The sequence below is a fragment of the Lepeophtheirus salmonis genome, chromosome 7, assembly GCF_016086655.4.
Source record: "Lepeophtheirus salmonis chromosome 7, UVic_Lsal_1.4, whole genome shotgun sequence".
Taxonomy (NCBI): Eukaryota; Metazoa; Arthropoda; class Copepoda; order Siphonostomatoida; family Caligidae; genus Lepeophtheirus; species Lepeophtheirus salmonis.
Genome location: NC_052137.2, coordinates 34,829,637 through 34,901,725, shown reverse-complemented (window position 1 = coordinate 34,901,725; position 72,089 = coordinate 34,829,637). Strand labels below are relative to the sequence as shown.

Here is a 72,089-nt window from a genome sequence, read left to right as displayed (position 1 = left end):
ATTTTATTCAGTTCTCTATCGACTATCATCATCTAATATTATATTAATATTGAATAATAAAGACGGGAATGATAACATTCTTGATAGAAGATGATGTATTTTATTGAATCAATGATGCCATAAGTATTTTTTCTCTTCTCCTTACACTCTCTTACATTCTTACCAAAATTATCAACCTTAGTGATGAGTAAAGAACGGATCTGTGTAAAGAAAAAACTAAGTGAAACGATAAAGAAAAGAAGAAAATCGTTGGAGTGCGTACTCTTTCTTCTCTTTTGTTCATTATTTAATAAGTGGTGCGTCTGTTAACATCTCTCTCTAAATAAAGAACTCTTGTCAATCTTTGGTGAAAATTAATTTAAAATCAATTTATTTGAATTTAAATATTAGTTGAATATTTTCCTTTCACTAATGCTATTTACTAATGTAATGTGTTTCTCCTCTTTATGGCAGAAATGCAATTTCTCTCCCCCAAAAAAAAAAAAAAAAATCATTCGATTGACAGCTGATATTAAAAATGATCTTAATTCAGTATTACCATATGTCCATTTACAGCAATCCCGTATAAAGTGATGAGAAAAAGACGTCATCAAAGGATAGGAGGGGCGTCTGTAGTGAGTGGGCTGGAGGGGCTGTAGCCCAATCAAATAAAATTGTTTATCCTCAACGTTATATAAAATTATAGTTTTTTTAGAACAAAATTTAATTGTAAAAAACAAAAACACCACAAAATAAAATAATGCAAACCCCTCAGGATACGACATAGACTTAATATAGGAAGAGTGCTTGAGTTAGGAATCGGATTCAAGGTTTGGTGTAGAATGATGGCTTGAGGTAGAAAATGGTAGAAACAGAATCATCCTTGAAAAATGATCAATAATTTCTCTTATTCTCACAATTGAGCAAATAAATTATATTTTTTCAATGTATTTCTTATGTTAGAAGAGCCTCTTTACATATATAATTATATGCAATTGCTGTTAAAAATTCTTCAAAGGAAATTTCAATGAGTATGTAATAAGCAAAAGTACTTTTAGACATTCCCCTCAAGAAAGAAAAAGTGATTTGACACACATGTGATATTTTCCCCTTAAATAATGACCTTCACTCTGTGCTCTCTTTCATCCACTTTAGAAAAATGAACAAGATATCATACATACATTTCAAGATAATTTTTGAAAAAAAATTGCCATATCCAAGAACTGATCTCTACGAAAAGTAACTTATTGGAGACTAAACCACATCTGGCAAAAATTAAGAACCAACTCTTGCTCTTCCTTGTCCATAGAATAAAGTGTTTCTACATGATAGAAATGCCAAATTGTATAACAGGGCCCAGAAATTTTGTAAGACATAATTAATAACAATTACAAACTTAAAAATAAAAAAAATAGTCGAAAAGTACATGATTTACTTATAAATAAAATTGTATCTCTGTAAGAAAAACCTTTTAACTCCGTTTTAATAAATATGTGAGGCTATTGATATGATAAAATACATATTTAAAAGGGGATTGCGGGCCCAATTATTGTAACATTAATCCATGGAAGACACTAAATTATAGCTATTATTTTGAAGTATTTCTTTTTATCCCACAAATTTGAACATAAATCCTATAATTTACCAATTATGTCCATAAACAACTGTGCCGTTAATATTTATAAAGTAAATAAATGAAAATAATAATTTATCAATAACATGATTTTTAAAATAGCGTACTTTTTAATTGACGCACCACATACAGAGTGTGACTGGAAAAATTAATGCAATCAAGAAGCAAAACGAAAACCTTAATTACTTTTTATTAGTAAAGTATAATGAAAAATGTCAATGTAAAAACTTTTAGCAATAAAAGTTATATGTATTCAAGGCCGTATAGCAGGGGCATCGTCTTGGGTCCACACATAGTTTTTCTCAGGATACTTATCCTTGTTATCCTTCATCCAGGCCAAGATTTTCCACCTCAGGACCTTATAGTAGATCACATTCCCGATTTTCTCATAAGGGTTGAAGAAGAAGGGAACAATTTTCTTCCCATCAGAGGCTACGACTCCCAAGGACATTGTTTGTCCGGATGTTTTCTCCTGAAGGTGTCCTGGACTTCCTCAGGTAATGCTGCTATAAATCTGTAGTTTCTGCAGCAGTTCAAAACCAGGTCGACTGTGAAGATTTTCTTGTCTAAGAAGATCTATGCAGTCGACGGATGACTATTCAAGTAATTAATAACTTTTTTTGCATCTCTCAAGCCTTCATCCTGTCGGTGAGAAGATGTGTTGGAGCCCTAACAAAGTTGTTAAGGCCGAGGTCATAATGAAATGTCCTCTTCATGGTGATCTCGTCAATGTTAAGCTCGTCAGCCAAGCAGCATATTGATGTTATTGGATCTTCCTTGATCTTGCCCTCTACGGACTTGAGAAATGTTTCATCTCGCTTCAAACCATTTCCTTCACTTCTTTCTTTCCGTTTGACTACGTTCCCATTCTCCTTGACCACCCTGATATTCCAGACTGTCCTCAAGGTCACACTAACAATGTCTGAAATTATTTTTGGATCAACATCTGCGTTGAGAAGATACAAAACTCTAACCCTTTTTTATTCCTGTTCACTCATTTTTCATAATCAAAACAATGCCCAGAAAACAATACATGTATTGGAACATTGCTTGAGATTTCTCCTGAAATTTTTATTTGTGGAAAAAAAAAAAATTTAATGAATCAGAATATTTGCATGTCACAATCTGCATCTCTATAAGAATTAAAGTGGTCCTTGCTCGGTAATATGTTTGAATTTCAAAATAAGAAGAAATAAAATCAGTAATAAGTTGCAATTTATCAGCATATATTGTTTGTATTGTGATCATTTAAAAAAATAACGAAAATAAACATGGTATTCCTGACAATTTGAAGAATCTTTTGAACAAATGTTCAATCAGGTTTTGAATAATTTGAATCAAATAGAAAAGGAAGTTTACTCCTGAGTGAGTAAATAATATTGAAAACAGCTCAGGATGGTAAAAATTCACTCTACAGTTTTCCATCTCCAAAAACCGGCAAGTTAACAAATACACTATATTTTACAACTAAGCAAATACAATCTTTAAATGTATGCTCACGAGGACTTTGACAATTTTTCCATCTCAAAATATTAGTGTTGTATAAAAAATTACCTTAACGCGTCTGCAATTATTTCTAAATTGAAACCTGTATACTGTATTTTAATTTACCAAAGCTGCTTTCGTTAATCTTTAATTCTTGAAGAGAACATATCTAAATATAAAGTAATCACGAGTATGTGTACTAATGAATGAAGGAGAATAAGGCTGAGGATTTGATGGAGCGTTTTAACTGTATGTCCTTGTTTAACTCAGAGCATAACAACAGATTAATTACTGTCTCCTTACTAGATACGGAGTAGGATTTGGGTGCATTTAGTTAGTCTCATAGGCCTTATAGTTAAACTAATTAAAAATCATTAAAGCTAAGCTGCTTTGTCCCAAATATTCTTCAAACTGTATAGTAGCAACATTAATTTTGGTTTCTTTAATTTTTTTAAACTTACATAATTTATTTAAAATTATAACTATACAATATATAATTTACTCACTCCATGCAGTCCTTTTTACATAAACAAACTATACTCATAATTTAGCTATTTCATCATCATAAGCAAACAACAAGGAAATAGGGAACGTATCTTAGATCTATCTCCTGAAGGCTGAAGTTGATGTGATAAGGATTACGGACATTGTTAAGTGTTCTAGGAGATAACTTCTCATTTCAAGAAGTGGAGGGCATAGTTTAAAGAGGGATATGATGTACTTGGTAAGTTTAAAGAAGAATATAAAGGAGGATCCTATTAACTCAAAGAATCGCCTCACCAACGACTTTTCTGTAGCTCATGGGGCCATCAGGAGGGCTATAAAGCCAGAAAGCTCTAGAGTTGCATGTTCACATGGATCCAAGAAAATGGGTCAATTTTTAATATTTTATCGCTCACATGGATCCAAGAAAATAGGTCAATTTTTAATATTTTATCCCTCACATGGATCCAAGAAAATGGGTCAATTTTTAATATTTTATCGCTCAAAAAGATCTCCACAGTTGATCAATTTCAAAGCCACTGGAACGACCGCTAGATTTCGGAAAAAAAGAGGTACAAGGGGTTTACAACACCCAATATCAGCACAAATAATGATGTGTGGCCTCTGATGTAAAGCAGATACATCCGTTCTTTTTCAAGGCTAGACAGAAAATCGGCCAGGAGGCCTACTATAAGGTGCTTAGGTAAACTATCTCACCATGGATGAAGACCAACTCCATGTAGGGTAACTACGTTTGGACTCAAGACGACGCCCCCTCTCAGACTTTAGAAAAGTTTCAAAAGTTCTGCGAAGATAACATGGCTCGATTCTGGTCTAAAGAGATATGGCTGCCTTCCTCACCAGATTTGAACCCACTTCACTTTTCAATATCGGGTACTTTGGAAAAGAAAACCAACTGTATCTCACACCCAAATGTGGACTCACTGAAGCCCTCCATAGTTGCTAAATGGGATAACTTGTCAGTTGAGTTTGTCATTAACGCCTGCATGGACTTTAGGTGTCCTGTTAAGTCTGGGATTGATAATGAAAGTGGTTGTATTGAGGGAAAAAAATTTGGCAACAAACTTATTTACATTTTTTTAACAATATGGTTTTTTTACCTATGATTGAAAATATAAAATTATTGATGTATTTTTTAATCTATCTCTCGAGTCTATCTTTTGCTGCACTAACCTGTACATATTTAGAGGGTAAGGAAGGTACACAAAACAGAATTTATATGTTCATAATTGTAATAACAAATTAATATTCTGCATATTTATGAATAAATATTAATTACGTTTAGATATACGCACTTACGAAAAAAAAAAAATGTTATAAATCATTAAACGTGAAGAATTCAGATAAAACATAACTAATTTGCATCCAAATGTTAACAGATTCTTATCAGAGCATCAAACTCACCCTTCCCATTAATTCTTAAATCATTATTTTCTTGTAATTATTTGCAACTCAAAATTTTCCGATTTTGTACTTGTTTTGCTCCAATCTTTTTCAAGAATATTTTTTTTACATTTTCTTTATTGCATTAAAATTGTCCAATTAAAACAACTATCAATAGTGTTAAAAATCTGTCAAAATAAACATGGTAGCCTTTATAATTTGAAAAATTACACTCCTTACACATGCATATTGAATCAGGGTTTGAGTATCTTTGAATGTAGTAGAAAGGGAAGTTAACTACTTGGGAGTTAAATAATAATGAAAAGGGCTGAGTAATAGAAAATTCATTCTTCATATTATCAATTCCAAAAAATCAGGAGAGCCTAAAAATACACCAGATTTTCATAACTACCGATCAAAGTGAGGATCACTATGTAAGCTGAGATAAACATTGAATTTAAATACGGTTAAGAAAATTCAATAAGGAATCTAAGGAAAGAAAAAACCAAGTAGTAGTTTTTGGGCTAAAAAAAAGTTTGGGGACATTTTATATATGAGAGTTTCTTCAGATAATATCAATGTAACTTAAAAATTTTATTTCTAGAAATAAAATCTTTTTTTCTGTTTTAATCCCAGTCTGCTTTTATATTGTCATATCGCATATATGAACATAATAAAAATAACTTTTTATATCCAATGTGTGTTTTTGACGTTATTTCCTCATAAAGATGTAACCCAAAAATAATAATATTTTTGAACAATAAGATATAAAATATTTATTCAAATGAGGATTTGTCAATAGCATAGAAAATATAAAAATAAACAATTGGAAAAATTACGATACATGTACCATTGTATCATAAATCAACCGTATACTTCAAGATTACACATGAGTATACAAGAATATACTATATGCGAAACACTTTCTCCCACCCAACAATTTCCCTTAAAGAGCTAACTTTACTATTTTATGAGAAAGGAAATATTTTTGTATACCGTGCCTTAGAGATCAATTCTTGAAGTCCAATATCCTTACTTTAGAGAACCCATGAAGTGTTTCGTATGTTCCCTCAAAAACTACATAGGAGTTCGGATGAAGATCCAATCTTATCTTATTCTTAAGGGCTTCCATTATTTCATTCAACACCTTGCCGTCTCGGAATAAGTGAGGAATTATTCTGCACAAAGAAAACGGAAGTCTTTAAAAAAAAATTTTAAATCTATATTTTAGAAACAACTGGCCTGGACAAAGAATAGGTTTCCCGACAAACTTTAGGTAGAGCGGTGTATTTCTTCTTTACTGCTTTCACAAACTTATCCTCAAAATTTTCATAAGCAAGGTAGCTCCTTATTCTGGATTTAGAAATGTTATATGGATTTTTTTCGGTTGACTCTTAGTTTGAAAGAGTATTATTGATTCGAATTTTCAAGAATTTTTCAAAAAGTTACGTCAATGTATTCAATCCTAGTCTATACCACACCCTTTCAAGGATTTTTATCTTGAAGAACTCACTTGAAAAAGGGAGGCTTCCGTTTCTACTGCAAACCGTTATGTTTGTCTGGTTTCTTCGGGTATGTTTTGCATTTTTCTACATAGGGAATGTATAACATATTTTTCTCCTCTATTTTCATTGCATGTTTGAGTCTGATTGGACTAATATTGTTACAATACGAGTATTAACTGGCTACAAAACATCAAAAGAATAAATTCTGATATGTCTAATTACAAGTTTCAATAAGTAAAAATCTGTAGGTACAAAAATGATTACAATAACCACTGAGGTAGCATAAATTGTTTTATGATTATTACAATGATTATTTATCCATAACTAAGTCTAGAAGTAGTTTTCACATACTGGATAAAATTCCTTTTTTAATGGATAGGGTTTGTTCATTATATATTATTGTACGACAAAGTCAAAACGGTATAAAAAATGCTTTAGTTATCGTTGCTCTAATGTTAAACAATGTATAAGCAAAAAAGAGGCAACACGTTGAAATATAAAATTACTCAGAAACTTTTAAATATCTTCTTTTTGAGCATAAAGATCTAATAACTCCACATACTTCTGGCAAGCAATGACTACGCTCTTCTCAAAAGACTGACACAGACCTATCTTCAAGTGCAAGGGTCAGGGTTCTTTATAACTTTTTGATGTTAGAAGAACAGGAATATAAAAGTATCCACTTGATAGAAAAGAGTCAGAGTTGAAAAGCAGATCTTGTAATGTTAAATATTATGTTTGATGGCTTCCTCTTCTAAATCTTCAGGATCTTCATATTATTTCATTTATATTAGTAAAAACTGAAGGAACAACAAAAGTATTGTAAAGATCCAACTGATTGTACAGAATAAAGTGTATATTCTATTTTCTTTTTTAAGATTAGTCCGATTTAGAAAGCACTGACTCTCTTGACGAGTTGTAACTAAAATTTTCTTCTGCGAACAGTAAAAATCAACTGTCTACCATCTTCAAAACCATTGTATTTAGTCACCATTACAAACAAAAATGGAGGTGATGGGTATCCCTATCACTATTTCCGTTCTAATAATATAGGATTGCTCTCGTTTCCATCAATAGAGATAGTTAGGTTTGTAAATCATAAGTGATTTTTGCTTATATCCTTGCTTGATACGAATTAGGACTTCTGTTTTATTTTTATTTTCCATTACCTCACTGCAGCTTGCAGCTAATTTAATGAAACTTCATGAAAGCTAAGCTGCTTTCAGACACACTTGGTTTGTTCCTTTACTCTTATTGCAACTTGAAGTTAATTTAATGAAGCACCCTAACAGCTATGCTACTCTCAAACATTCTTATAATTGTCAGTTTTATCATGTTAATTGTAGGTTTCTTTTTTACATTTCGAAAATGCTAATGAATCACAACTTCAGAGATAATCAATACAGAATCATTGCTGCAATATAATTTTAAAATATCGTGATAGTTTATTTTGATCGCTGATTTTCCCAGCATACATTTTGTACATCAGATAATTAAATTTCCTTCCCGATTTTGACAATTATTTTCAATTCAATTAATGAACAAAGATCTTTCCAATCTTTTTTCATCATCATGATTTCCCCAAAAATTAAATTTTATTGACAATGACTCCGCTGCAATAACGCAAATATAATATTAGAAAAAAGAAAACACAACTCATAATTATTAATGCAATAAACAATAGTCTAATTATTATCTGTTATATACTTTTTAAGTAGAATCATGACATGACAAATTATTATGCCATTCGAAAAAAGAAAAGAAAAGTAATAAAACGATTGAAAAATGACGTTGCAGTAAATGAGTTGACATCACATTTGCTTATGATCATGATGGATGTCTTAAGATTTATATGTTTGGAGTGTCAACATAAAAAAAAATCATGAAAAAAATGGGACAATCCATGATTTTTTTCTTTTTAACTTCATTTATACATACAAGCCAATATTTATAGACACATTTGACTCAATTATTGACTAATTAATTCAAATTTGTGGGATACACTAGGATACAAAAGCGTATTATTTAGGATTTATAACCTTTATTTGATGTTAGGAACTGATTTTAGGCTCCGACATGGTAATATACAATAAAATGTATTTAACTACGACGATGGGTTGCTTTTTTCTAATTTAAGTGCAATTTGCAACAAATACAAAGAGATGATAAAAATAACTTACAGACAAAAATTGACGATAATTCATTTAAATATACAAATATAATCCGTAGTCCATTTTGAGAAAAATCCTTTTAGTTTGCGTTGTGTTGCCGGGACACAAATTTACATTGTAGAATTATCTTAATTAGACTAAGAAATACATTTCCAATGTAAAATTCAACGGAAAAGCAAAATTAGTTTTCTTGTGTCCATTGAATACATTTCCTTATTATATAAAAATATGTTCAAAATCTAAATTAGTAAAGCAACATTTGTCTGTGGAATATTCATTTATTAGAGTGCGCATCATATTTTAGAATTGTGTAACTACTTGTTCTAGAAAAGTAGCAATGTATGAACGAACGTGTGTAACACTCAGCGCGTCGTATTAAAAAAGAAAATTAATCATGGCTAATTATACGTAGGATGTTTATTGATAGTTAAAAGGGTTTATTTATATTAACAAAAGACGAAAATACTCTTTCAAAAAGAGTACTTTTGTATCTGTGTTTGCAATTTTGAATAATTTATTTGAACTGATACTTTAATTTTATCAAAACTAATTTTAACTTTTAAATAAATGTTTTAATTACATCTTGGGCAAACGTATGTTGTGCAAAAGTTGTATCTTGTACAAGTTGCAGCCAAAGAATGAGATGAAGGATTTAAACTACTTGTGATGAGGGTAATACAATAATTGAACATTACATGGATGATCTATATACAACTATGAATGTGTAATTTTTGAGTATTTGAATAAAAATTAGTTTAATATAAGTATTACGTGGGACATTATAAAGTTCAAATGACCAAAAGTTATATTACTCATAAATACATAACAACCATATACATTTAATAGATCAAAATGAAATGATAGTATCAGTACATAGTTAGTAATATGAATGCCCAATCTTGAAAATTAATTAATGTACTTTAAGAAGAATAAATTGCAACTTGTACAACGTGATTATATAAGTTGCAAATTGACTATATGAGCTATTATAAAATAGAATTCAATGCATGCACAAAAACTCACAGCTTGAATTATGCAGTCAATTATTTACGTTATTATTATTCCTTTCATAAAAAAAATATTTTTCAAAGCTTAAATAAAATATTAAAGTAAAATAAACTCAAAATAAAATTACATTTACACATGAGCACATACTTGTTGCAAAGAGAAAAAATATAGGAAAGCCAAAAAAAAAAAAAAGGAAGAAATAGTTAACTATTGCAATAATTCAACAAGATTAGCTATATATCTTATGGTTATTAACTATAATTGAACCAAATGGCCTAGAAAAGATTTGATCAGTAGCTAAAGCAAATATTTTTATATTAAGAGACGTTCATCTTCAAAGACATTTGCTAGAAATTTAATATTATTATCTTAAAAAACATTGAATGAAATAAAGTCAAAAATATTATGTAGAGAGTTGATATTCTGCCAAACAAGAAATACATACCTACATACATATTTTTAATTAACTAGTACACAAATTTTTGTTCTTGGATTGAGAGAGTGAGTTTCTTTTATGGCATGTTAGCTCAAGTTTTGACTTTATTACGATTATTTTTTTCGTTTTGTAGTCTACAGAGAGCAACATATTTTATAATAGAAACAATGATGAAAATTATGTGTATTTTGGGCATGTTGAAAACGTGAAACCCAAAATCAATATGGTAAGCCTGACAGCATGAAAAATATTTTGGAGGAGATCCGGTTAGATGACATGGCGTTTTATTAGATCAGCTATAATTAGCTGTGACAAGAGAGGAGGGGAGAATGAAATGAACTAGGACAGGAGCAATACTTACTGTGATGTCAATCCTCAATTTTACTCGGAGTCCAACAAGGACTTACAATTTTAACTTCCCAACAAATCTTCAAGGTTACTATGTGTCTTTTATGAGTACACATTGAATGTAGTATAAAAGAAATTCACTACTCTGGAGGTAAAATGATAATGAAAATAGTAGAGGATTAGAAAATTAATTATCCAGATTACCAACTCCAAAAACTGGATTTTCATCACTACCTATCAAAGAGAATATCATTGTGTAATTATATCTTGTTATACTGTGAAGAATTTCCAACTATTATCGAATAACAGTTCAATAGTTGAGAAGAAATGGAAACTACCAATTGATTTTGGAGCTTTTTTCTGTTTTTTTCGGAGAAAAGTTTTTGAAATACAATATTAGTAATAACGATTATACGACAAATTATAATTTGTGTCATCGTAATCAAAAATGAGGAATTTATTCGACTTTCAAAGAAATGATCCATTATTTGTCCTTTTTTTGTACATACAAGACATTTTCTTCGATTCAGAAAGGGATACAGAAGTAATCAAAATATTTTTTGAACTTGAAAACATGTACCTACAAATTAATCTTATGTATTTTATTTATGTAGATCCTTCAAGGCGAAAAATATCACTTATCATGAATGATTAAGGAAGTAGGCAAGAATGTTTGCAAGAAATTATTGTATTGAACATCATGTACATAGGTTCGATTCACGGCCGAATCTGCAGAAGGAAATATACATTTTGTATATGGACTTCAAACACAAATCTGTTGGCAAATGGAGATACTTATTTATTAAATATAAATAATAAACTACATATGTATCTTTATAAAAAACAGGCCTGTAAAATCAATAAATCCCATTTTTTAGGGAATTATTTAATTTCTATATCAAGCCTCTATCAGGGCTCTTTTTTAGGTACTTTGTTGTCACATTTGACTGTTTGAATCTAATAAATTAGTGTTTATTTCATAAAAATATGACAATTGTTCATATAAATTTATTTTTTGTGTTCGTATTAATTTCTCAGTTCTTCTTGTGCTCTCGCTTACAGATTTTCAGTATCCTATGGTTTAACTATGCTCTCGGAAGTAATTACAGTACTTAGAAAACATATAACATCCTCTTTACTGTTCTGTACATATTTTGGCATTTTTGTGAAACATATTCACGACATATTTTGATAAGAAGAACAACTTAACATATCCTACTGACCTCATGTCATTAAATAGTAAAGACAGTAAACGATATTAAGTTCCATGACTAACCATCAAAATGAGTTCCTTTTTTGTATAAAATATAATTAAATAAGTGAGTTGACAAATGTTTGTATGTTAAATGGGTAGTAATATTTAAAATGGTCATGGTATAATGAGTCTCAAGTTTACTCTAACAATATGTTTTGTTTTTTTATATTACCCATATTTAATTAATAGTACAGAACCATTAATATAAGCTCCAAAATACGTTAACTTTTCAAAATAAGGCAAAATAAAGAACCAATATATCTAGCTAGGTAATTTCTGACATGTTTTGATTTCAAACAAACGAAAAGTATGATGCATAATTCCATTACATAAAGGTGTCATATTTTGATGCTTGATTTATGTTGTTTTGGATGAATGCTATAGTATGAAAATTGAGCTGAGGCCCTTTACTAGGGTATTACTTGAAGGGGTTGGGGGGGGAGTAGTTCAGTTTAACAAAGGAATGTTGTTGTTTTTTTAAATGTGTGAACATTTGCGCCCCGGTGATTCCTAGAGAAAGAAATATACTATATGTATACGGATTTCACCAAAAGATTTCTAGGTTAGATGGAGTAATTGTAGTACTATATTGTTTACTTATACTTAATCAGTACAACTCCATCTCACCAATTTAAGGACCATTAAAAAAATGGAACAAACAATATTTCTTTTCAGAAAAGGCAAATGAAAAGAAATGCCTTTTTCAGCAATTTGACCAAAATATTTTTTTTACTTGATCGTAAGTGATTATTACTATATCGATTTGGACCAATATTTGGGTCCAGTTCCCGATCTCAGACTACTGAAATAAGTTAAATCGTCTTCCAATTTTTTGTTGTTTCAATCTATGGCCCGATTTTCTCCTTATTCTGATTTATGGGTCGTACAAATATGATTTATATGATTTAAGAGAATTATATTTGCCCAAAAGCCCCTTTTCAAGGGTAATTTTTTTTTAATGTAACGGTCATCTTTAACTACTTTAAGCGCAATTGGCAGTGTTTCCAAAGGTATTTTATGAATAATTTGTTTATAAAACTTTTCGTTAATTTGCCGAAAAGTACAAATGCGTCAACATAAAAACAATTTTTTTGTTCACTTCAATTGTATACAGTTCAAAATTTTATTTCAATATTTGAGACAATTATAGCCCTATTATTCAAATCACTGGATGGCATTAAGAAAGTTTTAAAATTTTATCTATCGTTTAGAATCTATATTTGATATGATAAACTTATATTGACCCTGATTTGGACTCTTTTATCCATAAAATCTATAAATGTAGAGAGTTTTATGGGAAATTTTATGGTAAATATTAAGCAAGCGAGGAGGAGTGAATCTTTGATAACCACTACTTTGACTGTCTTCGGAGTTTTCAAGTTCAAGGAGGCCTTCATCTCTTGGTTCTATTTCCATAACATTATTCTTCTATTGTCACTATCAATTTTGGCGTTAACAAAGCCTCCATGATTCATTTCTCATACAGATTTTTTATCCAGATCTACGAAAATACTTTGTTTTTTTTTGCTAAATCTATGGAAAGCTTAAAAAAGTTCAAGTCAAACCAATTTTATAATTAAAACAAATAACATGTCTGATAAAATATATATTTTTTATACAACATTTACAAACATATAATTTGTGAAAGGGAATTTGGTGACTTAATAGTCTAGCTTTGTATGCAAAGTCCATTCTACCTTCCTTCATTTTTTACCTAAGCTATAAAACTATATGGCTAAACAAAGCCCACGTTATTCATTTTGTCCAAACTTTACGAGAATACTTTTTTTTGTCCACTAAAAGGTGCTGAGTGTACCATGAATTATTCTATAAATAACTTTGCAATCTCATTTTTAATTAAATTGACTAGATGAATTCCGCTAAGGAAAGGGAAAATCACTTGTTATCAAAGTATTATACAATCAAAATGTAATTTTCAGATAGAAACCCAACCCTAATTAACTCAATTGAACACCACTCAAAATTCTTGGGCGAGAGCCGGCTCATTGATTTGAATATCGAGCAAGTGCAGGAGCGTACTCGTCGTTTTAAAAGAGGCATAATATCGCTTGGTTTTTCGCTCATTTATGCAAATTTGTATTACTTTTTCCGTTTTTACCTCATATGGGACAACATCAAAAAATTTGATAATTAAAGAATAATTTTAAAGATTCCAAGAAAAGATCGTTGAAGATATGTCTCAATCAATATAAATCAAATATTTAATAGATAAATAAGATCCACCATTTTATGGATTTTTTTTTTAATTTGATAATATAATTTAAGATCTTTCAGTTTTATTTATTCTTGTACCTTATTTCTCTTCATTTTTCAGGAAATTAATTTCAATATTAAAAGTTGTCAAAATCAAATACTCCTATTAAAGTGAAAAAATGAGCGGGAGCGCGCTCACAAAATTAGTAACTGAATGGGAGAACGCTCGGGTTTTCTTGAGGGGAATACTAATATCATATTTGTAATTTCAATATAGTTGTGTTCATTAAGTCCTTTGACAATACCGAAAAAATATTAAGCACTATTAGTCAAAATTTAAAAAAAAAATGTTAGAAATTAGCTTCACCCTAATTCAAATACATACATTGTATTTTGTAGGTAGTATTTTGTTTTTTCACATAATATATTCTCTAATTGGTTATTTTTGCATATTCATATTTTTAAAGGTACTTAGAATTTATTTTTCTTGTAGTTTTTTTATTATTTTAGTACTTTTATGACACATAAAGCGTTTATGAGAACATTTCTTTATACATTGTCATAATCAAAATTAGCTTTACCAATACTATACGCTCAACCACAAAATGAACTCCCCTCAGAAAGTGAAAATAGTTTAATATCTCCTTCTGACACATGTGGATAATATAAGAAGATATTATCATAATATGGTGTTCAAATGTCAAAAAGCTAAATGAAAGGAGTATTAATGTAATAATACCTTATTTTTAGGGGAAATATAATTATAACTTCAGGGTTGTAAGCGTTCTGCTATTTTGTCGTTCTGTTCATCGTTCCGTTCAATATTTTTTTTCATTCGATCAGTGTTCAGTTTTCAGTCATTATTTCCTTTCCGTTCCACGTTCATGTCATAAGATAGTAGACTATCCACACTACGACGTCAAATTGCGGCTTCCACTTTGATAGTGTCAGTGAGGCTTCATCTGAGTACTAGATTTTAAGATTGTTTAACATAATAATTTGATGAATATTAGCCATCAAATGAACTACAATTGTCTAAAATCGGTTAAGTCATTGTCGAGAGGGAGCCCGAAAAGTATAGACAATGTGATTCGCTCCCAGTATAGCAACAAGACAAGAAAACCCGAAGACTTGTCGAAAAACTCAAGGAACGACTGCTACATCACCTACGTGGTCGATGAAGTTCCACCAGTAAAATAGACTAACTTCCCAGCTGCCACGATGATGACAGGAAGAAGATACCCCCTTATTGGTTCCCGAAAGGCCAAAAATCGGGACCAAGGACATCTCTCTTGGCCTGAGTAAATTCCAGCTACCCAGAGGGAAACTATGTGTTCCAACAGGACTATACTGCGGCCCTCACAACACATGAGAATAGAATTTATTATTTATAGAGTCTAATTTGCTTACATTACCGGCCTAATGATGAGCCTCACGATTCAGAATTATTGAATTGGTAAAGTTCGAGTTAAGGACTGTAGCGTAATATAAACTTTCATTTTCAATAAGAGCCTTAAAAAGTGCCCTTCAGGCTCCCCTCCCCTGTACCACTGCCACAAAATAGGTTCCCAAGCGTTTGTCTTTGCTTTATCAGCCCTTTAAATCATATTTAAACAAGTAAAAAGATTTTAAAAAGTAAAAAAATATATAAACTTTGATTTATTGAATTTTTTGTGAGTATTATTGGAACGGAACGCTAGTATATGATTTATAGCGTTCAATTTTATAAAAACAAATCATTCCATTCATTGAACGTGTATTCCATAAAACGTCGTTCAATTTTGCGTTCCGTTTATAAGTCTCATAATAAGTCCTCATTTATTTGGTCTAGTTCAGTCTAGTCTTAGGATTGGTACTATTGGTGTTAGGAACCGATCATTATGACTGTCGGTCCATGGGACCGTCAGTACCAGAACTGATTAAAAAAAGAAGAAATCAAGTTTGGTAACATCATCCAGGACTAAACTGTATAACTTTTTATAACAGATATGCAGGGATGAACTGGACCGGACCGAGACTGAACTGGTAGGGTGTTTTTGCACTAATTTTGCAAAAAAAAATGATATTAACAAACATTTATTTGCATTGTAAAGAGAAAAAAAAACCTACCATTATTTTTTTCGTACTTGCGAAAATAAAAGAGTTAAGGAAAAAAATATCGTCGGAAAAATATCCCTGGCTAACGGCTTCATGTTTGCAAATATTTCAAAATCTTAGAAATAAAATAGTACAGAAATTGAATATATTGTACCATCACAATGTTAAAGCTTAAAATTTTATGTACAAAATGTAACATAAAAAAATGAAAAAGGATTTAAAAAAATGACTGATATTTTGGTTAAACATCAATATTGATTTGTCAAACTTATACACAAACGAATCTCCACATAAATGTCTACAAAGTTTATTTTATTTACGAATAGCATATTTCATTGGAAGTTCCTTTCCTTTTTTTTTGTACCTGAAAAATTACAATTTTTACCGATTTCTATTTTTTTTTTTTTTTTCGCACACAAGTTTTGATTGTGAATAAATTTAGAAAACTTATTTATTCGTATAGTTTTATATATATATATATAAGCCAGTCCCTCTTGGATTCATAACTCAAAGCCCTATTTAGTCTCCTCGAGTTCCAAAAAACGGTTTTTATGTTTTGAGTATAAAATAAGACCCCCTTATATGACCCCCAAGAAACTATCAACCCAGTCTTAGCCTAACCAGGTTCAAAAGAGTCACCCACACAAAATTTCAGTCTCCTAGCTTCAATGGTGAAGACACGCATAAAACACAAACATGTACTAACTCTATTCTATATATACCTATACATAAATGATTTTGATTGGGGCAGCAGTAGCGACACTAGCCACAAAAAATGGGCTAGCTACGCCATTACTGACAAGGATTCTCACTCTTCATTTTTATATTTATTCTACAGACAATAATGACCTGCAATATTGATGACGATCTATTTGCACACGACATGTCTCCTTTCTTTCTAGGGATGTTGTTGTCATTAATATACATTATCAAGGGGCGATCACTATTCCTAAAAATGGAGAGACTAGTAATTAAAAATAACTAAGGTCAGTGTGGATATGATATAACATAAGGAAAAGGATTTGAATCATATGCTACTGCCTTGTGTTTATATAATGATCATTAAAGAATATAATTAATAATAAATATTTTTCTGAAAAAGAATGCTCATTAATTTACCTATATGACATGAACAAATTAATTGTTCTATAATAAATTAGTAAAGCTAAGAGAGTAAAAACAATACCTATTAATTATAATATCATAATAAAAATTGAATTAAAATATGACATTGCATTTATTGATATATGAAATATATTTTTTGGACACATTTCCTGAATTTTCCTTTAACAAATTAAAAAGTCTAATATCATCGTTGTCATATCATAATTAAAAATGGATGGCATTCAAAGTTTGTATGCTTAAAACGGGAAAGAGATTTTGATTACAATTTCTAATGAAATACGTTTAAATTAACAAAGTAAATTTTGTCTGTCTGTTTGGCTATTTTTCAAAAGAGGACTTTTTGGAAAAAAAGAGTGTGTCTAGCTAAAAATCAGTGTTTCATATTAAAGAAAGAAAGAAACATCCATGTAAGAAGTAATTTATGTGACTTTAGATGAGGTTTATTAACGAGCGTGTGTAGTTAAAGCTCAGGGCCTTATCCTAAAAAAAAAAAAAAGGGGGGAATACATTTATTTAGGGATGTAAATCGTATTATTTGCTGTTTGCGATTTATTTTTTTTTGTCAATTTTTTCAAGATGTCATCATTATTCTTTCATCCTTGGTAAGGTAACTGAATAAATATTGAGTAACAACGTTTGAGTTTCCTCTTGAAAAACAGAAAATAACACATGGAACGGTGCAGCACAATAAACAACGTGCACGCTAAAAATTGTTCTTTTGAATTCACTGTGTGTAGGTTCGGGCCCCGGCCTTCCCTAGTGTATATGGACTTCAAAAAAGATTCCTAGGTCAGATGAAGTAATTTTGAAAATATAATTTTTACTTGAAATAAATCAACTCAACTCGGTCTGACGCATTGAAGGAACATTAAAAAAAAATAAGACTGATAATTTGTTTGGGAATTATCTGTTATATGTATGCATAAAGCAAAGTGTACTATTGATTCAGAAGTATTATTTTCTGTTCGTAGAATTCTAATAAGTGCGATTAATAGTGGATAATACCACTAGTAAATGATAGTTTATTTTCAATAACTTTAAAATGTCCATATAATTATATATGTTGTCACGGCAACCGTCAATGAAATATAATTTTATTAACTAGGAAAAATAAAAATATTAGATGAAATCATTAAAGACAAAATTTCTCAAATCTTGGCAATTTTTTTTGGCTGTGTTTTTTTTTTTTTTTTAATTATTATCATAATTGAATACATAATACATCTTTAATTGCTTTACTTAAAGAGGAGAACCTTTTACATTGTTTGTTCTCAACAACAAGGTCTTGGTTCATAAATATTAAATGTTCAAAAATAAACAAATAAAAGAAAATTTGCGTTTTGTATAAAAACATCATTCATCATCATATTTAAAAATTAATTTTCTTTTAAAGACCAGAAAAAACAATCAAACTATCTCAAACCAATAAATAGAAAGCTTCACATATTCATACATATATAACATAATATTTTGAAGACTTAGTGTACTTGAGAAAAAAAACACCAAAACATCATTTATAAAAAGAGAAAGACAATTCAATCCGTATTGTCTTTCTTACATCGTCGAATTATCATTCTAAAAGCACTTTCAAGGGTACATAAGTGATATCGATGGAAAATATTTAATTAATTCGGATGCATAGATCTACAATGAGTCTTGCGGTAAGGGGATTCCTCAGAGTTAAAGCGGCATATCTAGCTAATCATCAATCACACTATCTTTTTGAGCTATAGAGCAATATATGCTTTACAGTTAATTATAGCTGCACCAATTTATTTCCCCTCAATTGAATTCTGCTTCCTGTTATATGGAATGCCAAATAACACAAACGCTTCCCAAAATTGTCAAAGACCTCCAATGACTAAATGATATATCATAACCTTTTTTGGGGATGAGGGAAATCCTATCTCGAGTTAGAGCTGAGGGGAGCATACCCGGGGGGGGGTATGCTCTTGGATTAACTGGACCAAAAAAGTGACATCTTGTACTTTCTTCACATGCCACAATATATTGGACTATTATAAAAAAATATATATTTTACCAGGATGACAAAGCTTCTGGTCCTGACAATATAAAAGGGGACCATACCCCCCCCCGGGTATGCTCCCCTCACCTCACCTCAGCTCTTTTCTATCTCAAATTTAAGTAAATAGGCAGTAATATCCTCAGTACATAGGGTATTTTTTCCCTTTTATATTGTCAGGACCAGAAGCTTTGTCATCCTGGTAAAATATATATTATTTTTTATATATAGTCCAATATATTGTGGCATGTGAAGAAAGTACAAGATGTCACTTTTTTGGTCTAGTAAATCCAGTCCTAAGGCATCCCAAAATATCTTGATTAATATCAAAAACACTCGGAGAATTGATTTTGGACTTTATTATTGAAATATTTTTTAAAATATTGTTGCAGATATTTTTGTTTTCATCGATGCATGTTTTAATCTTTTATGAGGATTTATTAAAGGATCAATTTTCCTTTTCATCTCTTTTTCAGGAATTTCAGCAAATCCAAAATGTATTTATAGTTTCTGAAAGTACTATACGGGAATATAAGGATCCCTTATTCATGATTTAATCCATGTTTTCCTCTAATTGCTTAACTCTTTTCTCTTTCTTACTGATAAAAAAAGAGTTGGGTCCCGAATAATGTTATTCCAGACACTTAATAATCTTTAACAGGATAGAATATGATCCTAGGAAATTATCTAATTAATATTGAATTTTAATTCTTTTAAATAAATGAGCCAATTAGGTATCCTAGAAATTTTGTTCGCAGGAGTTGAGAAAAATTCTAAACCCACCATTTTCTGGACAGAAGAAAGTTCGAATCTGTAGGATGCTTTTTTAGTATAAGATCATAAGCATGGAGATATCAAAGAAAGATATATACTTAATGACTGTATTCTTTCTTCCTAGAGAAAATATCATTATGATTATTTATTTAGACCGCCATTTAAATGAGGGGAAATAATCCCTTCCTATGTTTTTGGTTATTGATTGAAAAAAGGGGATTACTTTACATTAGGGCTATATGGGTGTACGTTATTAAATTCAAATACACTAGATACAATTTAAAATATAATTAGTGAAGGGAAAATATTATAATTATATTCAAATTCATATATATTTATTTTATTACGAATTTTTAAAACAAAGTTTACTCGAAAGATAGGTGATAATGCTTACTTTAAAGGAAAAAGTTAATGCCAGGACAACTTTTAAAATAATGAGCAAAACAGAAGAAAAAGCATATGCAACAACCGTTTTACTTTTTTATTTCCAAAATTATTTTTTACAACAATGACATCCTTAGCTATGGAAGAATATCCTTCGACATTTAAAATAGCATTTGTAACATTACATTGTTGGGTGATGTGATATCCTTTTTTGTAATTAAGAGGGAAATAGTTCATTCATTAATATGAGTTTTAAATCCAACATTAATTAGGTTTTTTTTCTAAATAAGTATAAAACTTAAAGAGCTATTTACTTTAATTTTTTTTATAACAACATAGAAAGCATTAACATACAGTCAGAATTTATGTTGTTAATTAAAGATATCTCAAATTTAATGTAGGTGTATATATATGCGAAACAGATGGTATCATGCAACTTTAAAATATAATTTAATTTTGCATCGACATTCATATAAATAAGTAAATGATATATATATACAATAGATTGGAAACTCCTAAGGTAGGTGTACACTATTTTGGGTCATGTTACTTATCAGCACAAAAACAGGCTAGAATAATTTTTATCAAATATGAATGTGGATTTCATCTTTATTCTTCCACAAATTATTGTCAAATTATATCAATAAATTATTTTAATTAAGGCTTTGGGTGTGTCGCAAATTGTTTTTAAAGTAGCCAAAATTGACCTTCATAATTAAAGTATGAGAAATTGAAAGATTTTATTTGAAAAAAGCCACATTAGGACCAATATAAGTAAGTATCCTCAATCAAATATAGATTTTAAAGTTGGATAATATGCCTATAATTTACTCAGATATGTAAGATTGGACTGTATGTAGATTAGAGGGTTTGTTATTTTATAAAGTTGACCTTATTCAAAATTATCATGGATCATGAGATGTGTTTAGGGGTTTCTAATGACCTCATAAAATATTATTTATGTCACATCAAAAACTGTCACCCTCCATTTGGTCTAAGTTACGGGGTATAGGAAGAACTTAAACATTAGATCAAAAAAACTTAAAGAATAAAATTTATTTTAATCAAAAAAAAAAAAAGTAGTTTTCTTCTTTACTGAATTACTGAATAAATAAAACTATTTTTTATATTGTTATCAAGTCAATAATTATTTCTTGAGTTTTAACTTTCTAAACCGACAAAAAAATTAAGTCAAAAAAATTACAATAAAATTCAAAAAAATTAAATCAAACATTTTCTTGTCAGAGGCCATCATTGTAATAAGTTTTTTTTTCTTTTTAAATTCACCTCATTTTGAAGTACTTATGGTACACTGCAGCTTTGATCCGATACAGAGTCACGGTTTTTCATGACGCAGAAAAAATATTTTAGAAGGTTTTTCTATTACCAACACCTAAACACATCTCGTGATCCATGATTATTTTGAATTTGGTGAACTTTACAAAATAATGAATACTCTAATTTATATGAAAATAAATTAGACATTTTTCTTTTTTCCCGGTTGTTTTTATGTTGATGCACCAAAAAATAAAAATTCTAATTTTTACCTAACATAGAAATTTTTTCATTAATTACTATTTTTTTATATACATACTTAATAGTGCTGAGAGTCTCAGTTATATCTTGTTACAGTTTGGTCTAGAGTGTTTTTTTCTAGATGACCCATTTAAAGATTTTTTCAGGAGCGGGGAGAGAGGATATGAATATTTCGGAGTACTCTATATGGAGAACTGATCACTAATTTTTTGGGATTAAAACCAAAATTCATTTAGGGAGGTATACAGCAACTCCAGCCAATGCCGTTCGGATGCCGCTGTAATTTAATGCACCTTTGGTAATGGGATCCCTTGTACCATAAAGTTCACGTTTGGAGTAATTGTGAGACTTGTCCACATACTCACTTTAAGTTTATTTATCGATTTGAAAAACATGTTTTTCAATATATTTACTTATTAAGAATCAAACAGAATGGCACGTCGTTAGCCTTATTGTATCATGCGACATTTCTTCCAAAAAGAAACAAAAAAAAAGACTAAAAATTAGCCAAACAAGTCAAGCGTACCAACTGCTATGTATTTCTTAAGTACTCACAACCTATCATTGTCATATTATTTCTCTACAATTTTTAAAATGAACTATATACTGTATATATTTCATATTTTTAAAATCTTGTATGGTATTTAGTTAGATTCCGTATTATAATATTGCTCCATAATATTTTATCAAATGTGCATAAATTATTAAATAGCCATGAGGTATCAAGTCAGTCATAGGAATCGACAGCTGACAAAAAAATACATTGAACCTTTTTGTGTCAGTGAAGTAACGTTCTCATGGACTTTTGGGATCAATATTGATTATTTTGAGATACAAAAAAACTGATAGCCGATTTCTTGTTCCATTTTTTTTTTTTTTTTAATTTAGTCTTAAAGATACTTGTAAAATGAATTAAACAAAATCCCTACTCTGCTGTAATGGTAAATCCAGAAACCGAAATGTAACATGCTAATCCTGACAGGTTGAATAATGTTGGGTAGGAGAAAAGATCAGCTGTCAGGACTATCAGATTAGATCAACTATAAGGAATGATGAGAGGAAGGAAATAGACGGAAATTCAACTCTGTATCTATAAAGGACTTGGGGAGGAATTACTCCAATTTCGATATACACATTTGGCACTCAGAGTAAATTTTGACCAATTTTAATCTTTTTTATTTTTTATGACTTAGTACGAGGATAACTAATAGTATATTCTATGGATATATGTTATATTAATTGTTTAATTTTAGACTATTTTAATACAAATTTCTAAAATAGAAGTATTATGTGGCCTATTATAAAATCCAAATGTCAAGAGTTATATTACTCATAAATAAATAATCAATGCGTTATTTGCGTTATTTTAATAGATCAATATGAAATGATGGTGTCAATGAATAGTTGTTAATTCAAATCCCCAATGTTGTTATTAAATAATAACATTTTAAGATAAAGAAATTCAAGCCTGTAACATTTTTATACAAGTTGTAACTTGTACAGAATTCACAGCTTGTACAAACATGTATATGTTTCCCGAGAAAGAAGAACACCCGGGAAAATTCAAATAAAATTTACATGCACCAATTGGGGCACCCTGTATACATGTATGAACATTGAATATACATAGCTTTAAAATAATCTATTTTTCGTCATAAATTGTTTTTATATCATTCATAAACAGGAGACTGTAAACACATTTTCGATATAAATAAGAAAAATATATATATTGAAGAAGTGTCAAAAACTTTATCTAACAAAAAGTAAGTCACCCGGACTTACTTTTATAGCTTGGACTAGGTTTGTATGTTCGTATAATGAAGGATCAAAAGGGCTTTAATTGGTTGAATCGATATTTTAGTGATATTTGCTTTCTTCTTTCCTTCTACAAGGTCTGATCAAAAAGAAGCAGTTATTTTCTCATTTCGAATTCAATTTGATACTCAAATGTAATTTTGTATTATTTTGTTGCACATTCGTTCGTTCAATTTGGCGAGTGCTTCCTTAGCCATTCATTTGTCGCAAATTGGCTTGTAAATGACAAAAAACCTTTTTATTTGTTAAACTAACCATACAAAATGGGTAATATTGTTAACACATATTGTGAAGATATGTGGCAACATATTAAAATCCTCTGTGATAATTGAATTCGAAATTAGAAAAAAAACAGTTTCTATTTCATCAAACAAGAATATATAAACTATTATTGTGTTTCGGTATGAAAATCCTAGACCCGTGAGAGACCAATACAGCTTTAGGGCATCGAAATATTTCAGTTTTTTTCAAGAAGTTCCGTTTGGATAGGTCTGAGATAAAAAATTGGTCTGGATCGATTTCATTAAAAAATGAGTCTAGACAAATGCTATTGATAAATTCTTGATGACATCAGTTGTGTTTTAAAATTGTAAACGTAGACCAACAATTACGTCATACGAATTTAAAATGGTTGCATAAATAATATTTGTACAACAACTCATATATTGGAATAGGGGAGAAAATCGTTCAATAGATTGAGACCTTAAAAAAATCGGTTTACAATTTGAAAAAGATCAAATTTCGGTCCAAAGTCTGAGATTGTGGGCTGGGCAAAATAATTGATTAGAATATCAGTTAAAACAGAACCGAAAAAAAAATTGATCTTTGACCAAATCTCATCACTAACAAATATCTTTAAAATCAAGTTCAAACTTATAAATAAAGTTGGGTTTAATAGATAAGGAACAGTGAAAAATTGGTAAATGGATTGAGAACGAAAAAAATCGGTCTACGGTCTGAGCTGAAATATCTGTTCAAAAAAGTATAGAGTAATATCACTTAAAACCACCAAATTCGAAAAAAGTTTTAATCTTGGACCGAGTCTCAACACTAATTACTTACATAAATAATGGTAAAAAACTGCATTTAGCAACAACAAAAAAAGAAGAAGAGGATATTAGCAAATAAGTGAGTCATAAATAAGCGGTACGTACATAAATGAACAACTACAAATATAAATAAAAAGATAATTGATATTTATTTGATGCCACTCCTTGCTCTAAATACATTAAAAGATTGTATTTTGTACTTAAGTACTTGTAGCTTTAGATAAATAGATAAAAAGCAAATACATAATCTTTATTTATCAAGAAATATAATAAGAAAATACATTATCATATCCAATTTATTTGGCCATGGCTCACTTTAGTATATAGTATATTTTGTGAAATAAATTTTATCTTGGCTAATTTAAGTATGAGGTTGAGAAAATATATTGACTTTAGATGTGCCATGGACATGGATTACACAAGAGATGGACAGAAACAACATTCAAATCAATCGTCATAACATTCCTTTTTTTTTTTTAAATTAAATTGCAGTACTGCCTGCATTTCTTGGGGATACTATGCGTCAACAAACAGAGAAACATGGAATATAACTGCCCAAAAAATAATCATTCTTTATTCCCGCTTTTTAGAAGCACACTCACACGTAGTTAATCAATACTTATATGCTCTTTTCTCAAGAATGAAAGAATCATAATAACAGCTTGAGAAGAAAATGTCTAATATGGAGTACTTTAGTCTTTAGAGCGTTTCCTGGTTGAGCTCTAACTATACACACTTTTTGCTAAATCTCAGCTAAAATCCCATTTATTAGTTCATACAATGCACTTCACTTTTTTTTTCTTTTTTAATATAAACATTAGCTACACAAGCTTGTTTTTAAAGATGAGGCATCACATCATATTTTCTACAGTATAGAGTCGTATAAAATATGAATAACCCTAAGTCTATTTTGCTTACCATTGTTATATAACTCTTGACATGTTGTGTGGAAACATATACACTTGGAAAGAAAAAAGCCTACCATTCTATAATTATACATTTAACAAAAATCTTTATTAATCTTTTTCTGATACTTAGCTAATGTCAAATTGGTGTATTCTATTTGGCCACTATTGGCCACACAGATGGCAACAAGCCCCATGGAAAAAGAGTTATAAGTATTGTGCATGAAGTTGGGATCAATGGAGTGTGATCTACACGAAAAAAGAGTTGATGCCGTAAGCCTTTAATCTCGCTGTGATGACAATTCTCTTCTCATTTAAAGAAATTCAAAAAGCAGCAGGTTTATTTTTAGACAATTATAAAAATATGATGTTCATATTCATATGACGTTATTGTAAGTCAACTTTCATCATTTTGAAACACAACTGACGTCATTTTTAATTCATGTTTGGAATTATTTGACAAAATATATATATATATATATATTGAACTAGAAGAGCAATTCGGACAGTTCAGATAACTTGGCAGCCTTCTCTTGTATGCATTAAAAGGCTGAAATTCACAACTGTCAACAGCTGATTATAAAGTAGGAATAAATATTTTTTTTAAATAACTACCACAATATACATATACATTGATGTATCAAATTTCTTTTTCTTTTCGGTAGTTTTCATTCAACTAACGTTTGGTGTTAGTTCTTATTTTCTTTCAATTTGACAAAACTGATTTTTTTATAAAACTGATAAAGTCGAACATTTTCTTTAAACCTGGTTCAGGTCGAATTTTCTTTCAGATCAGTCCAAACCGAACTTGTTTATAGGACCAAATTAGTTAGATCCACTCAAAATCATACTGGTCTCAGAGTGGTCTAGGATTTTTAGACCGAATACCAACACTAATAATTACCCATCAAACAGATTTGGATATCAAATATGAAAATAGCGAAAGAAAAAAAAAACAGAAAAGAATTAGAGACGACTCAGTGGATATTTCCATTTTTGATTTATATTTTTGCAAATATGAAAAGACAGAGAGAGAGAAAGAAGTCAATAACATCAATAACTGTAAGTAAACAATTCACAAGTTGGATATCTTTTTATATCTTCTTAAAAGTACATAATATTAGGAAATCAATATGAAGCAGGTACATTGTTCATATATAAGACTTTGGATCATTACACATCAATAATGGATAATGTTTGTAGCAAATGGACTTAATTTAGAATATGTATTATGTATTGCATGAACATAACAACAAAAGTCCCTACATAATATTTAGTAGAAAGAACCTTGAAACACTGATTTAACACTAGAACAGCAGTGATATAAAACACCCCTTTGCGGATTGATTGTATAAAAAAAGATCCCACCTATTTATTAGCAATGCAAATGTCAACAAAATTATTCCAAAATTTAAAAACAGAATTAATAAACATTCTAATTATATTTTTCCACAATCAATAGTAAATACACACTCGAAGGACACACACTGGTATAGCACCTCTTTTTGTGAACTCATGATTTCAAAAAAGTTGGCAACAAAGTTTCAAAACTATATTCACAATTATAATAACGATGAGAGGTGTTGCAGAAAATATGGCCCATAAAGCAGAGGGGCCTTTTCTAGTTGTCAATCTGTTCTGGGTTTTTTATTTTCCAAAGTTGTTATGATTATGATTAAATTATTAAAGACACAACATCTAAGTATTAAGTAATAATTAATGTGTGTACCAACAATGGTTTGCTTGGGAGTTAAAAGTGTAAGTCTTAGTTAAACTTTGGCTTGAATAGAGGATCAAAGTCAAATAATTCCTGCTATGCATATATCTTTGTTACATACGGAGTGGGATTTCATTCAGTTCATAAAACGTCGTGACGGCTAAACTGCTCTTTTCCAAACAGTCTTCAAATTATCAGAATTACCACGTTTATACACAAGCCCGGCAACCACATTATTAGAACCTTTAAAATAATTAATAAATAATGATTCTATGAAATAATAATTGTAGATGAAAAAAATTAATTCTTGTTAAAAAGTGATTAATCATGAATTTAGAGATAGGGACTTATCCAATCTTCCATTAAAAACCCTCATTTTTGATGCAAGTAATCAATCATGGAATTGCAGATAGTCTGGTTAAGATTTTGTCAGAAAATTTCATTTTTCGGAGGTAAAACTTGAAAGAGTTCGCCAAAAGCAACTATAAAGTATGATTCAAATCGGTCAAAGAAAGAGCTCATCTTTTATACAAGATTTCCATTTATTCCATTCAGATCTACTTTTTAATTGTAGATCGCCTTTACTACTGAGTATGGAGGAAAATACCTCTTATTAAATCACATCGAAGGAAGACATCTTTTAGGAAATATACATAAAATAGTCATGAGATTGTCAGTTTCTTCAAAGTTCATTATATTTATCTTGAATTGGAGAAGAATGTCCCTTGATTAGCCTGTTTTCAACTATAGTTGTTCACATTAAATAATTATTGCCTTACCTCTTGTGGTTGGATTTGATTTCCCTTGTCTAATTGGTTAAGTGTTAAAAAGAATGTTTCTTACTTGATTTCCATGATGTGTATATGTTTGTGGTTCATTATTGAAGAATTTATTGTCATGGATGCCTCATTCTCCACTGTACCTATATATATACAGCGATATAGGAGATATGCTTGATGATTTACCTTTAACCTCAGGAATTATAAACTGATATTATGGATTTACATCCTAAGTGTGAATTATTCAACATTTAAGCCTGAACTATTTTAATGCAACAAATCGTTATTACTGCCACTACACAAAGTGAAGACACGACACATAATGAAGTTGGGTTGATTTTTATTTAATTTCAAATTGATTCTGATTATTTATGGTGACAGGAAGTTCAACTTTTACTTCCAGATATTTATTTATTTTATTATATTTAGATATGAATGCTATGAATCTTTAATAGAAATATTTCATGATAACATTTATCACTCGATGTAGAGTAATTCAACTATAAAGTAACAAATAAAGATCTTTCTTGTTCAGTTCAAAAATTTTCATTTTCATTTGAAAATTCTATCACGGATTGCTCGGAAACAATATTATTGAGATAGTATTAAACATTTGAAATTTTAAGTCTCTTTGAATTATACACTAAATCCAATAACTGGGTAACCTAAAATGAATTAACATTAGTTATCTATCATTGATTAATTTTCAATATACTTATTAAATCAAAATAATAATTAATTCTCAAAAAGAGAGTTATTAATTCACTATTTTTGTGTGTTTGCAAAATAACTAAATCTGGTTTCGTTAGTACAGAAACTGAACTTAATCTTCCATCCCATCTACTTTTTCAGTTTAGCTACACAATTGATATCGAATTTTTGTTTCAGCTCGGACAAATTTGCAATATCATCTTCTCTCACAAAAAGTTTGCACGCTTAATTATATTTCATTACTTTCCCGTTTAGCTCAGCCATTGAAATTAAATTAGTCCTTTGTTTAATTGTCACTTCTTTTTTATTCCTAAAGATAGAATAGGATTATTCGTTAAGATACGTCTTTTTAGTTTTCCATTTGACCATTTAGTTTCTGTTTCAAAATCTTTATGATTAAAATGAAATGAGAGCAAACAACTTTTTAAGAGCTATCTACGGATTTACAGTCATTTTAAATATTAATAGTTGTAAAGAAACACGCATCAGATATCACTAAAATAAATATATAGTATTTTTCTAAGTATATTTAGAATGGCCATGTTTGATGTTAGAGATTTATGCTAGAGGGTCTTATCTTATTATCATTGAGATTTTGAAAGATGTCTTACCAGTTTGCCAACAAGGAACCAGACAATTTAAAGACACATTTAACGGCTACAAAGAATAATCACATTCTATGCAAAATAATATTCATTTATAACCAATTAACGATAAAATAATATATTTATGTAACTTATTGAATCAAAACAGTAATAGTTATAATAGAGATGTTGCAAGATTTAAAAGTGAAAAGTTTATACAGATGTTCAGTAACCCATGGACTGAGTTTGTTTATAGATACAAAAAGAAAAGAAAATCACAGTCCGGTGAAGTAGCATAAAATGCTACTAAAAAGTATTTAGTTCCAAAAATTTGTCTGGGCGTTGTGCTCACATGGTTAATTGAAAACATTTTTTATTTTCAGCATTAGATATTATTTTATGACAAAGTCCAAATTACATACAAAATTATACCACCGTCGTTCTCGTGATAGTTCCTAGAATTATAAATTGTTGTCATTTTTGATATGTAAAAAAAGGTAACATGATAACCCTGACAATTGGAAGAGTGTTTTGATAGGAGAGCAGCTTTGCTATCACGACATTTAATTAGATTAACAGCAAACAGCCCTGATTGGAAGGAAATAAACACAAAAAAGATGGAAATGGGCAAGAATTACTGGGTTTTCGATTCTCAATTTTACTTTGAGTCTAACAGGGAATTAACACTTATAACTAATGTTGTGTCGGCCCTTATTGAAGACAAAATACCCTGGTCTAGTAGAGTCCACTTGTAGGCCCTTAAAAAAAAGGTAAAAACGATCCCTTGTGACGGAATTGAAGAGGTTTTTATTATATTTAATAACTACCACGAACACACTATCTTAAAGATACAAATAAAAAATTTATTTTATTGTATTGATATTTAGTTTGTTTATGTTAAAATTACAAATTAAAACGATCTACTATAAATATATAGTAAGTAAAGTTCTACAATAAACCCGTCTTGTATACAGTATTTTTGTTTGTTTTCTGTCCATTTGATGTATATAGAATCAAATCTGCAACCCTTTAGACACTCGTGAAAATTAAACATTTTTGGTAAATATAAAGCATTTTTTTCAAATGTTTGACCCTGTGACTTATTTATTAACATTGCAAATTCAAACTTAATTGAGGACTGTTTTCTTATATGTGAAAGTGGAAATTCATCACCACCAGAAGTAAAGGTGATTCTTGGAATAGCTACAATTAAGATATTAGATAATATCCAACCATACATACTATGTCCATCTCAATAATCATATTCTTCTTTTCTTCCATTTTTAGTTCGTATTTAATATACGTTCTCCCTTTTTCCTCTTGTGCAGAAATTCGTTTTTAGGATTTTAAATTTTTTTAGTGCATTTTCGAATCGACAACCCATACCTTAAAAAACTTTTAGGAACGGGGATTCGATTTTATTTTACAGAAAAATCAATTTATTTACAAAGAAAAAAACTTGCCCTCCACAGCCCCGTGAACTGGTCTGATCAGAATGAAACATAGCCTTACGTACATAACTCAGAATTATGTACAACTTTTTATTTTATGTCTAAAGTCTTTATCGGTATCCGTTTTTGAAATAAATGTGTTTTTTTATTGTCTTTTAAGTATGACAAACATCAGACACACACAAATTATTTTAATACTATACAAAATTGATTATATTATAGAACTAAGTAAGAATATTATATATGTTCGTTATATATTGCATCACGATGCATACTTTATGCAAGCTATATGCAATTATTTTAATACATATCTCATTTGGCGGACTAAACTATGAGCATTAGTAAAAAAAATTCCAAGGACCCATAGAACCGACCCTTGGACTGGACTGAATAAATAAGTACCAGTACAACACTAGTTACAAGTTATTGATGAAAATGGTGTGTATTTTGGGCATTTTAAAAAATAGAAACCGAGAATCAGCATGGCAACCCTGACAATTAGAAGAATATTTTCTGGAATATAGAAGTCAATATGTTTCAATAAATCAGATGCTAGCATCTGAGCCGGGAAGGGGGAGACGGAAATAAATAAGGGCATCCATGCCAAGAAATACTCCGATGTTGATGCTCCATTCTACTCTGAGGAATTACAAAACCGTAAGTTATCTTTATGTTTTTTTATGAGCACACGAATGTTCAATCAGGTTTGAATATAAATGAATGTAATAGTTAAAGGATTTAAATAACCACAACACCTTAAGAAACAAAAATTCGTTCTTCAAATTACTTTTCCAAAAAATGGGGCAACAAAAAAATACACACAATTGACATTACTACTTTTAACTCTCTAACAAATCCTCAGCGTTACTCTCCGTCATTCATGAGCACACTCACTCCTGGTTATACTTTATACTTAGATTTTCTGTCCTTAAGAATAAAAGAATGTTGGAGCATGAGCGTTGTTGACTTATATTCGGTTGTAAACAAAGCGACAGAGAGGGGCGTCCTCTTGTGGCAAAATAATACAACTTTTTAACTGGTGATGATATTTAATAATTAATAATGTTTGTCAAATAAAGGGTGCTCTCAAAATTCTTCTGAGCATGCACCATTTTTTAAACAACAAGCTACAGACTATCACACTGCCTTGTGGATATCAAATATATTTATAGTTTGCTCATGATTGCTTGATAAAATAAAAAAATATGGTTAAAGATACTAATAACAAAAAACACACTAACGCTAAAAATGCTCAGGATTTACAATCCAATTAATTTCCCACATAGCGTTATGTGTGTTAATGATATTTTTTTGATTATTTTTTTGAAAAAAGAATAATGATTTTATGTCTGTATCTCAATTTATCTGACAGACGAACATTAAAACCAATCTTACAACGTCAGTTGTTGAAGTGAATGACGTTGCATTAGAACCACTCTACATACATTTAATTGTAATTAAAAGCTATCTTAATTCATCTTTTTCTTAAGAGATGGGATATACATTAAAAAAATAGCAAATGTAAGATCTAAAAAAATTAATTATAGACGATGTAAATTGATAGGATGTCAAGAATAAAAATTGATGATTCATTTGGAGTATAATGGATTGGACACATAATTGAGTATTCATTCGTCAAATGTATGAACCACCATGGACACATGAATGCATAAATAGTCATCGACCACATCAATATTTTACTAGTAGTAAGTAAAATATAAACTAGTGTGGGATTCAAAAATTACTCGAGCTGGAATAAAAATTGAATTCATTTCTATTTTTTTAATTTCAACTACATTTGATTTAAAATCATCAAAACAAATGAAAATATTCTATGCAAATAAAGGAAAACCGGGGAATGTTGCAAAAATATTTAGTTTTGGATCAATTACTCCGAGCTGTTTTGATTTGATGCCCAAATTGTAACACAGCATAACATCAGTCTGTTATTGTCTGAGTTCATGTAAAGGTTATACAACAGGGGCATCCTCAGGGGGGAAGGGGGAGGTTGTAACCCCCTCCCCTTCCCAATCAATTTGAGGATTTATTTTCTCAAAAAGGTCATTGAAGTATAAAAAAATTTAAGGACTTTTTTTTAAGAAAAAAAATATTCACAGAAAAAAAGGTCATTCGTTGTTGAAAAAAACCCATCCCCCTCGCCCCACCCCTCAAAAAAAAACCTGCGGACACCCCTGTACCCTTTAGTAGTTTTTTCATTTAAGTGCAACTTGTAAAATGTTGCAATTGTCCCGTAGCCAGGGACGATTGCAACCAGAGATCCCAGACTTTGGGATTTCTCCCAAAGTCTTAGGATAATGACGTTACGTTAGAAATTAGTTGTATCAAAATGTCTATATGGCATCCTCTTCCAAGTTGATACTGTAAGACATTTGATACAGTTAATAATGATCATATTCTCCATAGTACGACAAAATTTCTTTAAGCGCGTTTTTACCTCCCTGTTAGATCTTTACCTCTTAACGGGACATCTACAATTAATGTAGACGGATAAAAAAATAATCCTATAATGTTAAATATAAGCTATCGTCAAGGATGTCCGATTGTTCCTTTACTGTTGTTATGGTCATAGAAGAATTAACCATAAAAATTAGGGGCATGTATGGTAGCCTTGATATTTTATTTGATGACAAATCCCATATAATTGGTCTATACGCCGATGAAGTGACGTTTTTTATTGAAGTCAATTCATCAACTCAACATATGAGTTTGTGTTCCTTTCACAAAACTTATAGTCCGGCTCTTAAAAGACTCAGAAAACATCTTGATGATGGATTGGTACTCTTGAGTAGAGTTTTATACAAAAAGAAAATATCAATTTTAAATGATATGTTAATAAAGCAGATCTTGAATGGAGATCAAGTGTGAGTAATTCTAGTATAAATTCTTGGATTATACTCAGCTCTAACCTATCATACCAAAAAGTTTTTTTGAGCAAATTTCTCAAACTAATTCTATTTTGTACAAAGAACTATATGGAGTATCGGGAGACAAAATGAAGGCAAAATATATTTTTCTAGGGTATATAAAAAAATCCTGGGGACCTAAAAATGGAAGCAAAAAATTGTAATGACATGAACCACACCACAAACTCCCTGTTAAATAATGGAAAATATCGGGTTCACCTTTAAAAATCTTCAAGACATCATTTATATCCAGGCCCCTGGCACTTAAACATTAGGATTTCGCCTTCATGTGCTGATGTATTGAACAAAATATGTAAAAAATTCGTAAGAAACTTGAAACTGCTGGAGTCTTGACTAACACAATAGGGAATTCTTTATGTGGAGATGTCAAAACCAAAAAATTTACACCTCAATTTCAGATTTCGACAGACTGTATTGTTTACCCCGATCCTCGAAAAGATTGTGGAAAGTTTTTTTTTTAAAGTACTTTACATACTTTTGACGAGTTCCCTTTGATTTCCTTTTTAATAAAATTTATTTCCCTAAATGTGGAGGGGAAAACATTAATACCTTAAGGGCAAAAATTTTGTTCCGCTTGCCTAAAATGCAAAGACGAAAAAGCGCTGAAAATTGGCAATGTATTTCACTTTTTTGAGCACCTAATCTTCTACAATAAATTGGTATGTGGAGAACCAATTCTTAGAGAAAAGTTAAGAACAATATTTTTTTCATCTACAGGAAGATACAGTTTTTTCTTTCAAAATACAAAGGATGGATGGTGACTCCTGGGACCATGCTAATGATATTATCAGATATAAATTGTCAGATTCAACTGGATATATGACTACTTGAAAAAAAATTATTCTGAGGTATTTTTTTATGTTTTGGAATATTTCTTGTGTAATTGTTTTCATATGAATACTTGATTGTTGGAATGTTTAATTGTTTTTAAGAAGGGATTAGGTACGAGGAAGTAGACATGCCTATTTATTTTAATACAACGGAATTACTTCAAGAAATTTCAAATTATATTATTTTATGTTTTGTAAATATATCTGCAATACACGAATGATAGGAATAAATATCAAAAAACTAAGAAAAAAATGTCCAAATCTTAGAATTTTATACATTAAACAATCATTGATCGATTAATTTCGTTCCATTATATTAGTTATAACTTAACACTTTGTTACTTTTTAGTTTACTTCTCGTTTAGTAGTTTTCAACTCGTTCAAACTAATTTTAGTTTCACCTGATTTTAACTGAAACTAAACAATATATTAGAAAAAACGATGGAACATGTTCGAACTGGCAGCCTCATACAGCCTTGATAACGAAAATTGACCATCAATAATATAAAAATAGGCCTAAAACGCATGAAAAAAATAATTATATACACTTATCAGCAGATATTTTTAGAAATATAGAAAAAAATATATCCTGTTCCGGTTGCCAACAATAACAAAACTCATGCACTTTAAAATGCTTAGAATTAACTGCTCCAATTTTATAGATGTCATTCAGCTGACAAAGATCATTAGTCATGTACAAACAAGCCCTATCGGTATTTTAAAATAAAATAAACTAAATATGATTATGATAATCCTGATAACTAGAAGAATGTTTGGGAGATGAGCAGCTTAGCTATCCTGACGTTATATTTGATCATATACAAGCAGGTGTGACAGGAAGGAAATAAACAAAAAATCACTCCCTATATTAGAGTGTTTGCTATTTTGTAAAGTTGACCAAATTCAAAATTATCATGGATCACGAGATTTGTTTAGGTGTTGGTAATGACCTCCTCGTTTCTTTTTCTGTCATCAAAAACCGTTGCCCAACATAAAGTCAAAGTTCCTGTGTAACAGAAGTATATTAAAATCAGTTCAAATTAAAAAAATAAAATAAAATCTTATTACAATTAAGGCATAGGAAAAGAAAAAAATATTTTATGATTTCTTTGAATTTGTTAGTAATTTGTATGACTTTATTATTTAGTGGGTTTTGTAAGTTAAAACTCATGAAGTAACTATTGACTGCATACAAATATAAATAAATAATTATGGATTTTCAATTTATTCAGAAATTTATATTTTTTTCAAGATCAAGATACAAATGGTCATAAACATAAATAGTTTTTAAATCTTTGAAAACTCAGTAAATTAATTCATGAAATCAGACTTTTGAAAGTTTTTATTCAATATGGGACTCCTTTGTTTGCTTTTTGCTCACCAAGAAGAATAAGTTTGGATTTTCAAAATATAGAAAAATAATTCATAAGAGCACTATTGTTCTGTAGGTTAGAACATATTATTTTTTATATGTATGCTCACAAGGCTTTCAGCAATTTTCCCATCACTAATTATAATATGTATTACTATGATGATGAATATAAGTGTGAATAAACGAGAAAAACAATATTAAATGCACTTAGTTTATGATAAGACATGACAGGCAACTGAGAACAAAAGAAAGCAAATAAGGTTTGAAAATAACTATGGTAGTTATAATCATTTGAATTGAGTAATCTTCAAAAAAAAAGTAATTACTATTTTTACTTCTCTAATAGAGTGTATTCTTAATAGCATAAAATAAAATAAAAAACAAGATTGTCTCCCTTTTACTTGGTTTTTTTTAACCAAAAGACTCTTATGAATATTTAATATATTTTTATGTTATGGCAAAAGACATAAGTTTTATTAGACGTAAATAGTAAAAAGTAAAAACTTAAGTTGTCTTTAACAGCCCCTTCCACTTTAAAAGAATTATAAATGAATGGTTAACTCATAGAGAAAGAAATAGACAGAGGCGACAAGATGCACAACGGATTTAACAACGGTATCAGTTGACAAACGGAGTATACCATTTGATTCTTTTTCTTACATCAATTATAATGGACAATTCCAACTAGAGAAAAACATTCATACTTGATTAATAATTTGGAAAAATAATTAAATATTAATTTAATCAGAAAATTAAATTAAAAGTCTATACTTATTCACAAAAAATTAAATTTTTTGGAAAACATTTGAAAAATCCACAACTATTCACAAAATTTGTCAAATATTAGATTTTTCCGAAATAAATTTCAAAAAATTTTGTTTCTGAAATTAAATTTTAAATATTATTTATACAAAAAAGATTTCGAAAATCCATAGCTATTCCTATCAAATTTTAAATTTTTTATCCTCCTGTATAATTTGTCTGTATGACCTTTTTAAAAAGAAAATAAGTATTTTTTTTAAAATGTTTACCCCTACTTTGGCGTAATACCTATTCAATCTGACCAAAAGCATTCCTTAATTTAGGGGAAAGACTACATCACCATCAGTCCACCCCCTGCAAACACCCCTGCTTAGTCATAGTGGACGTTCGTTGCTCCAGAGTTTTAATCTACTAGAGCTTTAGAATGCCGTACTGCCAAACGTAATCCCTTTATCATCTGGATGTATTTCTTTCTCGAACCATTCAAAAAGAAAGATAAAAATACACATATTTTTGAACATCCCTCGTTCAATGAAAATCAACTGTATGATGAAGAGGGTGTGGAGAGATCAATTCCTGTCTCATACAAACATAATTGCATTTTTATTTCATCTATATATAATGGTCAACACTGCAGCATCTGTTTTTTTTTTTTAACAGAAGAAGGTATGCCCTTTATGAGGTGTATGTATACAGCATGTTTTAAGGACCTTTTCTTCTCCTTCACTTCAAACAACCATTTCATCCCCCTGTTTCTCTTCGAGTCCTTGTGTGTACTTCATTCTTTTAAAATTACAAATTTATGAAATTTCTTTAATATCCGCTTCTCGTTTTTTATTCTTTATTATTCCAGAATGTCTTAAATATTATGCACGCATTTTATAAACATATATACTACTACCAACTTACAACAGATATACAGTACATACATATGTATATGGTGTTTTTTTTTAAATATGGTAAACAGAAATTCCTTGCTGTTTCCTCTTGTATATGTTTATTGCAATGACAATATTACATACAAAAATAGGCAAGATGCTCGATCGAAAATGATGTCATGAAAGAAGTGTGTTGACATCCAATGAAAAATTAAATAAAACTCATTTATAAAACTTATTTTTGTATTTTTTAATAAAAATTGATTAAAAAATGGCGCTGTAAGAAGATAACAGTTGATTGATGCTCTTCTTAGCACCATGAATTCCTCAAAAATAAATGGCAGAGGTTGTCAGGCTTGATAAACTAAATGGAGGCAGTTAAATATTTAAAACATGCTGATGAAGATAATTAATTTTTGTATTATAAATCCATTTTGAGTAAAATATAGTGTACAGGATTAAAATTGGTACTAGGGCAAAATGTTGAACCAACGATTGGTAGAATGTGCAAAACTTCAATCTTACAAAATCTTCCACCGACAATTTTTATAAGGAGATTTGGAAACAAACAAAATTAATAAAACATAAAAAATATCAAAAACAAGGATACTTTTGGTTATGCTGATGGAGCTGTTGCTTGTACTGACTCTGCTCCTACGGCCTACATGTTCCTCTTTTATCGCATATGCAATAAACTTCAATTTTCTGTGTAAAATCGATATGCATACCGATCATGCAAAAGTATTTTTCCCCCTTTTTGAGTCTTAATTATTTCCATGATATTTTGAATTCATAATGCAAATTTATCTTATTTTATTCTTTCTAACGATTTTCCACGCTTCCTTTAGATATGAAGATGTTTATTCAATTTTCCAGACTTGTTGATGTCAAAATAAAAAGATTTTTCATTAATATGGCATTGGGAATTCTTTCCTCTAAAGAAATTCAGATCTTCGATAGATCTTTGGATAGCCTTTATTATTATTATATTTTTACAATATAATCCATTGCTGAGCTAATTGGAGTTAGAATTCGAACTAAGGAGATTACTTTCCCTGAAAATTGTGATCATTTGAAGTATAGCAAAAGTGCATATTATCTAATATACAACTCGTACAGCAAATGAAGTAAATAATTACCTTTTTTGAAAATATCATTCTTGTAACGGCTTCCTCATCACCAAATTTGCAATCATTTGCCAACATATTGTGGGGGAGTCCTTGAAAATAAGGTAGATCCTACTTCTCACACTAACCTGGACTGGCTTAAGGCAGCTATCACGAGGGAGGGAAACTCATATTCGACTGAAAAAATTGTCAAAGCCTCTCCCTCCGAAGTGAGAGATTGAACATGAAAAAAGCAGGATCCCCACTTGCCTCAGAGCTACCATTATCCACCAACAGAGTCAAATTATAGGTCATTTCTTCGCCTGATTTAGTTTTATAAGTCTCTAAAAACATAAGACCTCTAAATCTCTCATAAACTGGATCTTCATATACATACATCCAAACGAAAGAGTTGATTGTTATACATGAAAAATCTTGTAGTTTTGAGGATAAGGAAATAACTTCCATGTTGTTGGTTAAACAAGTGAAGATAATCTTCATGATTAATTGGGGAGGTTCACTTCAATGACTTGTCCATTGACAACCTTTCTTACAATATGAATATTAGACTGTGCCATAATGATAAAAGTTTAGAATTTGGTTTCGCAAGACATCTTGTTTATTTTGCATTTTATTCCTTTAAACAAGACAATGACCCCCAAATATATATTAAAAAAGTTTTTAATGGCACGTGTTTTTTTTGTTTTTTTAAAGTTGGATTTGAATCAATTTACATGATTTTTATTTAATTAATTATGATAGATGAAAAATATATTTTTCCGCAATATTCACACGATATGTCTCTAATTATTAATTTATGACCAATAAGATACCTTATTATAGCAGTTTATATTTTTGGACTACAAAAACTGTCATATATAACTCTAAATTCGACATTTAATAATATACATATTATTGATGAATGTCAGTTTTTTCATTACTGTTATTGATAGTTTATTTTAGTGATGTGCAGCGAGCTGAATTTTGCTGAATAGTATTTTCGAGTTTCTAAAAAAAACACTCAAAGAATAATTTACTCTTTACTATCCTGAATACTGATTACTTGCTAGAATAATATATAATTCGTTACCCATTCTGTCATTTTTTGCTCGCTAAAAAACTCGTAGATCAAAAAAAAAAAAATTAAAGAATTATTAAACAATTGATAAATTATTTAGATCCTTGATCGGAATCATAGCTGCCTTTCGATCAAGCATTTATGTTCGAGACCAAGACAACTTTTTTTTCACAAAATGATAGACAGAGAGTTGTAAAGTATTATTCTTGATAAAAATAATTTAATGCAACTTCATAGATATTTTCCAAGTGGTATTTGATTGAGGTCAGTTGTTGACGCAGGAAATTTTTATATTTTTGCTGAATAGACTCTCAATCCCAATATTTTTTCCTTCTTAGATTTAGTCAAAAATTTACTAGATCTATTCTTTTTTTTAACTTTTACCTTTTTCCAAGTGTATTGATTATGGGTAGACGGAAATAAATTATTTCTATAATTTTGTATAAGATATGCAAGTTTGACAATTATCCAATCTTGTGGTTCAATTAGAGATTTGAAAAGATAAATAGTACTGTTGGAGTAACATAGGTCATCAACTTTAACATTAATTGCCTCATCATTGATATTCTTAACGGCCAATCCATTTTTATGAATAATCGAATACAAATACATATAAATTTTTAAGCAATAAATTCATTTTAAGATGTAACTAATATATAAACAAATTGATAATGATAGTTATAACGTTAATACTCTAATGCTAAAAAGCTTCAAGAGGTCTAGTGATTATGTTTCGGCTTAAATTTCAAGGGATACTCCAAATTAATTTGTAGCTAGTAGAGTGAAAATCAGATTTGAACATTCGAATTGATGCTTAATAGCTGCCCCTGGCATTTAGAAATATCTATTAATTTATATACATACAAACTATTTTGTCGTATGTATATTGGCCTGAGGAGGACTTTTGAGCGTGTGCTTAATAAACTGCGTAATTAAAAATTAATGTCGAGTATTCCTGCTAGACTTTAAACATTCAAACAAAGATTACTTTCCAAACGAACTGGGATTAAGAGTAGGGGAGAGTAAGGATACATGCTACAAAAAATTTTTTTTTTTTTAACTGTCATAAGTTTTACAATTTAAAGGATAATTCAACGTCCGGGCAACATGACATAGGTAGTTATCTAAGGAAAATAAATCCAAAGTATTTTTGATGAAGTGTAATAATAATTAATAGCCATTCATTTATGTTTTCGAAACTAACCAAAAGTAGGACACTTGATACAGGGTAGGAGGAGACATGGTACAGGATAGGATAGGATTATACTGGTTACAAAAGGAGTATACATATAAAAATTGTCATTTGTTATCTTTAAGCATTTATTTTACTTTTTATTACAGTTTGTCCACATTAAGTAAATACTTATAATTACATATATAAGATAAACAAACAAAACATTTGCAGAAACAGAGCATAGTTTGTAATAACATTAAAAAAATATTTTCTTTACTATTTAATGTGATTGATAATTATATAACATGAAAAAAACAAAAAAATTGAATATATTATATATATATAGTACGAGTATAAATAATACAAATGGGGTGTAACAAGTCTCCTCCATAGTGTTGGAATCGGAATAAATGATGTGAACTGAATATTGAAACTAATAATATATTACTTAATTGTAACAGTGACATATTCATTAATTTCAGGAAACTTTCTTGTGAAGAAGTGTCTTTGAATTTCTAAACCACATTTTATTGTCCCATGTTTCTAAGTGCGTAACTTTCCAGAAAACTATAATTATGTGATAGATGTTTTGTTTCTTAAAGACTCCGAAGATTGTAGTCTTTCAAAAGTGGAACACTTTTGTTATACATAAAGTAACTAGAATAATTGTCATTTGTTACTGGGGAGAATTACTTTACTCTCCACACTTCATATGAATATGAAAATGAATAGCGCAAGATGGAGTAAGAAAACGAAAAACAATGAATATTTTAGTTCGTCAAATAATATGAAAGTGACGCCTAGAAAATGCTAAAATCTGTTATTTTAAGTTCGTTGGTCTTTTTTCTGAATTAACAAATTCAAATTGGCCAACTCTTTGGGAAATATTGAAATGCTGAGAGTAAGGCCGTTAGGTAGGACGTTTATATAGGTACTATGATTGCTGATGTCCATCCACTTATTTTTGCTACATGAAAATGAGAAAATGTTAATCCTATCATAATTCCTATCCGTACAGATGACGCTTCAATCATTGGAAAATTAAAGATAAAATGGGATACTCTCTAAAAAAGGCAATTGTTAAACAGGGAAAATGCCATAAGAAGCTTTGAAAAATTTTGTGCTTCGACTTGACAGATTTGTTAAAATTTTCATATGTAATTTTCATTTTTTATCCAGTGCAGATATAAGTTGCAATGTTAAAAAATGCTTATCTATTCATAAATTATGTCTCTGTCATTGAGAATCCAAGATTTCAAATGTAGAATTGGCATTTATCAAAGATAAAAGTTTGGAACAAAAGGAACCTTACAAATATGAAATTAAGATGGTAGCAAATTAATATGAAAATTGTAAACAACAAAATTTAAAAAGAAAGAGAAGAGTAAACAAAAATGGAGATATTTGAACAAACATTTCGTTGAGAAAATAATTCGCAAAATCGGATTCAACTTCCGCCCGTTGCCATTGCTACAAGTGTTTGTATTTATTACAAAGATCAGACCAAAAAAAGTAGAATAATATCAAAAAGTGAAATTGGTAGAGAAACTTCAAAATATAATGAAGAAAATCAAGAGATAAAATTAGATTAAAATAAGCCAATTGAGTCTACTTTTTGTTGGCAGATGGGAGATAACAAATGTCATTGTGTCTGATAATAACGGTCAAAGATATCCTTCGAAAGAAAAACAAGAAGTACGATTTTAACATCCAAACCAGGAGGTTCCTATATTTGTCATCTTGCTTTCGAAGGAACATATGTCCAATCAACGGCGCATTCTATATTTTCATTTTTATCCGGACATTAATTTGATCAAACAATGGGCTATTTTGGAGGAGACTGCTTGTTGTAAACACAGGGGCTCATGTCGGTATCATGCAACCAACAGAGAAGCTTCTGGGACAAAGATTTGTACGATTACCTTGCGAACTTTACACCAATGACCACTATGTCAAATAATAATTGGGTTCTATGGTCCCAAGAAGAAAGAATTAAATATTTATGATAAATGAAAAATGTCAAAAGTTTAGAATATATGTAAGATATAAATGTACTTAAAGGAACACCAATCAACCCTAGAAATTAAAGGATACTATATAAAAGTTAAATAGACAGTTTTGGTAATCCAAAATTATAAATAGGTAGTAAAGGATGTCTGATTTGGTATACATGAACAATAAAAATATATTTCATAATAATATATTATACACTTGGTATAAAAAACGAAATTTTTGTATTAAAAATGAAGAGAAACATCAAATTAAGTGTGTATAATATGCGATACCAAAAGAGAATATTTATTTATAGGCAGAAGGTGTGTAACTAAAATACTCATACCATGAGGCAAGTTAGAGTCAAGTTGTGAAAGCACTTTTGCAAAATATATGTTTTATCTATAATAGGTTCATTGTAGCTCTATTTCCTATTAATTCCATTTTTTCATAGACGGCACTAAATATTACGACAATCAGTTTATAGGTAAACATGACAACTTGAAAATCCGAAAAGAAGGGAATTTTGATTCTTGGGGAAGTGGACCATTTATTAAAAACTTTAATATCTTTACATCAGAAACTTACATTAATTCCAACACGAAACGCCACAATCGCTATCAATTTCTTGATTTTAATATCAAAATTTGATGTATTATCTATTAAATCAACGTAAGGATGACCAACCCAAGCCTCAGCAGCTCTCGTATCTCTGTCCCTTGCAAGTTCAATTCCTTCATTTCTAGAAGGATGATCAAGTGAATAAAATTGTTCGGCCCCTTTAGCAGCTGAGGCAAGATGAACCACTTGGTTGTATCGATTATCTCGGAGCTCAACCTCGTCCAAACTATTAGTAGTCAATATATTTTCCCATTCTTTATGGCTGATGTATGCTGATGTATCCATAGTCCCTCGATCGCAAATAACCAAACAATTTTGTTTACTTTCTTTAGCAAGATCGAAAAAACTGTTTTCAATTTGAATCATGGTTTTCAATAAATTTTCCTGAAACTTCATCGCAGCCTCTGCGTCTAGTTCACTAAAATTAACTCCTCCACTGAGAAGAACCGTAGCAACTTCAGGCACACAGAAAACTTTCCATCCTAAATCTTTGAAAAATGTTGAGAGTCTAGCCTGACCAGTAGTCTTTCCACTACAGGGGCCACCTGTGAGCACAAGTTTCCATACGATTTTTCGACTTTTCTGAGAACTTTTCATTGTGCTGTCAGTATTTGTATTTTGCTCCGGCTTCATTTTGTAATTGGAGGCTGAAAAAAAAATTCAACAAATGAAATAAAATTAAGATAAATAAAAGTGGTTTCTCTTCTTTATAGCCTGCAATCTTGAATAGTGTTCTCGTATATCTTCAGAATCACTCCTCAAAAATATGAATAATACATTTACGAGTTAAGGATTTAGTAGCAAAAATAATAATTTCTTTAAGGATATGGAATCATTTTTGTGTTTTAGTAGTAGTAGTAATAAATAATAGCCAGACATATATCTCCTAAAAAGTGCAAGCGGATTTTTGCATTTGGCAATCCACATAATGCTAGAAACTAGTCAAAGATGCCCTCATCATTATTTTTTCCTTCTTGAAGAGTTAATCACATAAAATCACATGTAACCTTTAACTATTAGCTACGTATTTATTATTTTAGTAAGTTTTAAAACTTATAAAGTTGTATCGTGAGGAAGTTTGAGATAAAGTATTAACTATTGATATTATATTCTAGATCGCTGATAATAGTTGTAAAATGTAAGAAGTTACGAAGAGGATGCGATGTTTTTTTGAATACCGTCTTTCTAATCATGGAAATATAGTCCTGAAGACGTTCAAAGTAGAACAACACTGTAAAACTCCAATTCATGAAAGGAATTTTGTATTGTATACAAGTCAAATAATTAATTCCAATTCTGAATATTCTAATTTTTACTGATATAACCAACATCCCTATCTTCTGCAAGATTCCACTCCATATCTTGAATAATCTAATTTTGTTAAAATCACGGACATTTTTCTTTTGAAAAGTAATTCCCTCCCACTTCTCCATGACCAAGTCAATGGAGTCTCAATGTAAACAAATGTTATCCATATCCAAGATAAAGAAAGACCTTGAGGGGAAGGATAACACTCATATCGTTAACTCTGATTTTAAGAATTTCCAGTGTGATGTTGGACATAAATTTAATTTATTAGATTTTTAGGTACTGAAACTTGCATATTGGGACCGTTGATGGATGAAAGTTTGATAATTATAGACGTGGACAGCTGTAATAGGTATCTAATATTTAAAATCAAAGTAATAATCTATAATGATGTACTAATGTAAGAACATTTAGAACTTATTGGGTCAATAATCTGCTATGTTCATAGTAAATCTCTATGTTTCATTTGGTTCTCATATTCTTGACATGAACTTTTTGGTACATTTATGTTTGAAATTCCATTGAAAACCCTTTCGGAATCAAAGTTAACAATAGGAGTGTAATATATTTAAAAAACTCGCTATCGTGATTGATTATTTCAGGTCCTCATTCTCTCACTTTGAGGTATCCTTTAGCTTCCTCTATTCCCTCCGGACATTTATTTTTAAAAGGTTCAAAGGGTAATATCTTTGCATGGATTTTCAACGATAGTTACACTTGGGAGTAGCGGGAATCCTTATATCAATGCTGTAATGGTTACCTGCATTGGATTCACATTTTGTTGAATAAACATTATTTCTCACAAAAGTGAATCATTCTTCAAAATATCTTTATCTTTTTACATTATATTATTGTTTTCGACCAAAACATTAATATCGTATTTGTCTGAATTGTAGTACTTGGCATGATAGTGAATTGTTATAGATCGCCTGAGTTAAAAAAATATACATATTGACTTCAGAGATGAGAGTGTCTAAAAATAATCAGGACAGAGCGTTATTATTCTGTTGAGACGATACGCGTAACAGCTGATATGTAACATAATTTGAAAATGTTGTTTAATATGTTTGGCTGCTTTAATGCAATATCCTGCTCCATTGGTAATGATAACCTTCACTCTTTCGTCTCTGAAATAGGAGGCAAGAACGTTGCTTATACTTATTGCATATTCTTGTAATCATTGTATACCTTTCAACCTTATTAATGAGATAAGGACGACAAAAAAAAAGATCATATATAGGAACAACCCCTACAGCAGTCTAGGATCGCCGCTGAGTCTGTAGTTTCCTCTAATGCAATAAATGTAGCATTATCCTTAAATGCTTAATGGATCTTGGATAAAACTTCATTACTTCGAGATTCCATACTCGCTAAAACGGAAAATCGAGAGTAAATCCCTTTTCCAGTGTACGTTCTATGAACTTAACGAAATTTGGATCATTGTCGAAATGGATTGGAATATTGAAGGACCTTACCAATATAAGCAGTAAAATTGGAAATTTCAGAATTGGAATTAATTATGCGACTTGTATACAGTTCCAAATTCCTCAAGTAAATTCGGTTTTTAATGTGTTTTTCTACTTTAAACTTATTCAAAGCTTTGATCCGATGATCACAAAAACGGCATGTCAAAAACAGAGAATAATCTTCTGAACTCTATATATATTTACCTAAATTAATAGCAATTAGAGAATTAGATAATTTTGAGTCTTAATTCACTCTATACAAATTTGAATAGAACCCCTATAATTGACTGAATATTGGGTTGTACATATTTATGAAGTAATTAAATAAATTGGGATTTTTAACATTTACCGATTTGTGCTCAAGATTGTTCCTATATTGACACATCTCCTATGTACAATATTGCAAAGTATCATTGAAATAAATATATTCATCAAAAGTTATGAACTGTTTTATTGCTTGAGCTGTTTCTTTTTGTTGGGCACCTTGTATAATACATACATAACTATATGTAGACACAAATGCATTCTCAAAATCAATTACAGCATGGATAATATTTAGAAATAGACTTTCCTTACTTTCTAAGTACTTACATATATATATATATATACATATAAAAGTGCTTAAAAACATACATAAAATAATTCAATAACACTTATTATGTATGTATATCCAACTTTGATTGATTTACAACATCGTATTTTGAGATTGAGGGGTGCTGTGCTATTAATTAATAATGTTTGTAATTTTCACCAACTATTTTCCAGGGGCGTCTGCAAGGGGCTGGGCTGGAGGAGCTGTAGCCCCCCTAAAAAAAAAGGAATTTTTTCTTTTTACTAAAAAATTTAATATTTGATTATATTTTCATAAAATTTATTGTTTCAATGAGAACTTTTTTTTTAAATTTAATTTTCTGTGAATAGCTATGGATTTGTGTAAGTTTTTTACAAAAAAAAAAAAAAAATTGCTATGAATAACTATAGATTATTTAATTTTTTTTCTAAAAAATATAATATTTTGAGAGTGAATTTTTGAGATTTTTTTACAAAAAAATTAATTTGCTGTGGATAACTGCAGATTTTTTGAACTTTTGTTCCAAGACATTTACTATTTGAATTTTTTGTCCAAAAAAATTGAATAATTGAAATTTTTTCCAAAAAATATAATTGTTTGTTAACAGCTATTGATTTTGATCTTTTTTTTTTTCTTTTTTGCTTCTTTAAACGATGCTGTATTCTTATTATTCATAATTTTAAGAAAATGTGTTTACATGAGAAGCGGTTTAAAAATTTTGATGTATCAAATGGGAATCTTATTAATTTTTATTAGAAAAGGGAAAATGAGCGTATTTGGCATGTAAAACATAATTCCTCCTCTTAACTTGTACAATTTGCTTTAAAAAGTTCTAAATTGTACAAATTATTTTAGTCTTTAAGCATGTTTTAGATTCTTCCACTCTAGAAGCTGTTTTCAAAAATATGGTTTAGTGTAAAATGGATAAACCAAAACCATATAAATATGTTGCATTTTACTCCGAAAATGTTTTCATGAGGACAGGTCTTTTTCTTTTTTTATGAGAACAAGCACTACTGATTACTTTAAACCTCTTTTGAAGAATTGAAAAATAGTGATAACACAATTCTAAAATAAAAAAAACACTCCAACAATTATTGTCAAATAGAAGAAAATCTTGCACAAGCTAAGGTCATATCTTATGAAAATCTATACATAGATAGGATGCAGTTCTGTAGATCGGTCTCCGATTTGTATTGGTGTAAAATCCAAAAACCAATATAGCGAAATTAAAATTTTCCTTTCCAGAAAAACAGGAACACATATGATGCTATTTTTCCCAATAAGTATTGATCCCTTGCTATCGTCTTTACCTTTATTGGTCAAATGTTTAATATCGTAATTGTCTCGATCCATAAAAGCTAGCATTTTTCTTTGAAGGGTATTTTAAATATTTCTATAAGATATATAAACAATAAGAAGCCTGATGAGGTACTTGACATAATTCAATTCACCTCTAATAACAAACATGATGCTTCAATCATCACGTTTGGTTAGACATCCATTGGAGATTACCTGTGGGTGGGCATTTCAAATACATGTTTTATTTTTGGTTTCTATTTCGGCCCTGTTATCAAAAGAAAAATATTTTTAGATAAAACAAACTTCTAAATATAACATTATCACGCAATCCTATGAATAACCAAGCCTTCTTCCACTTATTAAATTATTTTATTTTAAATAGATGTTGCTTTAAATTGGTCCATGAGGTAGTTATTATTCTAATATATTCAGTGAATGTGGAAATGATTAATAATAAATAATCATACTTGTCTCATTTATAGCTGTAGCCAGGTATGAGGTTAGTAAAGTTTGGAGATCCCTCGATTTTTGCGAGATTACTTATTTAAGATATTTAATTTGCATAATATAGGTAATACATTATTAGTATTTTAGAATATAATTAAACTGGTGTTAATTATCTAAAAAATTGAAGTTACTATATTCGTTAATTAGAAGCCCTAAGCGGTACCAAGCCCCTGCACCTTGACCATTGAAATTAGAATATGGAGAAGCTTTATTAAACGAACCAATTAAGGTGGTCAAAGAATATTTAAGAGTAAAAAATTAAGGAAGATGCATTTCCTTTTATGAACCGTGTAAAGACTGTGGGAAAATGTATAACTCGGTCATCCAGGTATTCGTTGAGTACCCCTGCATGGAAATACATAGATTATTTGTATTTGTAAATATGAAGGGTCTCATAAATACAAAGTTAAGTTACCTTTCAGCCATTATTCTTTTTCGATTACCTGTAAGAAGGAATTCGCCTCCAAAAACCAAGCCATTTTACTTTGGACTTTTATACACCAATGCATATATTAACAAAAAGCTCATTTTGCAAGAACCGATCAGAGGAGAAGATTTTAGAGCCATTTTAATAGATGCCATGGAAAGATATGTTGCTTTTAGTATCAAAATACCCAGAGTCTAGGCCAGTCTGTTATTAGACTTTCCCTCTGACATAGTGAGGTTCATACTCTCTGAATCAAAACGTCATCTGAGAAATTAAAAACATATTTTTAGAAGGCATCATCGACCTTCAGATCCGTTATAGCTGTTAAATTTTTTGTTCGTGTGATTTTTATTATTACTTTTAACGTTTGCTGAGTAATTGTGCCCATTTTTTAAATATTTTTTGTAAATGCTATTTTCTTGTGTGTTTATTATGGATGACTTTTATTTCTAATATTGTTAAATAAGTATTTGATACTTTTATAGAATTTCTACAATTGAGACGTCACAAAAAAGAACAAAAAAACTGCTCTAATTTTAAACTAAAATGTTTATTTATATTTTTATAACACAACGACTCCAGTTATTTTATTTAATTATTAATTGTAGTACTATGTAATAGTTAAAACTACAAACATATTATTCGGTTCAAGTAGATTTAAGTTAACCTTATATTCTTGAAAATCATTTATTGACATGTTTAAAATACACAAGAAACGTTAGTTTGGAAAATGCTGATTTTACATGGTTAAAATACATTTAAACAATCATTCTCTTTTGTGATTTATAGTTAAATTGTTACATTAAGACTAGAATGCCAATATACTTTTGGAAAGTATACATTTACTGCACTTTAGACAATATTCACAATCCCTAATCATCACTTTTTCTAGTACCGTTCTAGTTGCAATGAGTAAAATAACGTAAGCAAAAAACTTATATATTAAATGAATACTTTTGTAGTAGCAACCTGAACAGTGTTTATTTTTATTTTTAAAGCTGTAATCATTCAGGTTTTTAATCGTTCGCATTTTTGAAATCTTAAACAAATATAAGCTGAAAATTAATCTGGTAACGCTGACAATTCGATGTTTAAATGTTTGTTAGGAAAGTAGCTTAACTGTCAGGACGTTTCATTAAATTGTCTGCATATCAGCTATGAAATATTGGAAAAAAATACGAATTCCACTCCGTATCTGGAAAAAGTACAGGATAAATTGACCGGATGTCGATCCTCAACTTTAATACCACGTTGTTATGATAGCAGCACAGAGCGAATCCAAATTTAGGTGAGAGTTGCGGGAGGGATTTTTCTCTAATACACTCTAAACTGCAAAGTCCAGAGAGTTGAGGTCAGTGATGGAAGAGGGCCAACTTGAGGCAGGTCAGAAGACAGTCGTAATGTTGCTCATAAGTTTTGGTTTTTCTTATCTGTAAGAAGCTGTCTAAATGTTGTAGCCAGTCTAGATGGAGATGCCAGGGGTCTCTGTTTACTTCTCGGGACTCGCATAGGCGCGGAGGAGATCACACACGCGTTGCTTTGGCATTATTACACTTCAAGACATGGGATACAAACAAAACATTTTATTTTTGTTTAAGCTGTCGTTTGGTTGCGTGATAAAACCTCGTAATAAAAAAGATACGGGGATAAAATCGTAATTAAATCCTACTGTAAGTTTTGAGTCCCCACTCTGAATAGTGTAAATAGAGTAAAAATACATATTCATACATACATACTTATAAGACATTAATAACAAAACTGAAATATTAAGATAATTTAAAAACTGTGATGAAATGGTGTTAATATAATTTATAACGTGATTAATTAATTTTATATTTTACATTAATTATAACAAATATGCCATATGTTGTTGATATTTCTCAACTATTGCTCCTCTATAAAGAATGGCTAGTCACTTTTAATGATTTATATGCAAGAATTGAACTAATGTGTCACATAAATATATATTGTTAAAGCATTTAATAACATTGTATGAGACGTGTCAACATAAAAACAGGGTTGTGATAAAATAGAAGAAATTGAGATAAAATATTTTTTGTTACTTGATCAGAAAGGATTATATGCTGTTTTTTTTACAAGCCATTATGTACCACTAGATAAGATCAACCCTGTATATACAATTGAACTATGAATATCTTTTGATTGGCATTATTAGTTAAGGATGGGATTTTTGTAGATCAATATTACAGTTTTATTTCCTTACATACTACAAATATGTCCCATCCCCAGTCTGTATAAAATATGTCCTGTCGGTATTTAAAAATAAAAGAAATTGTAAAATAACGTAGCAGTCCCCACGGTTTGAAGAACGTTCGAGAGGAGAACAGCTAGGCTGTCATTACGTTTTATTATATCAACTTCAAGCAGCTGTGAGAAGAAGGGAATACACATAAATGCCAATCTTTATATAGGCCAGATTTATTTGAATTTGATCCTCAATTCTAATCTGATTCTTACAACGACTTATACATTTATCTCCCATGCAAAGCCAAATTGATACTCTTTGTCCTTCATTAACACACGTACTAGTTCTTATTTTATACATATATGTTCGCCTAATTTGAATGAATGATACTATTTTTAGAAAATAGTTCCGAATTTTTTTTTTTTTTGTTTGAAATTTGTATTGTTCCATCACTAATAAATTTATGATCGAGGGTGTGAGACTGAGTGGAAATATTTGATATAAATATTTTTTCATCCAATATTAATTTACCCACGTTCTCGCTTCTTTCTTAGAGTATCTTTAACTAAGACTTTTTACCTTATATTATGTAAAAAGCAAAGGAAATGAGCTCCATTCAATGTAATAAATGTAAAAAGAGCTGTTTAAAAAAAAAAAAACATAAATATTTTATCCAAATATATGAATGAATTATTGCCAAAAACTTGCTCTGTTATCTCTCGTTCTTTCAATTCGTATATTCATATATATATATACATAGGTATATAAACCAATAAAATTAGCATTTCAAAAATTGAAAAGAGCAAGTCAATAAACATTTAAAATAATGAAAGATTAAAAGATATATCCCAAAAAATAAATGTTTAGGGATTGGAAATAAAAATTTAATAATAAACTAAGGATTTATAGGCTAAATTAGTTGCAATTTGTCATGATTGCATTACTATTATTTAAAAAAAAACATTTGACAGTTAAGTAAATTAGATTGGTAATTAAGTTTGTTTCTTTTAAATGCTACCTGGAGACATAGTAGAAAAAAGTTGCTTATGTTAAAAAAATATAAATATATCGCTCTTGAGGCTATTAAATTTCATAATTTTTAACTCGAAATACTATAACATGGATCAAAGTAAAACTATTTTTATGTAATAACTCTTTTAGATAAATAAAAAATCTTTCAAAAGGTTTTTTATTAATTTATATATATTTTGTGTATTTATACTACAAAAATGATAAATAAAGTACGATAACATTCAATATCTTTCACATTTTGAGTGTGCGTTTCAATTCTTATAAATACGTACTATGGAGCAACAAGCGTGCAAAGTATCATATTACAAAAGAAAGAAAGAAAGAATGAGTATATACAAAAAGTAACGAATTTGACTTTGAGTGAGGTTTAGCACGAGCTTTGGCTCAACATGTCATATTAATAAATATATATAAGGGGATATATTAAGGATTCTAAATCCTTAGCATTTTTTAGCGTGCGAGTTTTTTGTCGTTGGCAACCTGAATAATATATTTTTGTTTTTTTCATAATCTATCAGTATTATTTCCCTTTTGGGGAGAGAACGTCTAATTATAAAGTGAGCTAAAGAAAAATAGAAATTAACTGAGGATTTGTCGGTGAGTTATCATCCATATTAATCAAGCAAAGTTTGCTATAACTCCGAACATGTATATAACAAATTAAACTTTTTCCTTTGTAAAATTAATCACATCTTGATTATTAAAATAAGGAAAATCTGTATACTTTAGCGAATATTTATTCTTAGGATAATTAAATAATCTTAAATATCCTATTATTTTTATAATGAGTGGATACCTGTTTAGAAAGAGTTTTGAATTATCTATTGATGCTCTAAAAAAGAAATAAACTACCCCCCTCCAATATTCTGCGACACACATTACTGAAGGAAAAAAGTTTGGTAGCCAATCTGTACTTGTACAAAAATATAGAATAGTCCACATACGTAGACTATATCTTGCCAATATTTCAGAAAATAACTAAGTTTAAGAACTAGTCCAATATTGTACATGGGATCTTTTTTTTTTAAGTAGAAAAAGAAAAAGTATGGAAATAAATTGAATTTCACAAATTTTTCTAACTACCTAATGACTTTATTATAAGTAAGGGTGATAATTTTGGTAAGAATAGAAAAGCGTGCGAGGAGAAGAGAAGAAATACTTATGGCATCATTGATTAAATAATAATATACATCTTCTTCTATCAATCAAGAAAGTTATCATTCCCGCTTTTATTATTCAATAATAATATAATATTAGATGGTGATAGTCGATAGAGAACTGAATAAAATGCCTAAAATAACGTCACCTTCTGTCTGGATTTATGAAAATGGAGGCCCGGGAATTTGGAAAATACTTACCAGATGAGAAACAGATGGTTTGTCAGATTTGTCGATATAAATGTGCCTTTAGTCCCCTGTCTAGAATTACACGCCACTCATTATCCTCATCTCATATCAAAAGCATGGATATTCATCAAAAAAATCAAGTTAATGATGAATGCATCATGTCAGACTTTAACTCTGATCTCACAAAGATGTTTATTGCATGTAATATAGCCTTATCTGTTGCTAATTATTCTACATTCAAAAAATTTATGGAGAATTACACGGGTGAACCTATCCCTTCCCGAGGAACCATCATTAAATTAATGGAGGATGTTGGTACTGATGTTATTTATAGAAATACATATAAAAATGTTTTGAGTCATCCACACCAAATGACGATCAAGTTATCAGTAAAAAGTATAAAATATTTACTAATTTTGAAATGGAACTCTGAATTTTGTACTATCTAACAGTAAGTATTCAATTTTTTTTTAAATCCAACCATAAAATATGATTCTATTTTAGCTAAACATATCAAGAATTATGATACACAACTCATTAAATGGCAAAAACAACTGATTAAATGGTCACAGCAACGGGGTAGTAGCTTTGGATGGTTCAACACTAGTTTGTCTGAGACTAGTTTCTTCGCTTAAAGACTTGGGTATGATCATTACACAGTGATAAGGCTATTAAAAGGAAGAAAAATTAAGGTTCAATATGGGTATAAACATTTACTTGTAAAAAAATTAAACATATATTTTTGCTTAAATTTTAAAATCCTGAACAAATCCTCTTTAACTGTTTTACAGACTTTTGGCAATCTTGCTGTTATTTTTTTAAGATTGGCAGGTCTGATATCATACCAAGCACTGTCTTGTGGGGAACTTTTCTGTCTTGGTGTTCCCACAATAGCTCTATTGGCTTCAAATCAGGAGATTGAGCTGACAATTGCATAATAGATAAGATGTGCACGCTTCTTTCTTGTCCAAGAGTTTTTTGCGGAGCTTGGATGTATGTTTTGGGACGTTGTCTTGTTGAAAAACAAACTTCCTTCCTATTAATATATGTCCAAAAGGAATGGCTTGCGTCGTATATTTTATCAAACTTTTTCTTGCCAGTGTAACTAAACATAAAATCAGCTGGAATTATTATTTTGAAATTGAGTTTGGATTAGATTTATATTCTTTGAAGAACTATAGTCAATTTCCAGCAAGAAATTTCTCCTCTTAACCCTTTAGAACCTTTAGAAGCCCTGTAAACTGGATTTAAACAAGCCAAACATCATCGTCATAATAATTTAAAAAAAGCAAAAATTGATGGATTTTATTTAAAATGGAGCGTATAGGGGCCAATATAAGCCATTTAAATCTAATAAAGGTTTAAAACCATAGCTTTTGTGTATCTTAACTCATCCCACAAATTTGAATACAAAGCCCATAATTAACTCAAATATATCTAAGAAATATAATCAAAGTGTTTATGAAATTTAAAAAATAGGGATATTCTCCACATTTGAATTTTGTTGAAGATTGTTTTTATGTTGAACATCACTTATAAGAATATTTGGATGGAAATATGAATCATCATCAGTGTTAGACAAGTTCGTATAATGTAAAAGCAGGTTCGTAACTATTTGAATACAAAAAATCACTTTTTGTGAAAGGGTTGAATTTTGTGTTTGGGCAATTTTATTATTATTTATGTAACCTACTTTTTTGACAAAGAGAGGGAGAGAGAGAAAAAAAAGTATCCAAGAGGTGTGACATTGATTAAATTTGAACAGAAAATGGAGGGAAAAAAACTTTCCTCCCAATTTTTTGTAGAAAAAAATACCATTATTATATATTTTTGATGTGTCGAAGAAACTTTAAACAACAACTGTAAAAGTCCATGAGTGAAAACAAAAAAAGGCAAAAGGTCAATAATTTTGTATACAAGTGTATTTATTAGTGTTGTGACTTAATTTGAGATCAAATATTCTTATCCGTTCGGTCTTAACTGATTTTTTTATTGACCTTGTTTTTTCTCCTATTCTCAAATAAGTTGAACAAATTTGATTTCTGCAGCACTTTCAGTTTCATATGACGTTATTGTGCCGATGCTCACAATTTCAATGCACACATGACGTTATCAACAATTCATATCAGAATTAGTCTGATATTTTTTTGGTAGGACCGATCTAGACCAAATTTTTCTTTGGGACGAATCTAAACCGAATTTCCTGTCAGAAGGACCGAATTATTGTAATCCACTAAAAATCATAAAGCTCTCAAACCGGTCTATGATTTTCACACCGAAAACCATGACTAGTATTTATGTCCTACACTTTTTACAATATGACAAAGGACTCATTAAAATAAGCGTGTGTATCGAAGGAAAATATTCAGCTGTCGCTAAATGAACTTCATACATAATTATGATATAATAGGTAACGGTGGGTTTATTTATATTGAAAACCAACAGATGTTCAATGTTTAATGATGCCTCATCGTGTTTTGTTGACAATCATCGAAGGCTTGAATTTGTCTCATCATTTTGACAACCTTTCAAAATGTACTCACTATGGATTCACTATGGAAGTTCTTTGATATACCGGTGCAATAGTAGAGCCGGATACGCATTTAAAACGGCTCTCTATTAAATCGGTATTAGAAACGATATTCAATCATAAACAAATGACTTAATTTCAATGCTGTATACCTTTTCCCACTTCGAAAAATACATCTTAAATAAAAAAGGATATTTGGTCCGACACCATAAAAACAATGCTGAACAAAAATAAAATAAAGGTGCAAATATTAATTGATTTTTTACTTCATATTTTCTCAAAGTTAATAGAAATACAAGGTTCGACCATCATATAATCGGGCTTGCTATAATTTTCAATTTGATGTATCGTACCGACTGCTGGGCAAGACAGGCTGATTTTGACAAAATAAGTAACCAATCCTAGTCTATGACGTCACTATTGCTAGAATTTTCAATTTGATGATTCGTACCGAATGCCCGGCAAGAAAAACAGATTTTGAGAAAACATGCAAACACTCATAGTCTATGAAATATTAAAAAACACAGTGGAAGTCATCAACATTAGCCGTACACGCGTTATGGTACAACCTTGTATTTATTTTAACCTTGATATTTACTCACACACTAATACTTAATAGAAATATTTGGGTCTATTATAAGCTTTGTACAAAAATTGATGGGATAAGTTAACATAATCAATAATGTATGCCATAGTTTATAACCTTTGATATGTATATTGCATTTGAGATAAAATCTGTCAACTTGTAACTTTTTTAATTTTTACGTTCCATTTTGTCTATTTTAAGTGTAATTTACGTCTCATCCATATTATAATCCACACTAAATTTTGAGAAAAATCATATTAGCTTACTTTTTTGTTGAAATAACTTGGCTTAATTTAATCAAACATCTGACCATTCTATTAAACCATTATTTGCATTCCTAATTTATGACCTTTTTAAAGAATTTCTATGAATATTAATTGGCATATAATAAGTAACCGCTTGGTTCTAAAAAATGGTTGGTTTTGTTATTTAACTAGAATAAATAATACAAGAAGTATGCATATAATTAATCTTCAGCTGTAACGACAGCAATAAACAGAATTGAAAATGGTAAGTATTTCCGGTGAAAAAAACAAAAGGAACCCAAAACTAAACCCTTACAGTTCTAAGAATGTTTTGGAGAAAAGTGTCTTAGCTTCATGACGTTTTATCAAATACACATTGAGTGGCAGTGTGATAAAGGAAATTAAAAACAAGTATCACTCCAAATCAAGCATGAAATAGGCAAGAATTACTTCATTATCATTATAAATTCTACTCTGACTCCAACAAGGACTAGCAAATATAAATCCCACACAAAATCCTGAGTGTTACTCACCCTAACTCACACGTAATTTTAGTTACAATTTATACTCGGTAAATTGTATTTTCTCAAGGAATAAAAGAATAACTATTCAGGGATAAATAATAAAAAAAAACCTGTTCAGGTTGCAAACTACAATAAACTTTCACTTTACGAAATGCTTAGGATTTACACCCAAACAATAACTCTTAGCTCTGCTTTTATAAACAAAACAAATACTTTCATATAAATTTTTTTTTTAAATCTTATATACGTATAAAAATTGCGGACAGCCTTTGAATTTTTAAATTTCACACTTTTATCAAAAAGAATTATTATCACCTAGAAAATAGTAAATAATGATAAAATTCCCCCCCAAAATGATTAGTTCCTGTTAAAAAATGATTAAGATTTACTTGTAATGAAAAAACGATTTGCAAAGTGAAAATTGCATATTTTTATTGAATATATCCCTTGAGACATCAACGTAGCATTATATATTGTTCTTGGACGGTTAAATTTTTTTCCTCGCTGTGGAATAACGCACAAGAGAATCAGACAGGGTACAACAAGCCCTATATTCACGTCATATATGTCATTATTTTATTTTATCAATAGACTTAGGATTTTTGAGCGATGTTTTTTGCTAAAATGAGCCAAAAAGAGCGCTAAGTATGGAAAAATGAGCACTCAAAAGATCAAAATTGAGCATTTTGTATATATCTAGATCCGAGAGGAACGGGTACATGAAATTTACTCGAATTTTTATATCTAAAGATCTAATTCCATCCAGATGCAAAAAAATGTGGATCAGTCCTATCATTAGTCAAGGAGGTTGATAATTTATATCTGCAGCTGATATCTCACCCACGCGAAATTTTGATAAAAATCCTTTCTAGCTTGTTTTTGTGTTGACGGGCCACAAACTTACTTTTAATATGAAACTGTTAAATTATATTAGCTAATATATGAGAGTTTGTAGTACTTTCAACATAAATAAGGTAGGATTTTTTCTTTAATTTTGTCTACATCATTTGATTCCTTATTATTAATAGTCAAAAAAAATACTTGAATTAGACTACTTAATTATTTTTAATGATATTTTTAACTATGCATGCGTAATTAATATGCCAATCTGATAATTTTTCATATTTGAATGACCACTCAAGACATATAATACTACACATAAATATAATTTCGGAATTTTAAGAAAAAAATATTATGAATGGCAAATAAAAAATGGCTTGATATAGCAAAAAAAAATTGTGTAATTGCTTTCTAGAGCATTTTTTGTTTTATTAAGTTTAATTAAATACAAAAGTTCAAGCCATTTATAGAGATTTAAAAATTCCAAGATATAATTTTTCCAGCTTTTTCAGGTTCCTTTGTTTAACTATATAATTGAAAAGTTGAATACATAAAGAAAATTGATGTGAGATAAAGTTTTAAACGATTTATAATAAAGTGGAAACTATGTGTTCATCGACAAAAAGTGCTGCCTAACGAAGCACCTTTAATAAACTAAAATGTGTTATAATAACTTCACCTTCGATATACCAGGTGTTATAAAAGTCTTTTAACACCTATTCAATTGTACTTTTGAAATGCTTAAATATATATTCTATGATACTCAAGCTGTTACGAAAAACAGAGCCAGTGTATTTAAATATTAAAAAAGACCTTAAGAACATTTATATCTCACTTATAAATAACAATATACAGGTAAAATGATTGCAAGTTGCTAATTTGATCCAGGTCGGCAAGAGTACTCGTGAGATCATCAAACAGCTGGAGATCAGTCGCTTTGCTATTTACAATGTCCGTAAACATTTAAAAAAAGGAGGATACCTGAAACATTGATTTTGCTCAAAACAGCCGGTCAAAGTTGAGCCTGAGACCATAAAAATCCAAGAATATCCATTTTTGAACTTGTCCAGAAGAATTTTGTGTGTCACACTACGATGTAAAGTTGTCACAGCTGCGTGAGTAAGTCTTTGAGGTATTTAGAGAAGCCCTTCTAGCCTCAAATTTAGAGAAAATACTATTTCGAACGTGGTCGTGTCTTTTAAGAATCATATAACTTTATTAACATTTTCTCGGATGAGAAGACATTCGTTATTGATTTGGTCATAATTCAGTAAAATAAACGGCTCAAAGGTTAGTTAGTTTGTAAATATTTACTATTGCTGGCCATACATACATAAAATAAAATAGTACAAATATAAGGCAACGAACACAACCATACAATTCGATATTTGTGCTACAGCAGCAGATTCTAAAACCTAGTTAACAAAAAAATTTTGTTCAATAATATTTTTATCTTTTTACATTTCATATATTTTAAAATACGAATGTCTTCGTTTTCTCCATTCATTGCTTGATGTCTCTCGCAAGATAGAGCGGAGCATATATTCATGAGATGGTCTACACTTTGCAATTCTTCCATACATACATTACAAGTATCAAAGGTAGCCCTTATGAAATTCACCACATTTACCCAACTAAATATCCTGCATCAGTAATGATGCTCTCTGTTGTAATAAAAAATGCACCAATGTTTTGAATAAAATATGTAGATTAAGAAAAGCCAATTACATGGTGATCTTGGATGGGAAAAAAATCATTACCCTTTCTAGAAAGTATAGTTTTTTTGGTTATAATATTAGTACCGAAGTACAAATATATTTCGCTTCTGTCCGAGAATAACTAGGGCTGGTCCTGTACAAACAGGTGGAACTCCAAAAACTGCTTCCCCTAGACCTGGAAGAGCTTAATCAGGCCCTACAGCACTTCACTCTCTCATTCTTGTTGGTCTGAGAGAGTGAATGGGGTATCCACACGCTGATGAGGTTTTTGAAGCAAAAATCATAAGTCAGGATTTTAAAAACCACTGTGGTTGGTAGGGAGAGCTCCGTTGAGACAGGTCCTTGACTTGGGCGATGTTGTCCTTGTCTTCCAGGGATGTCCTGATCAAACACTTTTGTCGTGCTTAAAAGTGCCATCCCAGATCTCACCAGCCCACCAAGAGATGGTTGCACAAATGGATCAGGCATCATGTATATCGATAGTGAGGTCGGTGTGGATCTCAGACTCTGTATTGTCCAGTTTGTAGCGTATCAAAAAGTAAAAGCGAAATCGTGAGTCTCTGTGTTCAGCGACAAATGGAGAAATATGTGCAAATCATGGTATGTATTCATGAGCTATTAGGTCTCTGAATAATTATGGAATTTTTTCCCGTTATAAAATTCATGCTGTTGATTATTTTTTTATTAAAATAATTTATAAATACATCAAATTTCCCAGTATTTGTACTATCAACGAAATTTAAAAACCGGTAAATGAGAATTGGAAGAACCCTCCCTATATATGTATTTTTTTAAATATAAGTAGGATATACAGCCTTGTAGTAAATATACCTATGTTTTTAACTTACAAAGTAAACAATAAAATATGCTTTGTTAGATAGAGTTAATGAGTACAGGATTTCAAAACTAAACCTATGTTTGTAGTTTCATCATAAAAGACTTTTATGTTATTTCAATCTATTTAAGTACAAGAGTCGTTGAAAGGAAATACACTTATATTTATAAATAAAAAGGATTTTTGATGCACATAAACCTACATAGAGCGGAAATGAGGGGCAGTTTAACAGATGTAGGTACTTAAAGTTATGAAGGCGGTCATCAACTTCCTATGTATGTCCACAGGATGCACGACAAAATATGGGGGGTTCAGCAATGCTATATTGAACCGTTAATAATTTTTGTGATATATCAATTTATTTCAATGAAACTTTGCAAAATTATAGATATACAAGAGTTTTAGTTCATAATTTCCTGACTTTTTAAGTGCATATTAAATCATTTTATTTCTCAACATAGTCTCTTTTGAATTATTTATCCTTCATCAAACGTTTGCCAACTTTTTTATCCTCTCCAAAAAATAATATTTGTTTAGTTCCTTAAAATATACATTTGTTTGTGGGATGATTTCATTATTGAAGTCAAATCACTTTCCGCTGTGCCATTTCTTTATGTTATGAAACGGGAAATAGTCAGTGGGTGCTAAATCAGGAGAATCAGTTGGATGAGGAACAGTTTCTAACACAATTCATGAAAGTTTGTCATGTATTGTCTTAGTGGATAATTACTCTTATTGCGAACAAATGTGGTGTTTTAAAGTGGTCATTTAGTCGGTTCAAAAAGTTTGCCTAATATTCACAACGGATTGGTCTTCCCTTTTGAAAGCAAACAATGAGGATTATCCGGCACGTATCTTAAAATATCGTCGGTATGAGTTTATTGGCTGCCAAAACCCCTTTTCCTTCTTTGAGCAGATTCACCCGTAGCAACATACTGTTTTGACGGCAACTTGATCTTTGATGTGTTGTGGTGAATCCATGTTTTTGTCCAAAGTCATGAAATGGTGCCAATACTCGTTTTAATCACAGTAAAACAACAACAAACACTCTTCCGAAATTGCCACACAATTTTGTTTGCGGTGATTGTGAGCTAAATAGCACCAATCTTGCTGAAAAATTTCTGAAAAGAAATAATTGAACCATGTAATATGCTTATGCTTCACCAATCTCCCACAGTTTTAATGACCGATCAGCCAATACCATATAGTGGGTTTTTTTTCAATTTTTTTGGTGTATCAACCTCAACTGGGCGTCCTGAACGTTTGTTATCTCTCAGGTTTGAATGGTCCCAATAAAATTGAGCAAACGACTTTTTTAACATTAATATTGGTGGTGATAGTATTTATCATCTTAGCTTTGGTTTCAGTGATGGGTTTTTTCAGCAACAATTAAGCATGATAATCATATTCGTATGCTTTTCATTCATTTATTTTCAATTTTCGTCAATATTCACACTATGACATCTAATCAAACACTAATAAAATGACAAAATTTGTTCAAAATTGGAAAGGAGTCAATCGTCATATGTTGGTTAACAGGAATAGTGTTGGCAATCCAGTTAAGAAACGGGAAATTCAACAAACCATGAACTTATTCATCCGTCCCTGTACTAATGAACTTTCAAAATATAAAAAAAAGACCGTCCTGCCTGAATTACAGCTTTAACAGGGTGACGAAAACTATGACAATTGATATTTTTTACAGCCGGATATGAGTTCCACTCCTTCGTGATGGCTGCTTTAAGCAAGTCAAGGTGTGTTGGAGAGTAACATTTAAAAAATTAAATCTTAGACCTTAAAGATTTTTCTCGTTCCATTTTTTTCCACACTTGGATTTCTGTAATAGGCTAGTACTTCTTTTTAAAGTAAGATTTATAGCACATGTCACTCAAATACCTTCAAATCGCGTCCTTTTGATTAATTTATCTAAAAGGAGTGTTGTCTGATTAAAATGTTGGGTTGGCACTGATCCTAGTAAATAAATGGTCTTTAAGAGCCTTATTTGCCACAAAACGCACTATACAACTTTTTATACTTGCGGTTGCTGTCCTTGCGCTAGCTATTTTGTTTACTGTAAGAGACTTTAAGGTTCAACTAACAACTCCGATAAGCCCTGCAATTTTCTTTTTTGAGGGAATTGGGGCGTAAAGAAGAACATCAAATTTTAATCTATAAATGCCACTAATTTTAATCAATTTTCTTCAAACAAAAATACATATTATAAACAAGACGATATTTCATTCTCGTAACTCAATATCGTATCGCTGAGAATATCAGCGATTACACACTTCATTCAACCTGCACGCTTCATTTTGAGCGTGCACCTTACATACCCGCCTTCCTTAATAAATAGATTATGAAGAGAATCGAGTGTATTTTTTAGCTGGTCCATGTTATGGAATGTGTAGTGTGAAGAATGAATTTTCTTTTCCTTAGCAGTTCAAACTTTGATAATCGTATTTTTTTAAAAAAAAACACATTTAAATCATCATTATTTTACTTTTAACAAACAGAGATTTAATTGGCAAACTAATGCCCATTCGACATTGGATGTTCATATTTATAAATAGATATTCATAGGCTGAAACAAAAGCCCAAAGGATCATCTAATAAAGCAATTAAATTAATGGATTTATAGCAACAGTCTTCCAAAATTATTTATGTATAAAACTAATGTATTTATTAAACAAAAAAATGTCATATGCATGTATAAAAAGAGTATTTTTGATATGTCATTGTTTTTAATAAAAATAAGCACACATATAGAAGATATATTTTTAATTAATAAAATGAGTTGATGAATTCTTCCTTGATACAAACAGTACAGTGCATAATTATATTAAAGAAGGGGGGAGCAGGGGCACTTCTTTTGGAATTTATTTGAAAATAATTCCAATAAAAAAATGTTTTTGCTTCAAAATATTGTTTTGGAAAATTGGAAATTTTGTTTTAAAAATTCACTACCCACAAGAAATAAAATTTTTGTAAAAAAATTTCAAAAATTAAATTTTAAATATTTGAAATAAAATAATTTCAGAAATTTAAAATAAAATAATTTCAAAAATCTATAGTCGTTCCAAAAAAATAAAAATTCAAAAATCTACAACTGTTAATGAAAAATTAAATTTTTGGAAAAAAAATTTCACATATTAAATTTTTGGAAAACTAACTTCAAATATTAAATTTTTGGAAAAAAAATATTAAATTTTAAATTTTGGGAATAAAATTTCAGATATTAAACTTTTTTTTAAAAAAATCAAATAATTAAATTTTGGGAATAAAATTTCAGATATTAAACTTTTTTTTTAAAAAATCAAATAATTAAATTTTGGGAATAAAATTTCTGATATTAAACTTTTTAAAAAGAAAATCAAATAATTAATTTTTTGAAACAAAAAATCATAATTTTTTTATTTGGGTATTTGAGAGGACTACAGCCCATCACGCCCACCTCCTGGGAATGCGCCTGACTATAAACTATTTTTTGAAGTACTCAAATTAGCTCATCTGCACTCATAGATGACCCCTTTCTCGATGTTTTGTCCCCTTATATTTACAATGGAAGATTCTAAATGGCATACATTATCCCTTTCTGGCTGAGGTGTTCAACAGGTGGGCCCCAAAAGTAATTGTAGTGGGCCTCAAAAAAAGGTAAATGTGACCTTTCAACACAAATGTTTGCCAGCATGATTATCCTTAAAATTAAGTGTACATTACATTTTTTTTATTAACCCTTTGGGTGCCTCAAAAATTACACACTTAAACCTTTCTCTCATGAATTTTTAAATAGGTGATATAAAAACTTATCTTTCTTTCTTGCAATGTTTTGAGTATAAGAACTATAACCCAAGAAAATAATAATAATTTTCTATCTTAGAAAAAAAAATACAAAATGATGCCCTCAAGTACCATAAATAAGTTAAGGTCCATAATTACCACAAAAATAAAATTATGTTATTTTAAGATTCTATAATATTCTTTATTCTCTTTCTTTCATGTAAAATTTCCTTTCATAAAGCAAAAACAAAACAAAAAACACAAAACACAAACAAAATGGATCGTCACATTAAAACAATGAGAAAATGACAGCGGTATTTGAAATGGATATATCGGGGCAAATATAAGTTCCTTAAATCAATTGAAGGTTTTAAACTACAGCCAAAATTCTTATGTTATGTAAACTCGCACCATAAAGTTGAGCAGAAAGCCTCTAATTCACTCAAATATATCATGAAATATTGGGTATTGTGTAGATATAAAGTAAAAAAAAACATTGGCATTTGCTTCCTTTATTGATTTTTGTTCAAGATTATTTTTACTTTTAGGCACAAAAAATGAAAAAATATATATAATCATTCTTTTATTTTTACATTATTTATTTTATGTAGTACATTAAGTTACTCCATCTTCCGGAAAACACGATTGAATGAGTCGAGTTGGGTTACAAATATTATCTAGATATTATTGCACCTTTCTCATTTCTATGAGAACGTTTTTTCGTATCTAACCAACTTGAAGAATAAGATTTGATTAGGACTATGTAAACCTTGGGTCTGGTAGGTAATTGTGTATGAACAATACTCTATATATACCAGTGATTCTCAACCTTTTTTTTTTTTTTTTTTTAACTATGTACCACTTGTAAAATATTGATTTAACCCAAGTACCCGCATTCCAGCAAAGAGTATTTTTAGCTCCAATGACAGAATTCTATTAATATTATTATATATTTATTTTTGGGGCAGGAGGGGGGGGGGCTTGGATTTTGGAAAAAAATTGAAACATTACATGTTTTGGAGATAAATATAAATAGCTCTTAATAGAAGCTTTAATTAAATTTCAAATTTTAATTTTTTTTTGAAAAAAACAAAAGTTCCTTAATTTGGGGGTACAACCCGGCCAGACCACTCCTGCGGACACCCCGGAGTTATTAACCATCTTTAAAATATTCTTTCAAAACTTCAAGTACCCCTTGGTGTGCTATCAGGTACCCCAAGGGGTAGGCGTACCCCCATTTGACAACCACTGATATATAAGACGAATCTCATAGTGCTCAGAAATTTATCTGATTATTATAATAAAGGATTGCAGTTAAAATCGTAAATCTTTAACCATTAGTTTATTTTTGTTACAGGTTGATGTCGTTGTTTCTTATGTCTGTTTTTGAATAAAAGCTCCTTACCAAAGAAACTTTAAGGAAAGAGGCGACAAAGATATCAATGGGTAAAAATATCACTTTAAATTCTGATGGGTTTCAAATTATCTACTTGCTCCAAGTTCATCTTTTGACTCCCTCATTGCTAGGAATATCATTTTTGTACATAAATATTACTGTTTTTTTGTCTTCGTTTTCTACAAAAATATCTGATGATGAAAATCCGGTGTTTTATAGCTGGACCGTTATTCTGAAACTGGTAATCTGAAAAATGAGTATTATTTTTCTTCTCAGTTCTCATTATTATTTAATTCCTGATTAATGAAAATCCATTAAAAATAATATTTCGGAAGGAACAGACAATCCAGGAATGGAGGAGTAATTTTTAAAAAACTTTGTAGAGTTTAATGGGAGTGCTGGTCTTTAGTCATCCACCAAAACTCTGGATTAAAAATGGTGATACAGCCAATTCATGGCAGAATTTATCTAATTCACCTCTAATGTTGTCATTGTCAGAGGACAAATAATACTTGTTTATTTAACTTTCTCGTTCTGTTGGAGATTGTGCTCCGGAGACACGAATCCTCTTCTTCCTTATCATAATCCTCTTCTGTGTTAGCTGTTTCAACAATTTTCCCTTCTTCTTCAATTTTTGAGATTGTATCCGAAATTAATTCTGAAGGATTACCCCCATGTTTCTTGAATCTAGGATCCAGTAATATTGATATATGCAACAAAAAAAAATCCCTGCAAATATGGAGAATCGTCCTTAAATTAAAATATTGGAAATATACCTATTTATAACTATGTTACCACTCACTTAAATTGGTCATAAACTAATCATGTAACATAGAACTTTCTTCACCTAAAGAAGGAAAATTTTGTACAATTTCATTCAAAGAGGCAGTAATCATTTTGTAAAGTTGCAAATACAAACTAGAAGTAGAAAATTTCGATCCACTTATTGTTTTGGTTGCCTCATAAAATGGCCTTAATAGTTCTCGTTATTCCTCCACCATTTGCAATTCCCTTGACGTCATTAACTCTATCCTCTCGTCAAAACAAATCATATCAATTGCACTTTTCAATTTTAATAGACGTTGTACTATGATGAAAACAGAGTTCCCATGAAACTAATTTATAATTATCAAATTTTTCTTCTTCCAATATTCTTTCTTATTTATAAATATATTTTGAAGGGCTATTTTTAATGCCAATGACAATTGTCTTACGTTTCTCCATTGTATGCTTAAAGGAAACTACTTTGTTTAAGCGCTGACTCACCACTTAATAAATTAAATGACCAATGCAGGGTATGTGTAGGTTACCAATTAATTTAATGGCAAGTTTAAAATTGGCTGCATTATCCGAAGTGATAGCAATAACTTTATCAAAATTTTATATTTATGAAGGACATTCTGAAAACAGTAAAATGTATCATTTAAATGTAATTATAAAGAGGTTTTCAATAGGGACGCTTACATTTTACGTTAATAGGTTTTGAAAATGACGTAATATTTGTTATTGTTTCTTTAACAGCTGTGCTCAGAAATAATTGTAGTTTTATCATGGAGCAGTACACACTCGAGCAAAGCTTGCAAATTATTAAAATGTATTATCAAAGTGGTGAGTCTTTGATCAAAACTTTAAGAGCGTTTACGCCAATTTATGGTCAACGTAATAGACCTGCAAAATCAACAATTCAACGTTGGTGAAAAAATTTGAGTCCACATACACGATACATAATGTTCCTGTGCCAGTGAGACAAAGAAATGCAGGAAGTATAAAAAAAATTGCTTCCTCTAGCGTATCATTTCAAGATGACCCAAATTTGTCTCTTAGGCGCTGTTCTCAATCGTTCGGCATCTCTGTGACATCGTTGTGGCGAATTTTGTGAAAAGATCTTGGCCTACACCCGTATAAGATCAAGCTGACGCAAGAACTGAAGCCGTTTGACCACTTCAAACGTTGGGAATTCGTAAAATGGGCCGAAAGAAAATTCGAAAATGATCCTGATTTTTAATGTAAAATCATCTTTATCGATGAGGCACATTTTTGGCTCAATGGCTTTGTTAACAAGCAAAAATATGCGCTATTGGGCCGGAAAACCCCACACGTGATCCATTACATCCCCAAAAAATTACTGTTTGGTGTGGATTGCATGCTGGCGGTGTCATTGGGCTGTACTATTTCGTCGACGATGACAATCGCCACGTTACTGTGAATCGAAATCGTTACCGCGCCATGATAACCGATTTTTTTTGCCCTGAATTGGAAGATATGGACTTGAACGATATGTGGTTTCAACAAGACTTTACACACAGCAAATGTTACAATCGATTTATTGAAGGGTAAGTTTGGTGAGCGTCTTATCTCCAGAAATGGACCAGTCAATTTACCGCCTCGCTCGTGCGATTTAATGCCTTTAGACTATTTTCTTTGGGGTACCGTGAAAGCTCTGGTCTACACCAATAATCTGTTGACGTTAGAAGAGCTAAACGCGAAATTGCTGCAGTTTTAGTCAATTTATGCGGAAAAGTAGTCGAAAATTGGGTTCAACGATTGGAATTCGTAAAACTTGCACTTGGTGGTCATTCAAACGACATCGAATTTCATTCATAGATAAGCTTGAATGTATTTTAACGGCAAATAAAGAAATCGTCGATATCTCAAACCGTTTTTGTTTTTTTTATTTTTTAATGTGAGCGCTGTTAATGAAAAACTCTTTATTATGTCCGACTAAAATAGAAAATAAAAGCAATTTTCTTTATACTTAATTAAGTTATGCTTAAAAATACAATTTGAGTGCTTATTTATTTATGATTTTATGATTTCAATTTACATTTACAAGTATATTTATTTAATAACACTATGTTCAATCAGTATGTTAAAAAATACCTTTAAAGGGAGTATACGCTCAGCCATAGAATCACTGAGAAAAAAATGAGCAGTAACAGAAACAAATTGAAGACCAGATAGACTTGATAGACTTGTCCATCCATCAGTTATTATTCCAACTGTTTCTGGACATTTAAGTTCTTCAATAATCAATATTAAAAATAAAAAAATCCTAACATTTCTCAGAGCAAGTAATGAAAACCTCTTTATATTTCATTTCCCATAAAGCTGGCGACAACTTTTCAGAAATATACCGGGCCGTGCAGAATTATTTACCAATTTTTGTTCAGAACATATCGTGGACAATAATGACATTTCGAATGACTTGAGAAACAATTTATTCATACATTTTTAGAATAATAAAATAGTTTGTGATCAAATTTAATCAATGTAGCCACCATTTGACTCAATGACACTGGTCAGGCGACGTCTGAAGCTGCTACAGACTTGCAGGATGTAATCGGCGTCCATGGAGGCCCAGGCCTTGTTGACAGCAGCCTTTAAGGCATTTTTGTTCTTGTGCTGTTTCTTGCAGGCCTTGGTCTCCACGTGCGCCTAGATAAAGAAGTCTAGTGGGTTCAGATCTGGGCTCTGAGGGGGCCAGTAATCCTTGGGCCAAAAGTTCATGTTATCCTTGAGCCACTCCTGAGCTTTCTTGGAAGCGTGGGCGGATGTTCCATCTTGTTGAAAACCCAAGGAGAGTTGTCGACTATGGATTTGATCCACGGAAGGACCTTGGACGCCAGAATCTTCACATAATCCTCCGCTGTTAATCTGAGCCAGTGGGGAACCATACCGGCTTCATGGCCTTCCCGTTGGAGGCCACGAGACACAACATTATCACCGAAGCAGGGTGCTTTGTTGTTGCCACATAGCGGTGCTTATCTTGCACATCTTTAAAGCTCACAACACGGTCATTTTGCCTGTTGAAAACAGGATCGACCGTAAAAGTTTTCTCATCTGAAAAAATGATGATGCGTCCAGATGAGCTCTTGATATCATTCAAGATTTTCTTGGCACGCTCAAGTCTTACTTCTCCCTGACGTTCAATTAGCAGAGGGCGTTCAGTACGCCTCAGGGACTTTCTTCCAGCCCTTTTCAATGCCCTTGAAATAGTTGATCTCGACGTTCCCATCTTTCTGCCATGTCGGCAATGGACCTGTTGGGAGTCCTCTTGAACACTGCCTTTACTTGCCTTGTTGAGACAATGGGCTTCCTGCCAGCCCCAGGGGAATGCTTGAGATCACCCCCAGCCTCCAAGCGCATGGAAACGTTCTAAATTGTCTTTAACGAGGCCCGAACTTGTTCCTTAATGTTGTTATGAGGCACTCCGGCTCGGAGGAGGGCTGCAATTTCGATCCTCTTTGTTTCCTGATTGGACATGGTCTCACGTGTGGAAGTTGTTACGCTCTCACAGGAAGGATTTTTGTTTATTTTAACAGTAAAAATACGAATCAATCAGATTGGTTGCCACAAAACCTCTTAAAAAGTATATTTACATCATGGGTAAATAATTTTGCACGGCCCGGTATTTCTGGGATTGCAAAGTATATATCAGATACAATTCTTCTATGAAATTAACAATTGAAGGTATTTCCATTGTTCTTAATAACATTAAATCTTTTATTAATACTTTCAAAAGCACTTTCATTCATTTAATTCGTCTTAATGAGTCTGCTGAATAAGGACATAGTGTAACAGTAGTTAGCAGTTGTTTGTCACTTTCGGATATTGGTTTGTGGATGCCATGTTTCCTTTGCAAATGCCTCGATATAGTAGATGTACAACCTTTTTCACTGAAGCTGCCACCACAATGTATACAGAATTTTCGACTGCCTATATATTTTAAATTCCCTCAAACGTACTATCCTTTAGGTCCTGAAACTTCTCCCTGAATTGACGTATGTGCATTTGTAGAATTAGAACATGTTGCAATAGCTGATAAAGTGTCACCAATATAATAAGTTAATTATTATAAAATATATTATCCTACAATGTTATTACCTATTTAAAATAAATAATTAATAATACAACTTTGGAGACCATCAATTTTTTTTTAAAGCTCAGTGAAGAACACGATTCTTAAATTAAATTACTAACAGGTTATAAGTTCTCTTATAACAAAAGGAATAGGTCTGATATGAGCCATTTGTATTTATTTCTTGATTGAAAAATATAAAAACATACTTTTCATTATACAATTTACTTACTAAACAAAGAAAGAAAAACAGCTAAATATATAGTGTATTGACTTCATAATAGTGTATTTTAGGAATGGATCCGTACAAATGGAAAAACTACATTGTCATCCTTCTAGATGTTCCTGATTAAAATTGGATCCAGTTGTTTTTAAATTTTTATTCAATAATAACTATGAATTCCTTCTAAATTAATTATTTCATATTTTTGGCGAGAGATTAATAAAAATGTATTGCTTTAAAATACTTACCATTACTAATGACTCCCCTATAATTCCTCGGATGAACTTCGTTATGTTCCGCTACAGGAAATTCTTCAAACATTTTATATTCCATATTATCTTTATTTTTTTCTTGCATCCTTAGGGAACTAAAAGATACGTCTCACACTCCCCGGAAATTTATAGAACTGACTAAAAAAAAAAGTGTGAATGAGTGAACATGTTTATTGATTAATTATTCTTTTAACCGGCATGTCACATCTTTCTATAGAATCATTTAGTCCTAATCATAATATAAAGAAATACAAAGAGACAACAATGAGATTTCGATTGGCAGTTTGGCATAGTAAGCCAGAAGTAAATTAAGATGTTCAGTCGTCAGCAATGAATATCAGCTATGAGAAACGGTAGAAATAAAGATATGGTAATACTTGTGGATAAGGGTACTAGAACATTCGAATTTATAATACTGTACAAGCTAGTGCAGATTTGGCGACAGAAAACGAGAACCAATTCTAGTTTGTATGTTTTTTTAGTTATTTCTT

At 30.3% G+C, this 72,089-nt stretch overlaps 1 protein-coding gene across 2 annotated transcripts; it reads right to left on the bottom strand.

The window, feature by feature from the left end:
- Positions 1-43,240: 43,240 nt before the first annotated feature.
- LOC121121913 (TRPL translocation defect protein 14-like) lies at positions 43,241-71,743 on the bottom strand. Of its 2 annotated transcripts, none has more exons than XM_040716905.2 (2): positions 71,575-71,743; positions 43,241-44,276 (listed from the first exon to the last, which is right to left on the bottom strand). In XM_040716905.2, the coding sequence occupies exons 1-2, from the start codon at positions 71,681-71,683 to the stop codon at positions 43,585-43,587; spliced, it is 801 nt and encodes a 266-aa protein (XP_040572839.2). In that variant the 5' UTR covers positions 71,684-71,743; the 3' UTR covers positions 43,241-43,584. The 2 variants fall into 2 exon arrangements, 1 of the variants encoding a protein (XP_040572839.2); XR_011781184.1 differs by lacking the exon at positions 43,241-44,276 and adding an exon at positions 71,342-71,509.
- Positions 71,744-72,089: the final 346 nt, after the last annotated feature.

What these genes read in the sequence shown, in the direction of transcription:
- LOC121121913 (XM_040716905.2), bottom strand. Translation starts at nt 71,683, where the DNA reads ATGCAAGAAAAAAATAAAGATAATATGGAATATAAAATGTTTGAAGAA. An exon ending in TAGGGGAGTCATTAGTAATG is followed by an intron (nt 44,277 to 71,574) that starts GTAAGTATTTTA and finishes TTTTTTTTTCAG; the next exon opens with CCTCCAATTACAAAATGAAG.